Here is a 61,412-nt window from a genome sequence, read left to right as displayed (position 1 = left end):
TGACCCAGTTTGCTTATGGCTTTTCTGGCAGCTCCTTAAGAGCCAAGCACTGCAGCAGAAGGTTTGTATGTTTAGGGAAGGGGTGTCCCTGGAAGCGAGGTGCAGGAGTACAGCCCTGAGCACGAAGAGAGGAGGTGAGGTCAGTCGTGCATGGGAGGTGGTTTCGGTGGAGGGGGCAAAACATCCAAGGAGCCCCTGTGCAAAACAGTTCTGTGAAATGTTATCTTTGCTCAGAGTACAACTAACCCAGGCAAGCCCTGGGGAGGAGGGGGAGGAAGCTTTTGGACATAGCAGCAGCCTGGGAAAGGAAACAGGATTCTAGGCCAGGGAGTGAAAAAAAAGAAGTCAGATGACACCTGCAAAATGGAAGTGATTTGGGAGTAATCCTGCACACAACAGAAACTCGTCACTGCTCCTCTCTCTTGTTCCCAGTTGATTCCAGGCCCACAGCCTGCTTCCAGCCTTCCCCTTCTGCTTCTCCCAAGGAAGGAAAAGAAAGAACATAAGGTCTAGAAAGTCAAATGAACTTCCTCATTTCTGCTGTGAAGGGAAGATATGGGAGCCCCTTGCCAGGAGCAGGTCTGGAGGGCAGCTGCAATGGGGAGAGGAGGGGTGGAGAGCTGGGGTTGGTGGTGTCTCATCCCACTTCTCGTAAGAACCTGGTCAAGTCTCCTGCATTTTATAAATAGGTTGGTTTGGTTCCCACCACGTGTTCTCATATCTCCACCTTATGACTCTGCAAAACAGGAGCCTTAAGTACCAGAAATAACATCTTAGTCTAATTTTGTGTTTGTGCCTCGCACAGAAAATCAGAGGAGGGGGAAGAGCCTCCCCACCAAGCTCTGTGTTTGAAGGAGCCTTGCCAGAAGCCTTGTTCACCTGCTATAAATTTCGCTTTATGTTGTACGGCTGTGCTTGGCCTCAGTGTGCAGCTGTGGGGCCACACGGTGTTTTTGCCTTTTTCTGAGCAGGTCTGCAGAGCGAGCCCAGCCTTCCATGCTGCCTCCCCTCTGTGCTCGGAGGAGAAGAAAATGCAGATTAAAATAAAAGGATTTAAAACCCACCCAGGCATTAATGCTTGCGTGAAAAAAGATGCTTTTAATTCCTTCAGGAGATTACTTAATTCTCAGAAGAGATGCTAGGAAAAAATTGTTCCCTCTAGGAACATGCAAAAAGTACTCCAGGAAAAATAGAAAATGAGCAGGAAAAGATTGCTTCCTCCTCGCCTCCTCAGCAGGTGAGCAGGAGCTGGAGGTGTTTGTTATCTGCGCTGTGCTGTGGCTTCCTGCCTGGAGATGCCGTTTCTCACACCTGGCATCCCACAGCACGACTGTTACTTGGAACTGTTTAACCTTGCATGTGTTGGTTTAAAGTAATAGTAATTTGTTGCTAGTATTTTCCAGGGGACCCTTTTATTCACCAGACTATCATGCTCAGCAGGCTTAGCCGTGCATCCTGCGTGGCTGGAGCTCACCACTCTGCCCCTCAGGCTGCTCAGAGATGCTGGCCAGGTAAATGGGGAGGATTTAGCGTAGTCTAGGAGGCAGGACCCACAGCTTCTACGGCTACAAGGACAGATGTTTTATAGAGATATCTGTCAGCATGGAGAGCACGCCCTGCTCTTCATGTGGGTGCAACACTGTTAATTGCTGCAGCATGCCAGGACCTGGCTGCAGGCTTTGGTGGTTTCATTGCTGCTTTACTCATACTGTCAGGGTCATTTGTCTTCATCAGTTCTGTAGGAATTGCCTTTGCTGTTACAGGGCCAACCTCTCTGCTAACGGAGAGCAATGCCGCAGCGGTGGGGGTCAGGTGCTATGCAGCTGCCTCAGCCTGCGGAGGCTGTCAGCCCCCTGCCACCCCTGCTCTAAAACACAGGGCACAGCTGGAAATTGCCTGTGTTGGTCCTCACTTCACAAAAAGCCTCATGGTAAAAATGTTTCAGTAAGGATTTATTGTTGAACAAGAAAGAGATGTTACAGAGTAACTTTTTTTTAGCAGATTATTTGTCAAGTACAACAAAATGAAAAAATGTTGGCAATTACTATCTGTGTTACAGTTATAAAACAAGGACTGGTACTGCTCTTCCACAGTACGGAGCCACAGCCTGAACACTCCAGTCTATTAAAGTGCTGCTCATTCTTTTGTGGCTGGGAAGCATGGCCATCCGTCATAAAATTAGGAAAGCCAGAAGCCCCTCATTCATTTCAGTGCCGTGTTGCAAGCCTAAAGGTGCCCTGGCAGATACCACGCTGATCACCTTTCTCATGTGATACAGAGTGCAAGGTCTGCTTGTAAAAGAAATTATTTTGCAATTGCTTTAAAAGAAACAAACTGCCCAGCCCCTCACTGGAGCCATGTGGTCGTTACCACTGCCTAGGGGAGCTGCTGAGGGCTTGTTTTCAGCATCCCTGCCAAAGGATTTTTCCATTCGAGGATGGTGGCCAAGGCTTCCTTACCGAGGCACGGCACAGATCTTGTAGGGCTGCGGGGCTTTTGTGATGCCCAGCTTGAACTGGAGGCTGAGTGTGGTGTCTGGGGGTACCTGGAAGGTGAATTTCTGGAGCAGAGCCGTGAAGAAGAGGAAGAGCTCGGAGCGGGCCAGCACCTCGCCCAGGCAGGCACGCTTCCCTGCAGAGACAGCCACCCATGGCATCCTCAGCATCTAGTGGCTGCCCAGCTGCTTTTGCTGCCAAAAAAAGCCTCTGCCTTCCCTTAGGGCTATGGTCCAGCTGTGTTACCCCCTTCCCAGGATGAGTTTTGCAGCCCAAACTGAGCTCCCCAATAACAGCATTGGCGTTACATCATGGGCTGCCCCCCGAATTGCATGACTTTGTGAGGACACGTGCGTAACCATAGGCACTGGCATTTTATCCTTCCCTGCTTCGTTAAGCTGTGCTGCCACACATGGTCTGGATGTGCTCATGGCGGGAGAGGTTGTTGGTTTGAGCTACACCAAAGAGAGCTACCAGAGAAGGTGTGGGATGCCGGTACAGGAAACTGGGATTCTGAAAGCAATTTCCCCAAGGAACCTGTTGGCTGGGGTACCCTGTGGAGGCAACAGTGAAGGCCCTAGTGACCTCAGCCATGTGGGAGCAGGAGCATCGAGCAATGCTCTTGCCTTGGTGAAGGTGTTTCTAGGGTCTCTGGCATTGTAATGGTCTTTTATTTATCCTCATCTCTCTTCTGTGCATGTCAAAAGAGACAAGAAAGGGCTCAGAGTGTGTTTGTGGTGCTTTGGGGTGGCCAGGTGAGCACTGCTTGAGTGGCACCTCCCGAGGTGCAGCCAGTGTCTGCCATTTAGAGTTGGAAGCCCCATCCTACTGCCTCAACACAGCACGAAAATGCAGCAAATCTTACCTATAGAAAATGGCACAAAAGACTCCCGTTTCCAGAACTGACCATCCTTCAGGAAATGCCCAGGGTTAAAAGTGTCAGGGGTTTCAAACTCGTTCTTGTCAAACAACACAGAGGTTAAATTTGTGAGCAAAACAGTACCCTAAAAGGAGAAAAAATAAAATAAAATGCACATTCTCTGTCATTGACAGCAGGAGAGGCATTTTTATCTTTCAGTCTCCTTTCCATAAAGAATATCCATAGTCAAATTCTGCTGCAATTATTTGTCCAACACCTCCTGCACAGCTGATTTTTCCTACTTCTTGTCTGTTCAGAGGTGCAATGATTATATACCCATGTTTTTCCCTCATCAGCGTCATTTTTATCTGCCGTAATCTTGGGCCAAAGTTTCCGTGACAGCTGTGTGAGACGGATTTGTGCCTCGATGGTGTGATCAGGGGGTGTCTCAAACCATTCGATGTGCCAGACAGACATTGGACAACAAAAATACGTGTTCAATAGGAGTGAACTCTGGACAGGGCAGAGACAGTGTGGCTCTGCCCCTCCTGTCTGCACAGGAGGGACCTGGCCTTGTGAACCATGCCTGTGGAACTGGGAGTCTCTTGCTAAAGTCTCAGTGCTCAGGAATGGGGTTACCTTTGGTATGTGGAAGCCATCCAAGACCGTGTCCTTCACCGTCAGTCTTGGCACGTTGAAAGGGATGATGTTGGCTTTCCTCTGCACTTCATGGATGACAGCATTGGTATAGGGCATGTTGCCCCTGTCCTCTAAGGCTGGCTGCCGCGCCTGCCCAATGACTGTGTCAATCTCAGCTTGCACACGGGCTGGTGGGAAAAAGCAGGGATAAGCTAAGGTCCAAGCAAAAAAACCCTTCGAACAATGCAAGGTGGTTGCTGTGAGGGTCCCCCAAGGACCAACGTGGGACACCAGCCACTGTGTGACTGCAGGGGTTTCTCTTAGTCTCTCATGAAGCTGTGAGGGCTAAAACCAAGGAAACACCAACCTTTTGCTAATTGTACCTTGAATTTCCGGATATAGGGCCATATACAGCAGAGCCCAGCGGATCGTTGTGGAAGTGGTCTCGGTCCCGGCAAACAGCAGGTCGAGTGTGCACGCCACGAGGTTTTCCTCCTGGAAGATGCCGTCACCGTTGTCCTTCACAAAAAAAGATGCATTAGTGCTGGAACAGTGAGGGCTGCCCTGGCACCAGGCTTAGTCAAAGCCAACCCCAAGGGTTTTGCAGCAGCTGCTGGCCCCCTGCACCTCCATCCCACTGGCTCTGAACCTGATGTCCATCCTAAGCTCATAAATGGCCACACAAGCAGTTCAGATGGAGAATTTGGGGTCATTTCTTGTCCCTCCTGATTTCTAAGCCCTGCTGCAGAAGGGTTTGCTCTGGGCTGCTGACCTTGGCTATCTCCTGCAGGTAGCTGTCAATGAAGTCCCGGCTCTCTGAGGGGTTCCAGTCCTCCTTGTGTTTGCTGATCTTCTCTTTCACAAAACTTTTCAACAACCTCCAGTTTTTAAAAATGGTTTGGTGGGATCCGGGGAGGAACTTTATTATAGATGGGAAAGAATTGTACAGCTTTGGACACAAAAAGAGAAAGGCAAATTGAATGAAGGACTGAAAAAACCCTTCTGTTATCACAACTGGAGGAGCCTGCAATACCATGCCTACTAAACTGCTGGAGTTGGTGGAAATAGCTCAGCTCCAGATGAGCATTACAAGGGATTGGGATTCCTATCACGGAGTGACTTGTGCATTACCTGATGTTACAGCAGGCAGGTAGGCAGTCAATGGGCAGGAAAGGTGATGTTGGGTGAAAGAGAACAACATGAGCATTGCGCAGCGTGAAAATAAGGCAGAAAGAAATTACAGGCAAATCTACCCTATGCAAAGGAATAGGGAATGACAACGAAGTTTGGTGATGAAAATGCTGCAAGTTTCAAAGTTGACTTCACAGAAGAAACTATAGCCCTGCAAAGCTGCACACTGTCCATGTTGGTGTCATGAGGGCTGTACCTGGCTCATGATGGTCCCATGGAGGCTAACCGTCTCATCCATCAGCTGCAGCAGCCTTTGGAACTCCTCATCGTGGTAGTCAAACCGATTGCCAAAGGTGATGGAGCAGATGATGTTTGAAACAGCATTATTGATTTTAAAGTGAGGGTTGAAAGGTTTCCCTGGAGAAGGAAAAGGGAATGATCAAGTCTCTTCCAGTCTTCATGGACAAGGAGAAGTAAACAAAGTTGTCAGAGGTGAACTATTCATAAATATGAGTGAAATGAGTGGCCCCTGATGGGTACCCGCCTGTGTCACTGCTCTCCCAGGATGCCTTGCGGCCCTCACAAGCTGGCCAAGCTTGGCTGGGCAGCTCCAGCGGTCCCAGTTCAATCAGATTACAGAGATGTTTGTTGACTTTGGAAAGCAAGGTCTGCAGAAGAGCAGACGTCATTTGAATTAATTGGAAAACTCAGTGTTTACACACACACGGGATTTTCTAGAGATCTCCAAGAGAGCAGTAGGCTGAAGGTGGGCTATGAATAATGCTTTGGGTGTTACCTAGCTGCATGGACCGGCCAGTTTAAAGGCCAAACACCTGTAAAAGGGAGCTGGGATGCTGGCAGGGTACTAGCATCACTTGCAAGGCGAGGTATTTTTCAGCCTGCAGTGAATCATGAGTGAAATTATAATGGACCATGCTAGTTCCTGCCTTCAGCACAGCTTATGAGGGCCATGGCACTCACCCTGCTCATCCCCGAACACATCCACAAGGCATCGGCACTCCTCCTGGATGCGCTCCTCCAGGGTCCTCTTCCCCAAGCCAAAGTTTCGGAGGGTGGTCAAGGTGAACCTCCTCTGCTGCTTCCATAAATGCCCACTGGAGGAGATCAGACCTGTCAGAAACACCCCACCATGAGCCAAGGCAGGTCCCTCCACTGAGTGGAAAAAGCTCCAGGGCTCTGCCTTATCTCCAGCTGTCCTGGACCTCTGCAGGGTCAGTGCTTTGACCTTACAGCTGAGATACGTGTCCTGAGGGATAACTCACCCATCTTGCTGAAGACATCCCTGTCAAGAGGAATTTCAGGGCGATCTATGAAGTTTTCCCCTTGGTTTACAAGAACTTCCTTAACCATCCGCAGCCCATTTACGAACACAAATGATGTACTGCCCATCTGCATGCTGAAGATGTCCCCATATTTTTCAGTAAGCTGGGAGGCAGGGGAAATAAATAAAAGGGGTTTCATTTGCAATGAAAGTGTCTGTTGAGACAGGGACAGCCCTGGCAGGAGACACGGGTGAAAATAGGGGAAGCTGAGAGCAGGAGGGGAGACAGGGCGTTTGCAGAAGTGTCTGCTTGTCTGTGTACGGTCTTTTTTCTTTCCTCTTTTCCCTAATCACTGATCAGGAGTTGGTGTTAACTTCATCCATGTTGCTACCGCCCGAGGGCAAACCTCCTGCCTACCCCAGGGTGAGCTCCTCCAAGTCCTCATGGGCCATGGAGTTTGGGTTAACCCTCTCCCCATGCTGCAAAGGTTGCATAGCCACAATCCCCTCCGACCCCTTCCCCATCATGCCCACGACCCCCATACCTTCTGCACCGTAATTTGGGGATTGCTGAAGTTCAACAGGTGGATGTGCCCGACAAAGGGGAGGGAGAAGGGGCTGGGAGGGAAGTGTTTTGGCTTTCTGTGCTTCATGTGGTCGGCGACGAGCAGGAAGACAATGAGGAAGATAAGAAGCATCTGCAAGGAGATGCTCTCCCAGAGGAAGCGCAGCATGGGCGGATGGTGGGGGTCTGCACGGATGTGTCCTGCAGTAGGTCAGGGCAGGTCAAGCTCACAGGGCACCACCAAAGCCCCCAGGGACAGGGGAGATGGGCAACGTGCTGGTGCACCTGTGGGCACAAACACAAGACAGCATGGAGCAGCTTTTGCTGACCTGGCCTGGAGGCTGCACTGGGACTCCAGCTTTCCCAGGTTGCAACAAGGACTGTTTGATTAAACCCCTCAATTAAACTCATGCATTTATCTGACCTCATTAAAAAAACCACAAAGCCAAACACAAAATACAAACCAAAACACCCCCAGCTCCCCCTTTCACTTCCTGCCTCCCACCACTGTTTTACAAAACCCCAGTGATCCATGTCCTGGTCTAAAGGACAGAAATGAGCTTTGCAGAGCTGGGATTAAAACCTTCTGGCAGCCTCACCATGCCATTTCCACAAGCCCATGGCTCGGTGCAAGCCCCGCTCTCTCCTCCCTGTGGTGCCCTCACCGTGCCACGTCCCGGGGTCGGCTTCACGGTGCAGGGGAGGCTCCAGTCACTCTGAGTGCCTTGCACTTTCCTCACTTGCAGAAGCTTGTTCACTGGTATGAAGAGTCCAGACCAAGCCCCAGGTCAGTGGGGACATCTGAGATAAGGCTGCATAAATCTTTCACAAACCATCTGACTCATGGGTTGTGGTTTCGGTGTGTCAGGGTGATGTGGGCTGGAAGCACAGAGCCGTCCAGGATCTGCAGCAGTTTCTAAGCACAATAATTTTCTGATCTCCACCGGACAAGTGCAAGCAGAGCTACCTGCTCCAGCCATGAGGTTGGCCCTGCCCCAAGCCCTCCCTTCCGGCCTGCTTTGGCCTTTGAGTCCGTAGCCTGTGCTGAAGCCTTGCCCAGAGCCTGACAAAGCTAAGGCAGCTGCTGAAAAGCCAAAGCAGATGCCCAGCTCTGCAGGCTGTGGCCCTTCAGTGGCAGCTGGTAACAGGCTGTGTCAAATTTTCCTATCTAAGAGTGGCTCTGAGACAGGTAGTTGATCATGCACGTACACCACACTGAATTTTGATGTATGTGTTATGTTTTATTGTGAAAGAAGCAGGGGCATTTGCAGCAGCAGTTTGCAATTGCACCATGCAGCTCTGCTGTGGCTGTTTGCAGTCGTCATCTGCCACCTCATGCTCTGGGGGACGATTTGGGTTCGTCTTCTCACTTTTGGGGACATCAGTTGTGTCTGTTGGGGTTGTCCAGTGCCGAAGACAAGGCACAGAGATGCAACAGTGCCTCTGGAGCAATGCCATATGTGTGAGAGCAAAGCTGCTGCATAACCTTTACACTTGAGAGATTTGAAAAGTTAAATCACTGTTTTATTGTGGAACTTAAAGGGGAGGAAAAACTGTTTTCGAGGAGAGTCTTTTTACCTCTGGCTTTTAAGCACACTTAGGCATGAACCTGCGGAGGCACATGTGCTCCCCTTCATTGACATGAGATGTTCCACTCAAAAAACAAACAAATTTATGCCTCCTGCCTTTGTGGTATGGAATCATTACATTTAAAAACGGGTTGTGGGTTGTTTTTTTTTTTGTTTTTTCCCCAACTGATTTAAAAGAAAAAGAAGAAAAAGAAGACAACTTCAATCATTTGTTGTCTCTATGAGTAGGAAAGAAAACCCTAAAGTAACAGGGAAAGGCAAGTTTGAAATGGAAGAGGGAAGAGATCAACATTTGTTTGCTAAGCCTGTGCAAATAATACAAGCTGTAGCCACATACCAGAGGTCAGACCTAAACCAGAGTGAACAGAAAAATGGCAAGAAACTAGTGTCAAGTCCCAAATGGCTTTGAAAACTTCATACATGAAAATACGTTCACAGATCTTTTATGTTTTCTCTTTTAGAAATTAAAAAAAAAACAACAAACCAACCACAGGAGCCTGTAACCGCAAAACATTAATTAAAAATGCAATAGGATTAAAGTGATCAGTTCGAAGGACAACTCATCGACAAAATCCCTGTGTGCCTGGCATGGCAGGGATGTGACATGCAAAGGACTCTCCCATGTGGCATAAATCTGCCACTGCATGGTGATTGCTTTATAATGCAGCAAAGCAGTTATTGCTGGAGATGGAGGCTAAAGCCAGTGGAAATGAAACTTGATTTAATCCTTTTTTCCTGTTAACTCTTCAGTATCCTACATGGGTGCTCATATAAAAGCCATTTATGAAAGGTGAGAAGAAAAAAAACCCAGGAAAATAACCCCAGTCTTTGCTGTGGCTATATTCCAAAGAAAAGCACACAGGAGGCAGCATTTCTAAGCAGTAATAGTTGGTCCCATAAATGGAAAATTCTCTACAAGTTGCATACGTAATTAACTGTTTTCCAGAGTGACCCTAGTATGGGCAGAAGCAGTGTCTCCATCACAGGCAGCGCCATGCCCCTGACCCACCTCCTTGGCCCATACGCTATGGACATGCCCTTCATGCGTGGCCACAAATCTTTACCAGAAGTGGAAGGGAAGTCGGTGAGCTTGTGACTTCCCACCACAAAGCCTCCATGCCACCTTTTCCTTCCTGCCAGCCAGAGGCAGGCCACCACAGGCATGACCCTTCTGACACTCTCTGCTGTTTCTTACTCTGTTGGGCTTCAGCTAAACTACTCCTAAGCAATGCCATGCAATTATATTTTTGCAACTTTTCTTTCCCGTTGTGTATTTTATTACCACAAATCTTTGTTGATAAACTTTTCCTGCTCGTACAACTGCAGTACTGCACTTTTATAGCCATTTGCAGCCTGGAGGCATGGTTCCTCATGCCATCCCACTTGGATTGGCCTACAGTAGAAGCTGCTCCTAACACCCTGTAGCCTCCTAATTAAAACTTCCATACACGTATAAGATTGAAAAACTACATGCTCCTGCTGCAAGGATATTTCCCTTGCAATACAGCAACGTGGTGGTGTGAGGAATGCACACCAAACCGAGGCTGAGGCTACCTGAGCCTGAGGACCGTCCATGGCCACCTGGAAGTCCAAACTGGTGCTGAGGTGTGGACTCAGAACTTGTACATCCAAGGTCAGCTGCCCTCACTGACCAGGGAGACCTTGGAAAACATAGCCCATGGCCATTGAGGGTGCTACAATATTTGGATTTAGGGGTTGCTAAATGGTGTCTGGGTGGTGGACATACCCCCTTTGGAAGAGCCACCATGGACCCAACTGTGCCCATGGTTTTGCAGCTGGCAGACACCTTCCTGGGAGGTGCTAATGGCAGAAATTAAGTAATAATGCTTTTACATTCATGCATTTTGTGAAACTGATATAGAGGAGGAGGCAGGAGGTGAATGGAGAAGGCTCATGGGCTGTCCTTTTTGCAGTATACAGGATTTGGTCCTCCTGCTTTTCCCTCTGCCACCCATTGGTGGGTGCTAGACATCTGTGGCTCATCATTTTGGCCGAAAATCTATGGGTTGGATAGGAGAAGGGGCACTTTCCAGGCTTGTGGAGGGCTGAAGCCAGTGAGTGGAGGAGTGCAGGGCGGCCCCCACGCCGGCCTCAGTCACGAGGCAGCGCACAGATCTGGAAGGGCTTAGGACAGCGTGTGAGGCTCAGTGTGAAGGCGAAGGTCAGCGTGGCAGCTGCTGGCACCTGGAAGGTGAACTTCTGCAGAAGGGCTGTGAAGAAGATGAAGAGCTCCGTCCTGGCAAGCTGCTCCCCGGGACAAGCCCGCTTGCCTGGAAAAGGAGCAAAAATAATCCCACCAAGTCCCGAGCGAACTTCAACCACCTCTCAGGCTCCTCTCTCATGCACTGCCTTGTTCAGGCTGCGGGAGCTTTTCTTCCTTGAAAGGTTAGGTGGCAATGTTCACCCACACATTTTGCAGAAATCTTCCCCAGAAGTTTACTGCTGAGCAAACCATGCCGACTGTTTGGATAGACAAAGAGGGGAAACTTGCTGAAAAAAACCCATTTATGCAGCTTGCACAAGAGGAAAAAACCTTATTTTTTTATCCTGTGATAACAAATTGATTTCCCTCCTGCTCTGAGCAGTCAGTATTAACTGTGACAGGGATTTTCACTATGGGAAATGCTGGGCATGGGCTGAAAGCTGGACAAGGATCAGTACCCCCACTCTGGAGGGGGTGTCTTGGGGGAAAAAGAAAAGCATTGCAGAAAGGAAAACCATTTTCCCATCCATCATCCTACCTGCAGAGAAGGGCAGAAAAGCCTCCCGCCTCCTGTACTGGCCGTTTTCCAGGAAATGTTCAGGATTAAAGGTGTCTGGAGTCTCCCACACATTTTTGTCAAACATTATCGAAGTCAGGCTGGTCATCAGGGTGGTGTCCTGCAAGAGGTGGAGAAAACGGGTGATTACGCGACAGAGAAGAGACGATGTGTTGTCAGACTAGTTTATTATTAGCTCTGTTCCACACACAACATAAACTACATTTTTTTAGGGGCAAAATGTTTATTCCTAAGCTCTGTAATTAAATGAGGGTGAAAGTCTACAAGATTGTTCACTTCTGTGCTCCCCTATCTATCACCATAGTGTTGATCATACCTTGTACTGCTGCCACTGGTGATGTTAATATAAACCATCTTTGAATTTATAACATTGTGTACCCACAGGAATTTGAAGCAATCTAACCAAATAATTTTCAATCGATCCACTTTATTGTGCTTTTTTAAAAAAACCTGATCTGGATTATCTCCACATCCTCCATCGGAAAAAGAAAAAATATTTTAATCAGTGTGGAGCAGAATGCCCAGATTTTTTTTATTTTTAATTTTCCTTGATGCAACCAATCATACAGATGGAAGAGACTAGATATATCTAAATCTCATGTTTGCTTTCATAATGCCAGAGCAATGTGTATGCATCAATGCCTATTACCTGGCTTTTATCATGTGCTACTTTTAACAGATGATTTTTAATCCTCTGTGGAATTAACAAAACCAAACTGTTTGTTTTCCTGTGTTTCTTGGCCCTTTATTGCCATAATACCTGGAGGGTGTCTTGTGTAACATTTAAGGTATAAACCTTGTAAAACTGAAAATTATGACCAACACTGTAGGCTCTCACGATTCTCCTCCATAAGGAGGTGAGACCCATAAAAGCCCTACAGTGTCTGTCAGGAGGGCTTGTATTTTCAATATAACTGTGATATCTCCATAAGACCCTGCTGATTGATTCCCCTTCAGATGAGATTTGGGACTTGGGCCATGAAGACCTTGCTCTGGTGGGGCAATGGGAGGGCTGGTGGTATCCACATACTTTGGGCAGGTGGAAGCCGGCCAGTGTGGTGTCGCTGGTGGACATCCTGGGCACCCCCAGTGGCACGACGTTGCCCATCCGCAGGACCTCGCTCAGCACCGCGCTGGTATATGGCATGTTCTCCTTGTCAGCCATGGTGGGCTGGCGGGACTGACCCACCACTGTGTCGATTTCGAGCTGCACTTTCTCTATGGCAAGAGAGAAAAAAAAAAAAGACCTATGCTCAAAAGGTTCTCAGTAAGAAAACTGTGGGGTGGGCATGTCCAACATGTGGTAAAGCTGGAAATAACTCTGTTTTCTGAGTTTCACTTATCTGGTTTTGGGCTAAATGAAGGGCCCATCGGTGGCCCTACCCTGAATGTGGGGGTATGCAGCCATGTAGAGCAGAGCCCAGCGGATGGCAGTTGCCGTCGTCTCAGTCCCAGTTAAGAACAGGTCCAGGGTGGAGCACAGCAGGTTTTCCTCATGGAAATATGAGCTGGTGTCACCCTTAAACTTGGGGAAAAGCAAGGCAATGAAAACTCTTATTAAGGAGGATATGCTTTCAAGAACCCAATCCAAAACCATCCATCCATAAGTCAAGTCCTGCTGCCATTTTATTGTTCATCACTCCTGGACTTGGAAATTTCTACCCCTTACTTTCATTGAATTACAAGCCCTGCAGAATGCTTTGAAAGATACCCTGCTTGCTGTAGAGCAACTTTTGAAAGCAGGTAGTGTTTTTAAACATGAGGTTTCACAATAGAAAACACAGGCCTGTGAGCTCTCATAGGAACGTGAACACATTCCCTGAGGAACACATACGCCACATGACAGAATGAAAAATGGAAGAAGACAAAGGGTAAATACTTCCAAATGAAAAAAAGATTTGTGTGTTTTCAAAGTGATCAGGCTCTTGCTGTTGCTAAAATTTTGACGTGGAAGAGGTAGGGAGGAGAAGGCAATGCAGGAGGCATGGGCTCCTCTGACAGAACAGCCTTGAGCCTTATCTGCTCATTTCTTGGTTTAAGCTTTAGGTGACTTTAGGTATTTCCCTCTTACCTTTTCTATTTCCTTCAGGTAACAGTCAATATAATCTCCTGCCTCAGAGTGGTCCAAATCCTCCTTGTGCTTTGCGATCACGCCCTTCACAAAATATTGAAGTTTCTCCCAGTGCCTGAAGATTTTCCTAAAGGGTCCTGGCAGCCATCTCATGACCAAAGGAAAAGCATTATACAACTGGTGAGAAATCAAACAGCAAAAGAGCATTTCCTGAGTTAAAAAAAAAAGCAGGTATCACAGTTGAGATGATAGCATAATCTATTGGTTCTGCTTGCTACCAGGAAAATTATCAGTTTAGGTCATTTAGTTATGAAGATGTAAACAAGTACAAACAAGATAAGAATTGGCCGGATATTGTCCGCTGATAAAGTTCTCTAATGTTGTGTGACCAAAGCTATTACCTAATGTAAGGTGGCCACCGGAGTCACAAATCAGTGTGGATGCAGAGGAGCCCCTTAGTGCTGGGGTCCATGGAAGAGACAGAGATCCATCTGGCCCATGTTGTGGGGCCATGCAGAAGCTATGTGCAGTCTGTCCCCAAATCCACTTACTTTTGTTATAAACCTGGAATGTCAGACAGTTTTGTCATAAATAAAAGTTATTTGAGAAACTGGTTGGGAAAGGGGTGAGGGAAAAGAAGGGAATTTTCACTGAGAGTGCTAATAATTGACTCTTCTTTTTGTAGAAACATAGATATTTTTAAGATTTTTCCATTGCTTTTCAGTTATGTCAGGCATAAGATTGGTTTTACAATCCTGCAGTGTGCCTCAATAATTTTAACTTGCTTCCTTGCTTTCCTGATGGATTTTGTGTATAAACCCAGTCTAGTGTAAAACAATACTTGTGGCCATTTCCCTTATAACATGACTCTTTTTCTGCAGGGAAAAGCAGATTACATCAGTGCCTTAGAAACTCCAGTTTCTGAGCTCTTACATGCAGCTGAAGCTAGAAGAGCATCTGACTGGCTTTACCTGGCCCCAGAAACTTCCAATGAGCAGCAGCGTTTCAGCCAGCGAGTGCAGCAATTCCTGGAAATGGTTGTCATGGTAGTCAAAGCGGTTCCCAAAAGTTATGGAACAGATGATGTTTGAAACAGCACTATTAATTTTGTAATGAGGGTCAAATGGCTGTCCTAGAGAAAACGAAATGAAATACAACTCTTTTTTTCTTTAAAGTCTCAGTCAAAACCACATTCTCTGTGAGAGCAACAGTTGTGAGGTTGGGGTGATACCTCACCTACTTTTCACTCATGGTGATGCTAAGGCTGTCCTTGGGTCCCCAGCTCCCCCATCACCTCCAGCATCCTGCTGGAGGTTGGACATTATATGCCACGACATCCTTTCCCCAAGGACGTTCCCTCCCATCTCCAGCCCAGGGTACTGGCACACACTACCATTAGCACAGAGCTGCTGAAGCAGGGTTTGAACTGTTTTCAGGGAAAAACAACCACTAGGATGCCATGCTATGCCTGTTGGGTTTGCATGCTCCAACCTGGTTTTGTGCCAATTTTAAACGCCAAGAGAGGGTCCCTCAAAGCTGAGTCTGGGACAGGGAGTTCAAGACTAACCACACTTCAAAAAGGCCATTGCACTGTCCTTTAACTGTACACCACAAAGAAACAAAGTGGGATGGGAGAGAGGGGAGAGGATCAAGATTGCAAGTCTTCACAGCCACCTATAAAATCCAGCAACAGCTCAGCTCAAATGGTCCATAGACACATAGCTCCTAAAAAAGCGAAGTGTGGTGTGACTTTCATCACACCTGCATTCCTTGGGAGACCTATTGAGCAAAGACCACCACAGCCTAGGGCGCATTTAGGCAGCCTGGAGAGGTGCTATGATATGGGAGATATGAGTCACTATTATCAGTAACAAACCCAGTCCAGCCCTGAGCTGCTGTTGGTACGCTGGGGAGCATCGCTTTGAAATGCAAGGCACTCTGCACAGGACTGCTGATCTCTCCACTCTTCAAGAAAGTAATTAAACTGGGCTGGTGCTCAGATATTAGAGTGATGGACATGATCACCATTTGTCATTACTAATGGGAAGAAAGGCTGAAAACAGCAGCTTAATTAGTTTATTGATTAGGACTATAAAGGACTATAATCAATTGGCAACATGAAGTATTTGGCCTGTTCACTGCAACGGCAATTAGAATGGAGCAAGTTCAGTATATAATTTCACAATTCCTATTTAGATCTTTCTTATTTACTATATATAGCTCCATAGAATTAGCTAAACCCCATCTGCTTCTATTTAAAGCTGAAGTGCAACATCACCCATGTACCAACATACAAATTATTCTTACTAATATCCCTCTGGCAGTTCTTAAAAGCTGGACCATAAAAGAGCAAGGCACATGTTTCATCTGTGCATGATACAAAAGGAAAGCCTGACTAAACAAGTTTTAAAATACTTTGCAAAACCAAGGACAAGCAGAGGTTAACTAAGCCTCTGAGCATACGTGCCTGATAGCGGGAGAGCTGCATTTATTCCTTTGCAGAATAGAGGAGAGACTTTCTTAGCCATCTAAACATGCAAGTTTTAATAAACACCTAGTATATATTTGCTTAATATTAATAAGGAAGAACTAAAATCATAGGCCTGAGGTCTAAAATAAGTACTAAAAAGCGCAGCCTGGAAGTATAAGATAGAGACTTGAAGGAATGAAGAATGTTTTGTATGTTACGAGCTGCCTCTTGCTGTTCATTTAGCTGAAAGCTTTGGGCACAGTCCTATAGTTTAACTGCCCACCTTTCTCCTCCTCAATTGTCTCCACAAGGTACCGGCTCTCCTCTTGCACTTTTTCCTCAAAACTTACAGCGATGCTTTTCAGCGTTGCTGAAGCAAACTTTCTCTGTTGCCTCCATATATGCCCGTTTGATGATATGAGCCCTGTAGATGGAAAAAATAAGTGAACAAACCTCACTCTTTGTCACATATGAGTGATAGGAATGGCCATTCCTCTTGAGCAAAAACCCCATCCAAAGCAAACAGAACCCATAGACATTAAAAAACTATAGCTCTGGGAATTAAAATTCAAGAGTAATTGGCTTATGCTAAAGAGCTAGCTTTATGGATTTGCTTTAATCTGCTACTTTGTCACTTTGCGTGGGAAAAAAAGGTGTAAGCCAAAATACTATAAGTACTATCACGCTGTTGGCAGAGCTGCAGGCAGGAGCACCATACCCCGTCTCTGGAGCCATATGCAACTGGGGGAGAAAAAGTAAAGGAGAAATTAAAACCAAGGGGAAATGTCTTCAAGTGTATCAACCACCAGGCAGCTTGCATTTATTTCTCCTCTTTTGTCAAGACCTGACTTTGACCCTGTCATCATTCCTAAATCTCAGAGAGATTAAATTGTACATCTGTGAGATTATGAAACCAAATTCAGTTTTTGCCTTCCTCTGGGCAAGCTTTTATGGGTGCAACTATCAAGGGTTGAATTCAGCCTGTTTCTTTCACTCTAATGCTTATCATTTCAAAAAGATGAAAAAAAAAGTACCAAAATCCTGGTAGCTGTGCTTACCAAAGCCTCTAAATATTTCTTGAAGAAGTGGAATATTTGGCCGACCTGTAAATATTTCAGCCTGGTGGACAAGAGCTTCTCTCACCATTTGGTACCCATTGACTACCACAAAAGTCAGACTTCCAAACTGCACGCTGAAGATGTTCCCGTACCGACCAGTAAGCTGAAAGAGAGTTCATCATCCTCTGAGAGCAAGAAGGTGGAGATTTTCAAAACTCAGCTGGACAACACCTCAAGAAATGGCATATAACTTTGGATTTAGTCCTTCCTGGAGCAAAAGCACTTAAGAAAACCCCAAATCCAAGACTGTAGGTCCCATCCAGTCCAAATTACTCCACGAGGGCTGGAGATAACATAAAAATGCTGGAGACCTGTGGCGTCGGAGAGATGGCTTGCTTATATTTGTTAGCAGGTATGACCTGAGTTTCACGGTGGTTGCACCAATCTGACTTACAACAAGGGCATGACTTGCTTTGTAACCGATGGGGACCTGCTCTGTCCCTTTTTGTTACAGGAAGGGTACAAGAGGTGAAGGCACCACCTGGATCACAATGCCCAGGCTCTTGTTGCTGAGGGCAAAGCACAACAAAAAATCCCTTTCACCAACTTTGTGTCTAAAGTAATGTGGTTTCTTGCTCCAGTTATCCCATTTAGAAAGTGGCTCCAACTGCTGATGGCTAGAAACCTACTTCTAATTTTAAGCCTAAATGCATTTATGGCTAAATTATAGCCATTTTCCTTGCATGGACTTTGTTAGCATTAGTGTCTCCTCTGCAGCATTTAACTCCCTGATGTATAAGAGCAAAGGGTGATCATATTGCCTCTTGGGCCCTGCTCTGCCAAGGAGCTCAGGCCATCCTCTTCTTAGTATGAGTCCACATGAAAGGACACACATGGTCACCATGAACTGCTGTGGTGACTTATGAAACTAGTCTGGGGCCAAATGGGTGTCTCAGTCACTGTATCCATGTAAATTACTAATTTTATTAATAATAATTGTATGTATTGACAACATATCCTGAGTATGCTGCCTCAGCCTTCCCCAAGGGTTCCCCTAGGGGACACCAGTGCTATCAGCCTATGAAAACCCAGGGCAGGTAGGCTAGCATCAGCCTGGTAAGTAAAGAGAAAGGATATTTGCAGCCAGCAAGTCAGAATTTTTCCTTCCACTTTTTCAGAGAAGCACACTCAGGATGTATAAAATATCTCTCTTTTATTGGTTTTGGTGGGAGTCAAAACTCTGGAAGCCTTTCCAGAGCAATCACTGCCTCTTTCTGTGACACAAAAGAAGCCACAGGGATGGTTAACTCACGATCTTAAATGTTTCTTTCAGATGCAATGGGGCACATCACTGGCCTCTGAGCAAAGACAATGACAATACAATTTCCAGAGGTGATGTTCACAGTTCAAACAGTTAATTTCTCACACAACACTCACCATCCCTCTCCCAGCCTGGCCTATCCCCTCTGAACCCTTCCTGGGCTCCAGCAGAAAATGATCATGGTCAGATGGAAAAAAAGTGGAGGAACATTTAGGTCTTCCTCCGTTACAGGTCTCTTTCTCATTGGACCTTCCTACTCCCATGGAAGAGGAGGTGGTAGTAAGAGAGAAAACCAAGAAGGGTTGTCCCTCATACATGGTTATTATATAGCTAGTTCCTCAGAGGCTGCCCTTGCTTTGCAGGTTTGGTGACAAAAGTCACTGAAGAAGTAAAATATTGTTAGTAGGAGAAATGTCCATGGAGCTCTTACCTTCTGCATCTCAAGATGGAGAGGCTGCTTAAAGTCCACAAAGGTTCCCACGAGAGGAAAGAGCTGTGGCCCTGGAGGGAAATTCCTGGGTCGCCTCTTTTTCACAAGGTCAATAATCAAAAGAAACATGACCAGAACCACCAGGAGCATCCGACAGTTCAGCTTTTCCAAGAGAGAAATAAAATCAGGCCAAAACTGAAGCTCCATCTTGGCTGATAACTCACAGATTTTTATCCCAGGAAGGGACTTGATGATGGTGTTACATTTGCTAAAACAGGAGTAAGAAAGGACTGGAAAGGAAACAAAACACGCTAAGATGCTGTTAGCTTACTAGGGACAGGGCTTGCCATGGGTGAGCTGCTTTCTCATGTACAGCTACTGCCAGACCACATGCTGAATAACTAAGTTAAAACAGCGGGATCTCCAAAAACAACCCCAAATCTTCAAATGTTTGCCCAAACAAAAGCAATCTCAAAATCCTTTAGCTTTACATCTCTGTCAACTACCTAATTTTCTTATGGAAGAATATTCCTCTCTTCTGCCCTTAACAAGGAGCTCCTTTATACAGACACCTCGCTGGATTATAAGTATTACAAACATTTGAGGTTAGGAGAAAGCAGCTTACTTGGCTAATTACTTATGGTGGGCGTTGCATAATTTAAAAAAAGGTAAGGCAACTGAGGTGATGGACACCATATGAGTTGCTAAGGGGCTGATCCTGTTAAGTGCTAAGCGCCGTCTGCAAAGGGCTGGATACCTTCAGCGCCCACCAAAGCCTGCCCGGCTTTGCAGGAGTCATCAGGTGAAGTTCCGACAAGGGAAGCACTGCGAGAGCCCAGGGCTCTGTCCAGCCACTTAAACAAGAGTTAAAGGAGCTTAATTTCAAGAGTGAGAACATAGACTCATGCACTTTCCAGCTAAAGGAGATATTGGACCGTATGCATTTAAATCTCCTGGGTTTTTTGAAAATCTTCTTTCAATAAAGCTTCACGCTGTCCCGAGGGAAGGCTGCAGTGGACCGACAATGACCTCTGTGACCATGAATCAACCTCACATCGCCTGCCAGTATTTTAGCTAAACTTGTTTCCAGGTCTTTTTTTAAAAATTATTTTTAGATATTTATTTTGCAAACCATCTGAATTTATACAGAAACAAAACTATCAATAATGATTTTTTTTCAAATTATTTTCCTAGAAGCTATGGTGAGAAGTTCAGAAGAATGGTAAATTTTTATTCTCTTCAATATTTTTTAGAAAGCTTTAATTTTTCAGGCCAAAAGAAAATTTTTATAGGAAATAATAATTGGGAAAAAGTCTTGGTATTCTTTACTCTTTAAAAACTTTTAAAAGCTTTGCTGTCCATGTCTTTCATTACCTCGGTGACTGCAGTGCCAGCAGAAGCACGCACAGGCTGTATGACAGGCCTCCATCTTAGTTATTGCAGGAGTCCTTTTTAAGGGTAATACCTACCTGCAGCCCACCACTTCTTGGTTTGAAATGTTATTTACAGGTTTCTGGATGGTATTAGGCACCAAATGGGGAGCAGTAATGGGAGAAACACCTCACATCATTGGTCTATAAAGTATATTTTACATGTTTACCATAGTACAGCTGTGAGCAGCAGGGGTTGGACATGCTTTGCTTGTGGCCATTCCGGTGCACCCATGATGCTCCTGTACCCATTTGCATCAATACACCTATTCCACCCTTCCCCATGTGGCAAGCCAAGGCTTGCTTACCAGAGGCTAAATCAGGATAGTGGGCTCGTGCTCTTCATCCTGGCATCAGGGAGATGACTCGGTTGGTGGAGGTGTCAGCCTACAGCATGCTCAAAGGGACTGTGATGATAAGGCGTCAACTTCTGCTAGCCCAGTTTCACTCCTCTGTTCTTCGCTATGCCATATGATTTGTCAGCATGCACACAGAGTGCAGATCCCTCTACCACTTGTGGCTGCTGTGAATCGGGCTACGTGCAAAGCCAAGGTGTTAATGTGTTCTTCTGGGTGGTGTTGTGGGGGTGGATGCATCGTGGTTGACAGGAGAAATGTTATTTTTAGCAGGAGGAGCACATTTTGCATGTACTCACATGTGTCTTGTCAGTCAGAAACCTCAAGCCTCTTACTTTGGCTTGAAGCTTCACATGTCCAAATGCATCTCTTCACAAAGCCCTTAACACACCAGATCTACTAAAAATTAGGGAAGAACATTCCAATATTACCAGGGCTCTCCTAACCTCAGTAGACAATAACACCATCACGTTACCAAAATGCATTGTGATGATGCTATTTTGGGTCTCAGGCTTTAATCAAATCAGTTCCCAGCATGTGGTGTTGTGCAAAGCCCCAGAGTACTTAGGAAGTCATATTGCTGTGGCACATGGGCAGTACAAGAGTGTTGGACAACTCCTATTTTTTCAGTTTCAACAAGACCCTTAGCTGTAAGATCCTGATCACATGGAGGATGAACCTGTACCTCTGGCCAGTCCCAGCAACATAGAAGCATCAGTCTTCTGTGGTCCAAATAGCCAAAATGTGAATTAATATGAGATAATGATGTACACCTACATATCTAATAGGGAGCGGGATGTAAACTCACCTTCCCCAATTCCTCCTTGAATACCTCTTCTGACTGCTGTACACAACTTTTTGATCACCTCACCTGAGCTCATGGATACCGGGTAGATAAATTGTGCCATATTGCATGGACACACACACACACATCACTGCTTGAATATTAAGGCATCTTGAACAGCCAACAGACAGAAATTGGCCCATATGCTTTGTACCTTCTTCCCTGGCTAGATGTCTAACTGTGTGCAGAAGGTTTTGAAACACAAAGAGAAACATTCTGTTAAAAATGCAATTACCATTTGTTTTTCAAGATATAGTATCCCATTATTTTTTCCAGAGAAGTGAAATTCAATAAGGTTACAACAGAATGTAGTCCAACAGTTACCGTACTTTCAGAGCATTATTTAAGCTACAGAATTTCTTAATGATTAGAAACATATGTAGGAAAAATCACATGCAAAATGAGAATGACTGGAGACAATTCCCCCCCCAAACACTTTTTTCAGGCAAGTAACAGCTCATCCACCACTGTGGTTTCATCCACCACGTTGGAGGTGTGAGACCCACACCCACCCAGGGAGCCACGTGCTTAGGTCACGTCAACTGACAGGCTCCAACGAAGTCCAGGAGACCCATCCTGATTCACATAAAGGAATGTTTTGCTGCTTCTTTCCTCCTTATGTCAGACGCAAACGAATGATACCATTTTCACCATGGTCAAGCAGTGCCCACCCCAGTGTGCATGTTAAGGCCATGCCCCAGAGGGCTTCAAACAGTTAGAGCTGCCATTTCACAATCCAGCCCAGGTGAGTCCCAGTGGACCTAGTGGCAATGGCAGCTCTGGACACTTACTTCCTTTTAAGCTTTGCTTTACTGGATCAAATGAAATCTACAGGACATTTGTAATGGCAGAAGGCGAGGAACAGGGAGTGCTGGGGCACCCATACCTCCTGGAGCAAGCTTAGGAAAGCCATGCTTCGATCCAGTTCTTAAGCTTCAGTTCCCCACCTGGGGTGGCTTCACTGGCACATAAGTGCTCCCATGGAAGCTCAGGGCTCAAATATCTCTGGGAGTCTGACTCCAAGCCCCAAAATCAGGGAGCCAAGTCCATATTGATTGCTGTACATGCGTGGCAAATACTAAAGTATCTGCATCTCCTCTCTCTCCTACCTAAGACTAGATGCAAGTATTCTCCAGGTTTTCCTGGGACTCCAACAGATCTCTCTACTATAGCCTCCTGGCCACAATGTTTCCAGCACTAATTAAAGCTATAAGACAGGCAGCTCTCACCATTAATGGGTAAACTGAGGCATTACGAGCCTAAGTGAAGCAGTGTGAGTAGACCTACAAAATATACCACTGTGCAATCCAGAAAGGATCCCAGGAGACAGGACACTTGGTCTCCTTCTGTAACAGACCAAAATGCCCCTTTTCTGCTGTAGAAGACAGTTATATTGAAGGGCTTGCATTCAGATTTGACAGCCAGATAATTAAATGTAGGTAGCAGAAAGTGCCACAGAGAGCAGTCCCTGTGCCTCCAGACCCTGGATCACACCCTGACTTTTTGGTCTTTGGGCCAAGATTTTATTCCCTTCACAGCCAGGAGCTGCATTGCCTTTGCCAGCCCCGTGCCACCCCACATGGCAGACCCCATACGGACATACCGAATCAGATTTTGGGGGTGCCGGGTGCTTCCCCCTGAGGGGGCTGTGCTTGCGGCGCTGCCGGCAGCAGCCGCCCACGATCCCCCCGGCAAGACTCTGCCACCGTCTGCCACAACCTGGCAGAGCCGGGGCTGCAACCTCGGCTGTTCGCACAGGGTGGCTTCCCGCATCCGAGCTCTTCCTCCGACTCTCCATAAACCTCTAAAATACTCTCCTTTCTAAGATGCACCTTTTCAGTATTCACAGAGAAGAGTACAGTCACATATTCCTCTCAAAGCCACAAGGACTTGACTAGAGATAAAATGTCATTTATGTACATATCACAAGCGTTTTTCTAGGCACAGATGTCTTTCTGGTGCCAATATGCTGTTTATGTACTTATCTGTCACAAGCACATGTCTACATACATATGCCCTGCTGGCAGAGGCACAGAGCATTTTGAAACTCTTATTAGACTGCTAATGAATAATACGCATACAAAGGAGAAAACAGAAGGTGGATCTATCAGGAACAGCCTCTTTCTTAACTACCTTTTAATTGTAGGAGAGGAAGAAAAGAGATGAATTTTGATATGTTGGCATCTGTGAAGGCCTGCTTAGCAGCATCAAATGCTATCATTTTAAAAGTGGATTTTTCACAGGTTTGGGTATTTTGGGGGGGGATTTTTTTTTTCTTGGGAAAAAAAAAAAAACCACAAAATTTTGACACTGAGAGTATTGCAAATCCTGGTGCCAATGATGTACGATAGTGTGATTGTCACCACGGAATGCTGAAAAGCCCGAGCAGCTGTTTGGCATATTGACAGTGTGAATTCAGAGCGTTTTAAATGCAAATGACAGTATTCAATTGATCGCACGAAAACAATGGGTCATAGCCTTACCTTTCCTTGGCTACTCTCTGAATAATCAATCTGCAAATCCATGCACAATAGGGATATTGTACATGTTCTGGGGATTTTGTTCCCCATGTACACGGAGGTCAATACAATGCTTCTTTTGGGCAGAGCTGAAAAAGAGGCGCTGCTGCACTGTCCTGGGCACCAAGCTGGGGTGAGGTGGAGAAAGGGGCATAATTTGCTCCAAATCCACCACGTCCTAAGTGTCAGCCTGTTTTTCTTCCATCCTTTTCTGTGTGCTCTTTAATCATTCCCAAGGGTGGCTGGCTTTCTGCCTGACTTGTCTCCATTATACCCTGCTGCAATCAATATGGCAAGCAGAAATCAGCAGGAGAAGGCATGTTCTGCTCTCAGTGAGAGCCGGTGGGAGGGAAGGAGATCAGGCCAGCCAGCTGCAACCCCAGCCCGGCAGGCAAAATGAAATCCTGCCGAAAAAGCTGCCGCCAGATGCCTGGGTCCTGTTCCTTCGTGGTGCCCCCTGCCCTGCAGCAAGCAGCAGGTAAAAGTCTGCTCCCTTTCCCAGCCCAGGGAAGGCAGGCAGCAAAATCTGGCTGTGGTAAAATTTCCACTGAAAGCAGCTTTTTTTCAGTGGTGGAAAGAAAAAGGAGACAGGTCATTCCAAAGCAGCAAACTCCAGGAATGGAGGACCCAGACTTTCACCCTGTGTGGGACTGTTAAGTATGGACACTGCTGAGTGCTTGATGGTACTCATACTAGATCAGATCTCCAAGGCTGGCCATGCTAAATTAAAGGCAGCCACTGCCACTCCTGAATATCTCTAGACATAGCTTTTTGTTTTCAAGATGCAGATTTCTTTAAAAACAAGTTCAAAAACATGCAGGAGTACTGTGGGTGAGGGCATTACCCAGACAGTGCTATCTGCCCATGGCTTTACCTTACAGCATATACACATGACATCTCCCTCCAAGAATTTTATCTTGGTGAACTTCTTCCTTTTCCTTATTTTGTAAGCCTGAAAGAGCTTTTCAGGGTTCCCATTCCTGCATTCCCATTCCCATACCTTCCTCGATTGCAGCTAAATTGTACCAGTGAGCAGTGCTTTTCTCTCTCCTGTGCTTTTATCCACCCTTCTGGTATGTCAGTCATAAGCATTTTGGGTCAAGCACTGTTTATTTGCATCTCCTTGATCCATGGGTTGTGTTTTCTGAGACAGCTCTGAGTGCCTCTACAATATAACCAATGTACAACCAGCATCACAGTTGCCAGAGTAGATGCTAAGATGTCTGTGAGGTGCCCGTGCTCAGATTCATACCTAGGGTCATAAGGTTGAGCTGAACGTCACAAATGGCTGATGTTCTTGAGCTGTCTGAATGTGGGGTCTATGTGGTGGGCTCCTTGCACCAGAAATCAGCTTCTCCAGGGAGTTTGCCAATTAGAAAATGTTCCATATTAAATGGGGAGGTTCATGAAGAGTTAGAGGCTGGAGATCACATGGCTAATATCATCCATTTATGGAGTCCTTGTAGGAGGCTCCACAATTTTTCAGGCTTTCCCAATCTTTTCCAGCAATCCTGCCTGGGTAGGAATGTCAAGTGACTTCTCTGTACAGTTAAATTACACCTATTTGAGCATTCATCTTGTAAGTCTCTGAAGGAAGGCAATGAATAAAACCCAGCATCATTATTACCTTTGCCTTCCTAAGATAAATCTGTTTACCTGTAAAACGGACGCATTAAAAAACAATCAGCCAATAGAAATAATTAGTTACAACATCGGCATGTGATTTGCTCAGCCTCTGGAACAGGGTAGTGTCTTGCTTAGCTTGAACTCATTGCTGATGGATGCTTGGTGAAAGGTCTTGGAGACTATGTACTCAGCTAAATGCGGGGGAGATGGAAAATGATTCCTTCAGAGAGACATTGCTCAAGTCAGCTCTGCAAGAAATTCATCACCAACAGCATTGGCACCACACATGAGCAGCGGCGTATGGAAACTGAACTGTAAAAAGTAACAAAATAAGTGAACTAAGGGAATATCGCTTACCATGAGCACAGGGGAATGCATCATTACCCAAAGGGAGAAATGTTCTTATTAGTAGGCTTTTGTTAAGTCAAAAGAAACTCTTGTTTGAGGGGATTTAGCTGTGAACACAGAGCGTTTGTTTTCTGGGAACAAAAGGAACCAAAACAACACAGGTTGGTAATGGATAAACTTTCTATCAAACTATACTGAGCTGGAAGGTAAAGCCTTGAGCTTGCTATCAAACACACAGGATTGGCCTCTTGTGCCCAAAACGCCATGGCTCAAACAGTTGCCCTTGGAAGTAAATTTATGCTCACTTCTGTTTAGCTCCAAGTGGCCAGAGGGCCATCCTGAAATAAAGCCACTGCCAAGACCATGAGGACAGGCTGCTGCAAAAGGCTGCTTCACCCACATCATGCGTGTGTCTTATCAAGATGCTCCTAATAAGTATAAACCTTTAAAAGAAGTAGAAGGTGCATTTAGACTGGAAGGTCAGTGCTTGGTCTGAGTCCTTCTGGGGAAGTCCTCTTGCATGGAAACTAGTAACTGGGGTCTTCTTTTCCCCGAAGACCTTCTGTGATCCCTTTTACCTGAAAGGTGGAGCACAGCAGGTCATCAAAGGCTCATGAACATGCAATGAAGTGTTCAACTTCATGTTGAATTTGAAAAAATCTTACATTGTTTACAAATAGCTTAGCACATCTGGAATGAAAAAGAAGATGCCTTGTCTTTAGCTAAATGGAGGGTCTGATCTCACACTACCAGAAGGAGAAGGATAACAATAAAACCACTCCACAATTGTCCCTCATGATAGCAGGGCCAGTAGAATTTTTCCAGCCTTCCTCCTGCTGGTAAATGGTAGAAGGCAAAAGCCTTGGGAGACAGAAGGAATAAAACCAAAATGTCTTGCAGAAGGCTAGCAAACTTTCCCAAAGCATTTGTCTTTAAACTTAACCACATGATCTACAAGCTTATTATTAGTTTCCCCCCTCCTTACATAAAAAAGAGAAATTTAAAAAGTGTAGATTAACATATTTTTGGATATCTTCCAAGCTCTCGATTCCTCTGCATAAAGGATTATTTTGACAAATCAAAGATCGCTTTTTGGGTGGCCCAGCGAGATGCAAATTTGTGTTCTCTTTGTAGCAGAAATGATAGCTTCTCGAGGGGTGCTTACTTGTGTCTCTCAGACAATTACAGAGACAAACCCAGTCCAGCTTTTGGATTCTGGATCTAACTGTAATAAAATACTAGCTGGTGATTCTTGAGAAGTTTTTCCACATTGGTCAAACATGGGCTGAGAACTGCCTTGGGTATCTTAATCTCTCTCGTGTAAGTACACAGAAGATACTAGAGGTTCTTCAGTGAAGGGAACCCTTGGGAGGTGCTGTGAGACCATCTTCAGTAGAGGCCTCTACTGACAACAGGCAGTTTATTTGGTGATAATTTATTCTTAATTTTTAATTTATCTGTTTCTTATCACATGCTGATTGTGTTCCTGGATTGCCTGATTACTCTTTTTTAAAAGATGTCTGGCCATTGAACAACACCTGGGCCATACTAGCTGAGTGCAGAAAATGCCCCTGAGCAGGTGACTGAACAGCGTTGTGGTAGAAAGCACATATCATGGCAGGGAGCAATAGCTGGGCTATCTATTAACCTTGCTGCTTCTTCTGGTAGCAGCAAGTCCTATTTTGGGGTAACGAAAAAGCAACATGCCTAAACGGACTCAGCCTGTTGACCAAGAGCAGCACTACTTGAAATGCCCTGGTGTCGCTCACCTTTGTGGAACCCAGGTGGACACCATAATGCCATCTATGGGGCATGACGGGTTTCTCACCGGGATCTAGCCGCAGGTCATGAGCTAGCCCTGCCACAGGTGATCCCTATGCATTGGACAAGAACACCTTGTGGCCTTAAAGTATATGGTCACATAGATGGATTAAAGCATGTATTGGAAAGGTAAATGGGTCAGCAGAAAAAGTGCCCAGAGTAGTTCAGAGAGGCAGTTTAAGAACAAATCAAACCACTGTGAAAGAAACAATTGTCCTGGAATGGAAAAAAAAATAATATATATTCACTTAAAGGCAATATTCGTAAACAGGTTGAACAAGACTATGAGGCTGGAGGAACAGATGGGAAAATGGAACAAACAGATGGAAAAACTCTATTTCTGAAAAAAAAAATCTATTTGTAAAGCTATAGCTACTTTGAATGAATACTTCAATGTTGGGGAGCTGAGGCATCAGAAAATTCATAACAAGGCCATAAATTCATACATCTGAGATCAATAGGATACCAGGTCTTTTAGGCAGGTGAATAAGGTGCTTCTCAAACAGCCATGTACATTATTTATCCATGTTTAATGCCTCCATCCACATGGATACTTTGCTGCCCATATAGGCTATATCTTACTCACTTCACAGTTAAAAAACACCTTTCAGCTTTTCATTAGCCATCATTGGCTAATATATTAAAGAAAAGGAGCACGCTCACCTTGCTTTCTGTCATCTAATCACAGGAAAGAAATGAGCTTGATCTCACAAACACCGGTAGAAAATCCTTCAGGCAAGAAGGGGAGAAGGAGTGAGCACCGTGTTTCAGTCCACCGACTTGATGGGGAAGTAAAGGCATCACCATTAAACACCCCCTATCCATCCAGCTGTTCTTGGTCAGCTCTATGTAGTTAGGGTAGGGAAGATCAAGATAAAAAGAGGGAGGAAAGGTCTGGTGCTACACTGACTTCAGGAGGAAACTTCACTTGCAGCAACCAAGTTGCAGTGCATGAAATGAGACACAACCCTGCAGAAAAATGGGGGTCTTGCGTTTTAGTCAAAGAACCACCACTCTGCAGAAAAAAATCCAGCCCATGCTTCACACAGTGTTCCTTGGTGAAGATGGGTGAGATACTTGCAGCAAAAACTTCCAGCCATGGACCAGGTATCCAGAAACTCTCCCTGGAGTAAATGAGTTCAGTGACCTCCAAGGAGTGACTTGCATTAGCAACAACAAAAATGCATTACACAAAATGCTAACTTACTCCAAGGACTCGGGAGATGGGTGGTTTGAGCTGGGCAGGCACTGTTAATAGGTAGTGGCTTATGATCTTGGCTTTAATCCCTCTGAATCTCAGCTTTGCGGCTGTGAGAAGGGACAGTAGAAGTGCTCCAGCTCACTGGGGAGATGCAAAGATTGAATTTTTAACTGAGTGTACTCAGTAGCATGGGGGTAAAAAAGAATGTTTGCTTTCAGCACAGGGACCAGGATGGGGGTATGACAGCGGGGAGCCACCTGCCAAGTGTGTTTTGCTCTCTTCCTTATTTCAGGGCATTTCTTTTAAGTCGTGCAGGGCTTTTAAGGACTGTGTCCCATATCTGGGTCTTAGCAGATTTGCCCACATGTTTTTCTGTGCGTGTTTCTGGGATTCATAAAAGCGTCTTTAGTGCTCAAGTTGCCCTTTAAGGAGGGACTGTCAAAGATGGGTGTTAATGTCATTAGGAGGTTACAAGGGGGAAACAAGAGAGAATTTGCTACAGATCCTCATTTCCATAATCTTGCCTTGACATCCTCGTTTGTCAGTTCTTAACCTCAATTCCTTAACCTCCAAATCTGTGGAGTCGTTGACCTTGGGGATTTGTCTTCAAACTGATTTCAAGTTTTAGGCAATCTAAATTAGGCTCCCTGTGACAGAAGACAAAACTTGGTCTTTGCACCCAAATGTGAAAGACAGGCCCAGAGTGCAAGTGAAATCTTGCAATCATTTTTTCAAACCATCTGCCCATCTGCAGTCCCAGAACAATATCAGTTCAGTGCTGCCTTCCCTCTCTCTCTCACAGGAATAAAGAAATTACCATAAACAAAACAGATCAAGGGTCTATTTAAGCCAAATGCAGCCAAGACACATTGCTTCAGAAGGGAGCAGGAGAAAAAAGAGCTACAGGGGAAGTTTCTTCCTACCTCCCGTTAACTCCAGTTTGGCCAGTGAACCTGGACACAACAGTGTAATTTGGAGTGGATGGTGCTGTGTCCCTCTCCATGGGCACTCCATTTCCAGGGTATTTCTGTGGCAAACAAAAGTGATCACCACAAAGTGTTCTGGCAAAAAAGAAAAACAAAACAAACAAAAAAAAACCACCACAAAAAACCTGCAGAACTGCTCACTAACTATGCAGAGGAGGGAGAATACAAGAAAATTAGGCTGGACACAAAGAGCCTTTTGGTCTCTCACACCATTTCTGCATTGCACATGGCAGTCAAACCAATGCCTGAATAATGCTATCATTTCAGGGTGTAAAGCCATTGTGAAAAGATGCATTATTTCCAAGAGTGTGCTCTGAGTTAAGAGAGTCTGCAGCAAACTGGCAGGGCAGCTTGGCACAAGGATTTTCTGGAGCAGCAGGTAGAGATGAACAATGGGAGCTGGACCAGTCCCCGCATGACAGGGAAACAGGGGAGGCAGAGAGTTTAAATAATTCAGTGTCTAGGTTGATGTGATGCACGGAAAAATACCGCCAGAAGTCGTGAAGCTAAATGCTCGGGTACCTCTTCAATGGGTCTGACAGCAGGTTTGGAGGATAAAGAGGAGGAAACAGGTACATTCAGGGAGCAGCTTGTGCAGCCGCTGTGCGAGTGGCAGCATGCGGGGCTGCACATGCTGCAGAGAGGCTGCCCCTGAGGTGCCGAGAGGGGGAAGGAGATCCGCGGGAGCCTCAGCCTCATTATTTTTATGTTCAGCTGCCTAATTACTACATGTCAGCTGTCTGTTGGAAGGAACGATGTACTGCAGCCTCTCGTTTGGGAATTTATAGTGATTAATGGGCCTGGAGGGAATGACTAACGAGGAAATGTTAGAATTAGTAAATATGCATCACCATGCAATGAGTAAACCAGGGGACGTGACAAATGAGCCCAAGTATGTGAAAGATGTAAATGTCACAGAGGGACAGCCTTTGGGAGGCCTTGGGGACCCACAGAGACCGTGAGGAACAGGAAGATGGGAGAAACAGAGGTGTGATCCCATTAACTGACAACAAACTAAGTAAGAAAGATCTTCCAAAGCCTTCTGGACAGTCCAAGGCAGACCTGGAGGAACAAACTCACCCTGAAACAGCACTGCAATAGGACTGCTACCCTGTTTCCCATTCACGCTGTTGTCTCCTATAGAGCACAGCAACGAGCACCAGTGTAGTGGCCCTGTGTTGGGCGGTGACGGCAATCTGTCCTACATGAGGACCTGGGTCTTTGAAGGCACTTAGGCACTGCAAGACCTAAACCACTTAGCTTATCCATTTCATGTGCAGAAACTTGTTTCAGTTTGACTGTTTCAGAAGTATTTGCCTACCAAATAATGGCTTTACTGCATGCCCAAGACCTGTAGCTGGTCCAACACCCATGCTGAGTAACACCTGCAGGTTCAGTCTTATCGGCAAGAACAACAGGACACAGCATCATGGAGGGTCCTGGATTTTGGGGCTACTTTCCTGTATATGCCTGTATAGGAAAGATGTATAATCCCTCAGAATAACAGCCTGTGGGTGTTCTTGAATTGCTGGCACTTTAAAACTTCAACTCTTGGAAAAATTCTATCGATTGCAGTAAATTCTATTAGAACCTGTAAAATCATTCAAATGAACAGAGTTAAGGAAGAAAAGCAGATCTCTTACTTTCCTGGTTTAAAATTTCACTGAGATAATTTGACAATCACTGGTCTGCTACATCTGTCCATTACCAACACCTTCTGGTGAGACCATCCCTGAGCATTCTACTGTAGACCTTTGTGTCAATGTTGCCATCTTTATAAGAAGAAACTAGAACCACAGGTTCAAATTTTCTTGAGTTTTGGGTCATGGAAAATCTAGAATTATATCTGGCACAGAATTCTGAAATTTGGTCTCATTTGCACCTACCAGATCAAACCCCTCACTCCACACATCTCTTTTTTTAATTTTATTTCAAGCACAACAATGTTATTCGAATTTCACCCAACTGAAGATGCAGCTGTTTCTATTTTTGGTGCATCCCTGTCAGAGAATAGGAAACAAGCAACAATTCTGCACTGTGTTTGGTGATCAGCAATATTCTGTCTGTAAAATATTTTTCACTCATAGGAAACAGAAGTCAGGGGAGCAATAGCTTAGGTGCTTCTGCCCTTTGAATACTGCAGAGCAGCTGTAATGGTATGTTTCCTCTACAATAGACATTTCTGAAGGCTGAGGCAATTTTCAGAGGACAAACTAGATCCTAGCTAAGGCTACAGTTATGGAATAGATAATTTTCCTTTTCCAGCATGCCTAGATGCAAAAAGAAAATTATTTATAGGAAAAACCCAACAAAACAAACACCTTCCTCCCCCAGACCAATCAACTAATTTCCTTTGTGAAAATTAAATAACCTAAATAACTCTTGCTTTTGTTAGTGTACAGAGTCTAAATCCCATAAAATGGAGGGTGAGAAAGGAGTGAAATAATCTCTGATAGTATATTGCCATTCAGTCTGTGTATTAGCACATACTTATCATGCACTCTGGTTTGCCAAAAAACCAAGATGTAGCAAACAAGGAGAGTCACACAATCCCAGAGGAGAGCTCAGAACCCATGGTTTTAGGCTCTATGTGTACACCCAGCTACACAAAACTGGTCTAACCAGATCCAATCAAATCCATTATGCAGGGCATGAGCTTCAACCTCCACACCTTGGCTGGCACAGGTTAGCTGGTCTGGAAGACTATGAAGTCAGATAAAAGACTAATATGGGTGATTTTCTAAAAAGGACAAATACGTGCCTCTCTTGTTTGTAGAGATATAAATTGACACCAGCCACATACCAACAAACTTCTTCATCGGCTGCTTGACTTCATCCCTTCCACCGACACTGCCTGATCATCGCCAAAGTCACTGCAGAGTCCTTCTTTTGTCTTTCTTAAAGCAGAAACAGCAATAGGAAAGCCCTTGCAACCACTCCCCTCCATAAAAACACTCATAAAAGCAAGTTTGGTAAACTGAATAGCTTCTCCAGTGCTCCCTGCAGATGATGGGAAGCACCTTGTGGACCCAAACATACCTTCAGGAGTAGCCCAGTACTGCCCCTTTCTCTGGGAGCAATGATGTAAAACATTAAATCCCAGTCTCAAAATCTGGACTTTCCCCTTTTCTGTATGCCCATGGCCTCAGCCAAATACCACCTCTTGTCACTCATAACGGTGTGAAAACCACCACGCATCATGTGAAGGGAGAAGGTACCTTCTCCTGTACCTTCTCCCATAGGAAGGTACAGGACTGAACCATGGATCTCATGTTTCCTGTCTTAACCAATTGGCAAAAGCCTTTCAACACTTGGTTGAAACAATGAAAAAAACACAATTATTTGAAATATTATATACACTGTAATTACAATCAGTCCATCCCCAAATAAAATGCTTAATTTCAATTTTCCCAGTGGGGACTGTACATAAAGGGGGAAAGGACTTCGATTTTTCAAAAGCAAAATTTGATGTTTTTGAATCTACTTTTTCTGTTGGAAAATGACAGGATGGAAAATCCACAGCTATCTCTACTTATAACACATCATGGTTAGGTGTGTGTGCATAGCACTTAACACAGCATAAAACATAACATAGCACATAACACATCCAGGTGGGTGTGCATATGGCATGGGCACAAAAAGTAAGTTTTAGAGACAAAGTTTGAGGACACAGAAACTATTGGAAAAGGAGGGTTAAATAGCATTCAGATGAGATGGTAAAAAACAAGCTGTATTTACTTGATCTCAGAGAAGGTTAAAGTAAAAAAAACAGTTTGCAGGTGACACTGAAAACACTTGGAGGTCCCTTCATTCGTTATTTGGTATAGGGAGGTCTAGTTAAAAAAAAAACAAACCAAAACAAAAACCCAACCCAAAGTAATTTGTGCTAGGGAAACAATATCCAGCCCTCAGCAGAGATAAAGTCAAAACCCAGCTGATGTTTCTGAGTTGGAAGCAAGTGCAGCTGGTCAAACATGCCACACACTTTCACCCCCTCCATCTAAAAATAACACTTCTTTAAAATTTTCTGGGAGCATGAGGATTTCAACAACAACAGCAGCACTAACAGAGTTCCCCATATGCTGCGTTGTTTACTTTTTGAGCAACATTGACTGATTTTCATTTTGTCACATGTGAGATAAAACACTCTACTACCCTTTTATTCAATAAAATCTTTTAATATTCCAAGTTTCTCATATGATTCAGAAGGAAACCATTCCTGCTGGGGGGTGGAAAAATGCCTGTTCCTGGCTTGGTTTAGCGGCAGGCTAGCGGCTGATTGGCCTTTCCAAAGCAAAGTGCCTTGGGCAGCGACAGAAAGAGGTGCCCAACCCTCAGCCAAAAAAGACCTAAATATCATCCAAACCGAGGGGAAGAAATTTTTTAATAGATCACCTAAAAAGGCAAAATTATTTGCCAGGCATTCCAGCAATATCACAGTTAATGCAGAAGTTTCTTGTGGCAAACAGAGGGAATTGCCTGAAGTGGGTCAGTTATTGTCCTGGGAGCTGCTGGCCAGGTCTGACCTCTCCACCTAACACCTGTGTGTAATTTCCAGCAGCCCAGCCGCTGTTTCCAGTGAAATCAAAGCAGATACAGCCGTTGACTTCTAAGATCTCTGATAGGGAGATCTCAGCTGTGGTTACCAGCTGGGTTCTGCAAGTGTCATTTTCCAAAAAACCCATCTGCCACATTGAGGCTCCAGTAGCCAAGAATCTGCTACTTACTACCACAAAACTGCTCCAGATTTTCACAGGGGTAACTACTAGCATTTACATTTCAGGAGGGACAGAGAAGGTGGATTTTAGAAACTGTTACTTTCAGTGTTGAAAGGAAATTTTCATCTTCCTGCACTGGTCCAACCTTGCATTTTTCTCTGTTGCTCTCTTGTTTTGCTACTTCATTTTTAGATAGGTGCCCTTAGCTTCCCAGGACTATGGCATCGTTTTATGACTCTAACTACTGCCTTTGCCTTCAGCCTGGCTTCCCTTTACTCATATTCAAGCTTAGAGGCAGAGACAACCCAGCCGAGATTCACATCTCCATGGATGTTAGATGACTCCAGGGTTGATATCTACATTGGAGCTAGTGCTCTAGATTCCCTTTAGCATCAATGGAGAGAAATGAATGACTAAATCATGATTTATCTGACCTACTTGAGGCAGCTGAACTTGGTGGTAAGTAATTCCTCTATAGCAAGCATCTCTTGCACTCAATTAGCAACCAACAGAGAAGTCATGCCAGGAAAGATGACTCCTATCCTGTATCACTGTAATGAGTTTTAAAAATGTTCTGCATGTGCCTTTCCTTTGGGAGGATCCTGCCCCCTTTGCAGGTATCTTTCTATACCCCTTAGCTCAAATGATGTATGGGCACCTGCCTTCCCAAGTGATGCCACCAAGGTGCATGTACCTAGTGGTGGATTTCTGCAAGGTCTGGCAAATCTACACACCGTTATTGCCAGGGTGTCTGGTGTGAGTTTTCTCCAAGAGGCCACATGAAACCTAAACAACCATCAAAGACCCTATTTGAAGAGTATGGTCATTTACACATAGGGAGGTAAGCTGCAGAATGAAGGTTTGTTAGTAGGAAGGGGGATTTATCATGATGGATGAAGGGCTTTTTTAGCTCAGGAGGCAGCTGGTTTCCCTGCAGCCAGATGGCCACGGGGTCCAGGCCAAACTTCACATCTTGACCATGCTCCAGTGTGATGATTACGACTGACTGAACTCGGAGTTTGGCCACCGTATGAATATTAAACACCCCAGAACAATTTCTAAAGGTTATTAGATTAGTGTAGCACTCAGCTTAACATCTTACCACTGAGCTTGGAAAAATGGGAAGAAGAAATCAATAGCTTTAAAACAGAGGTGGTGGTAAGAAGCACTCTCTAAGAACAAAACACTAAGCCGTTCAAACTGGACCAGGATGGAGATGATGGAGCCCACTAAACATACAAGGAACTTTTAAAAAGTACCAAATCTGAGCTCAGATCTGGATCCTGATTTTAAAAACGTGCATTTTATCAATGAAAGTATTTTATCAAAAACATCTCAAGACCTTCTTGTTCTCCAAATTTGGCTTGGAACTGAAATTCTGAAGTTTGAGCCACCTCTATTAATTACTCATAGAGATGGCATATGATTATCCAGAATTACATCCAAAACCACTGCCAAAAACTTCAGCTTGAGTTCCTCTTATGCTAAACATCTCCAAAACAGATGCATGAAAACCTGTTTGCAATAGTAGTCTTTAAGTTACTTTAGTAAGACAGCTGAGCATGGTGGCATCTTGGGAACTTCCTGTCAAGTAAATTCCTGCTTTGGGGAGGGGCAGATGGAAGTGGGGAGCTAGGTCTATCTGGAGGGGGGCAGGATGAAGGTCTGGTACCTATCTGCTCTGGTTGTCTGGTATTAATCTGCATCCAGGTGTCTGTCAAAGCTCCCAAAATCTTTGAGTATCCTAAAGACAGCTGAGAGAGATCGTGCATGAAAAGAGTGTCAGCTCTGAAAATTGATCAGGTGCACAATACACCCTGAGCACCCAAAAACCACGGCAACTGATACCACTCACTTTCCTGCAAAAAGGCAGACCTTATGCCCATGTATAATATGTATTTTAAGGGCTAGACACAGGGACCTGATGAACCATGCTAGCACAGAAAAGGAGAAAATAGGAAGATAAATGGAAGTAAAACCCAGCTGAATTAATTTTACTGACATGGTAAGCTACAAGGGTGACTGAGGTGTATAACACCTCTTAGTCCCACTAACAGCCAGTGCAACTACTCTGGCCCGTGACGCCTGCCACTAGCTCCCACAAATTGCATGACACAGCTTCTCAATGCATCCCTGTCCAGGGTTCATGCATTGAAGGAGGATCTTCCCGAATGCATCTGCACTTCGTTAGTAGTTTGTAGACTGCTAAATGAGCAACAGACCCCAGCATGAATACGCATTGTCTGAGCTCGGCTGATCACACTGTGTGATAAAAGGGAGTGTTAAAAAAAACTGCTGTTCTTCAGTAAACATTGGAAAAGAAGACTGAAGATTAATTCAAACAGTTTGGATAACTGAAACAAGAGAAATGAGCTGAATATTTCCAAATATGGGCTACCTTACTCCAGTATCAAGCCAGGAGAACCTTGGGCCATGTGAACCAACTGAGCTGCAACTCCCTGGATAACAAAGCTTTAATTAAAAGCTAAATCGCACATACATTAAAAAACCCGCAGGGCTCACTTCAGCCACAGAGGTCATGAAAGCACAGGCAATCATATGACAAACATTAATCCAAAAGGGTCCAGAGAAAAACTGCTCTGCACACACTCACTCAACACAAGCCACAAAAACACTTTGCAAAAATGCCATAACGAGCTTAAGGCTTTTAGTACAAATAAATAAAGCCACAAATAGAAACAGCAAAGGAAGAGAGAAAAGGAACCACCAAGGGCTCTGGTCTTCTATAGCAGGGATTTGTTCAGTGAAAATACCAAATTAATTCTAAGAGAGAGATTATATTCATTGCCCCCCTCCCCCTCGCCCCCCAGTGCCTCACTTCCCCGCTTTCCTCCCCCAACAGCTCCTGCTAATCTGATCTGGAGGAAAAAGCCTTCCTCAGTCCAAATCTGGCACTCATTTTACCCTCACATATAATCAAAACACGCCAAGCAGCACTTGAGATGTTTTTCTTTAATACCATTAGGAGCAATAACACACCATGTTCAACATCCCATCTCCAGCTGCTTTGGAGAAAAGCAGAAAACCCCAACTCAGACACCAAACTATGCACAGGGGGTGCACGGAGAGGAATAATTAGCTGATTTATGTAATTGCCACATTCAGCTCTGAGTTTTATTTCCAGAGGTGCAAAGCACCGAACAGCACCCTGAGTTGGATAGTCCTGACTCTGACCACCTCAAGCATCAGATCTCCCCACATGTGCTGTGGCACTGAGGATGAGCACAGATGGTCCCGTGTTGCCGTTGGATCCAGGAGGTCAGTGCAGGGTGATTTATCTCTTGGAGCACAGCAACCCCGAGGCTCAGCTGGTGTAATTTGGGGGCATCCCAGCTACTGCCATGGACATCTGCTGAGGATCTTCTCCTCTGTTTCTGCACTATTTTTGCCATTAAAGACCAGCAGCTTACAAGAACAGCAGTAAGAAAACCTATTAAGAGAGAATATTTATATAGGGTGCACCAGGTGTGTTGTCCTCATTGGTGTGTACTGCCTTTTGATGAGAAGTAACATTCCCATGTTGGTAGCGCTGACCCACCAATGGCATGCTATGATGCACAACCTGCCCTTGCTGACTCTGGACTGCCAATTCTGACTCAAGAACACTATTTAATAAACTTTTTTTTGCCTTTTCATTTCAGCTGGAGGCTTGCAAGACATTTTCAATTGGATAAAACACCAACCCAAAGCTCAGCATGGTGCTTGGAGATGGTGGGGTTGCCTATAGTGGGACTCCCCTTAACAGAAGGCTCCCTGTGCCTCTGGGTCCTTTGTTCTAGTGACTCATTGCGTCTCCCAGGTGTGACATGGAGTGACAAGCTCTTATCCCAGAGGACCGGCAAATGAGACATCTCATGGGAATAAGTCGTCCCAAACAACTCCACATACAACTTCTGTCTGCAGGAGGGAACATGTCAGAATTATATACACAAGGAAAAAAAAAATCAGATTTTGCAAAAAATTCCTGAGCTTCACTGGGTAGAAGGCCAGAGCCTTGCCAAGAGCAGGAAATGAGCATGCGGATGTACTCTTGAAATAAACAATGTCCTCTTGAATAGGCCACAGAACAATACAATTCAACACAGTCTGCCAGTAGAAATACACTTGGAACAATGCTGCCCAAATCTCCCTTCTTCACCCACCACCATGTGCACATTGTGGATGTGGCGGTTTTTTTTCTGGTTACTGAGAGAGGAAGAAAGCAGGCCCAGCAGCATCACTGTTAGGGCCGGATCCGGAGGCAGCACCAAGCAATACAGCTGGATTTTCCTCCAAGTGTCCAACCGGCAGGGATGTGGTCACACAGCTGTAAGTGAAGAAGCTGTAGCTATAAATGAGTGTTGTTATTCCATTGCCTGACGTCAAGGGAAGCTTTGCCTGTGAGCCCTGCCAAGCACTGAGCTCTGGAGAAGCTCTCCCACCCCACGCAGCCCCCACACACCCAACGTGAGATTGCAGCCATCTCCCTCCCCTGTGCCAGCATGCACCCAGCCGGGTACTGGCACACCTCCACCCCCCCAGTCCCAAGCTGCAGCAGGGGGAGGGGGGTGATGTTACCAAGAGATGCTTGCCCAAGAAGCAACTTTCCATCAGCATCACCTTGTACTGGACCCAGATAGAGGGAGGGGGTGGTGGTCTGTGTCCAGGGGACCCCAGGGCAGGAGTGTTGTGAGTGGCCCTGAGGCACAGCAGCACGATGGAGAGAAACTGTCTCACCACCAGCTTTATCTTCTAATGCTTTTCAGTCAACACTTGGTTTTGAGTTGCTGCTGCTCTTTATTTCTATTACTGATAGGGGATGTGACACTGCATCTCTCCCTTTAACAGGGAGGGAGATCTTCGTGCTTTTCCAGGAAAAAAAAAAAACAAACCAAAAAAAAGTCTTACAGGTCTGTGCCATTCCTGCTGCAAATAGTCAGGACTGAGCTGGAGAAAAGATGACACCAGGAGAAGCAGGTAACCCTCCTGCAGCTGAGACACAGGATTAAAAAATGCCATTCCCAGCATATCCTTAAACAAACCCATGAAAGAAGCCAAAGCCGCCCCAAACTTTCCCCTTCAGCCTGTAATTTTCAGACAACAAACCAATCCTTTCACTTTTCCAAAGGAGCAAAGATAAAGACAGAGAACTGGAAAAACCCTTGAAATATCAGATGTTCCTCCTCATTCCCACCCCCAGTTCTGTTTTTTGACAAGTTAAAGTGAGGCCATAACTTATTCTGCTTTGTTCGACAGGGCTAATCACACGTGACTCTAATCACTCATGATGTTTTATTGATTTTAAGCACATTTAATCAGAAATTGGCTCTGAGTTAGATTCCTGCTAATTACTGAGAAGCAGCATTTTGAATGACTTCACAATTGGACTGCAGATTAGAATGGACAATATGTACTAAAATAATGATTCATGCATTCAGCTCCCTGGATTTATTTTGTTTATATTGGATTTTTTAATCTTTAAAGACATAATTCTGCATATGGGCAATCAGCATTTAAAACCCTTAACAAAATGGGTTTAATTTAACAGGCTAGGCTTTAGCCAGAGATGGGCTATGTGGGGAACAGTTTATCCCCTGCATATGTAATTCTCTGAAGGTCACTGGAGGTGCCTTGCCCATGGTGACACCATGCATGGGTGGTTGTGGCACCACCGGGAGGTGGGAGGCCACCTCATGGGACCCCTTCAACGTTCCCACTCTCCACATAGCTAATGTTTTTCAGTAGCCATGGGCATCCAATCTCCACCAGTGCCTAGGCTGGAGATCTGTGGCAAAGTGACTTCAAATACTCCAGCGAATTTGTGCTTAGAAGCAGCCGTGGCCAAGCATGGACAATTTCTGAGCTCTGCAAAGCTCATACTGCCTCTCAGCAAACACTGATCCACGAGCTACAGGGAAGCCGGAGGCCAGCACACAGGCCACACTAGAGACTACCAGCTATCTGAGCTGGTGGGATACTTTCCTTCTAAATCAAAACAGAAATCTTCCATTTCCATCTATGCTATTTTATTTTCGCTAGAAGACAAGAAGCTGTATCAGGGAAGGCTCCCACAGTTTTCAGTTAACATTTTCAAATTTTGGGTTATAAAGTCAAAATTTTCCAAGAAAAAAAGGAATTTTTTTTTTCCCAACACAGCTTTACTAGGAATACTTACTGTAATCTTTCCAGCTGATTGCTTTCATACAAAAATAAGCCCAAATTCAGAATGGCGCACAGAATACTCTGCAATAACTGGAGTCTAAAAAACAATAGCTCTGAAATCTCCCATTCTGCTCCCACTCCTTTCCGCAGGTCCATGACACTACAATTCAGTAGGTGGAACTTGCTCACAATGTGAAACTTCAGTTTCACAGTAAGGTGAGAAATCCACCCCAGAACTACCACTGGCCTGCAACTCTGTGCTAATTCATCTATCATTGAGAAGTGGTGGAGGTTTTTAGTCTTTAGGTACTGTTGCACTCCTTGGATATAATATAGCAAGACCCTACCTTTCACGTAGGACTCAAATAATAGTAAATCCAACATGTAATTCTGACTCCTCCATGCTTCTCCACATCTCCACAACCCTCCCCATTCCCCAATGTGCCATTTTATCACCACTGAAGAACTGGATTTAGAGGCAAAGGACACTTTCACCTTGGTATAACTTCACAGGTTATAAAAAGGAACCATCTCTCTGAGTTGGGCCTCTTAATCTTTTTTTCTTTCCTTCTTTTTTTCATTTGTTAATTCATTCTTTCATTCCTTTTGTTCTTTCAGTTGTCTTTCATATAAAAATACAGATTTCATATATGTTCTGCAAAAGCAAAAACAAGGGTGTCTGTCTTATCCACTTTACTTGACATATTGTCTGCAGTGGCACTGAGGGTTGCAAAGGTGGTATGTGTGGTGATATAGTCAGCCCATGCCCTGGATGTGTGACTTCGTACCTCTCAAAACTGAGCAATACTTGACTTCTTTCTGAGAAGCCAAGGTCAGCCCTTCTGTTTTCAGTTCCTCCCTATAGCCCTTCAAATTGGCTTCAAGGCCTTTACCCGGACTTCAGAAGACAAAGGCCTAGAAAGATGCAGTGTAGGTAACAAAAGTTCACCTTACATTGAGTAGAGCTGCAGAGAGGAAGCCACTGAGTCCCAGGATGCACAATCTCAACGTTTCAGAGGCTCTGTGGAGGTCACTAGCCTGGGCCCTGGCTTGCCTGTACTGGTATTGCTCCCTGGGCAGCAGGACATGGATAACAGGAGAAAAGACCCCCCTAGTCTGATGTTCAGTGGGTCTTCAGTCACCTACAAAGACGATGGTGTTGCGGTGCACTGCAATGGCAAAACTTCCATCAGGACAGCGAAGGTGGAAGTCCAAGCACACACTGAGGGCACCCACCTCCCTCCACCACCTATAGAAACAGCGCTTGGAAAACAGCCTCTCTGAGCTGCAGTCAGTCATCAGGACTATTCCTAGGAGAATTCCAACAGAGACATGACATCTCTGCACCTCCCTGGTGTATTGTCCATATACTCCTGGGGAAGGCATAGCGGAAAGCCCTGGTGTAGAAGCCAGCTCTGGTGTTACTGCATGGAAATACATGTCTGTCCTCAACATGCCAGGACGAACCTTCTTCCAATGTGAGCTGAGGCTTGCAGAGGAAGGTCACCTACCAATAAAGCTAGAAGATAAATGAGGAACAGAGGACTGATCCTCTGAAGCATTTTCCTTATGACAGCTATGCAAAGGGGATTCTGCATCAAATATAAAATTCTCTGCCTCAACTGTAAAAGTCACTGCATCCAGCATTACCGGGTGTAGGTGTTCACAGCCCTGAGACGTGTTGCTTTAGTAGTTTTCTGAATGGACATGAGTGACACAAAAGCAAATCTGCATTCTTCCACTCTCTGGTTGACTCCAGCTTCAGAGTCTTCAGTGAAAAGTACAGGCTTGAAATAATTCTGAAGTTACAGCACCTACAAGACTTTTACCAGATGGAAACCTGAAAAAAGATTACTTCTCAGATGCATTGCTCACTTGTTCAGAGTAATTAGTATATGTAAAACCAAAAATAGACCTTTTTTCTTTGATCCTCTCCAGTTGGATTCTGTGCATGACGACCCAGAGCACATGTCTCGATATTCTGCACTGAAACTGAAACTGCTGCAGTTTTCATTCAAAACCCAACCAGTGTTTCACATCTCACCTACAAAAATGCAAATGAAGATAAGCTCCGTCAAAGGACACTGGTTAGCATCAACCTGTCCCAACCCCTCACATGTTGCATCCTCCTAGGGGAAAGAAATCACATGCAGGCTCACTCACAAAATTTGAAGTGTCCCAGTGATAAGCCTGTGCTGTTCTACTCTGGTTATGCAATCGTCTATTAAAAATCTATCCTGAGGTGACCAGTCTCCTGAAGTTAATGGCAGCCCTTGTTTAGATACCACTAGCTTTGGGATTAGCCCTTTATATAAAGCCTAGGGCAAAGGGTGAGGAAGAAGAGTGGTTTCCAGGACATGCGGATGAAGGGTGGAGCAGATGGGGCCAGGGCAGAGCTTGGCAAGCAGGTGCATGTGTGTGTGTGAGAGCCGAGGGGAGAGCTGGCAGCAAGAGCTCTGGGGGTGCTGGGGATGGGCTGTGTCAGGAATACTCAATGCTACCAAAATGAGCCCATAGACACAGGCTGCTGCACCACAGCTGATTGCTCTAAAAAAAGAGACGATCCTCTTACAGTGCAAAGTTGGCTAAGCACACACGTGCTGGTCATCCTGCTCAAATACTCCTGAACAAGAGCTGCCTCATTCCCCTCCACACAACTTTGTCAGCTTGACATGGGCACCTGCCTCTCAGGGATGTGCTGGGAGGTGGGAGCCAAGATCTGAAGTATTTTCTGCAGGTTTTCTGTCAAGACTAAATTAAGGGAACAGCACATGAACCCATTTCGAACCAATGCCTGGGAAGACTTGTCCTCCTTGGATGGCTTTGCTCCCCTTCAATGGGTAATGTGGTACTAAGAGTTGGGCTGGCTACACAGCCAGGACCAAAATGGAGAACAGGAAAGCTGGGACTCACACTGCTGTACAACTCTCTTGGCTTGTAGCAGAGCTCCAGCACAAAATAAACCCCAAAACAGTCCCAAATACAACCAGCAGCAAATATTTCATCTACCCAAGCAGTGAGCATGCTGAAACTGGTCAGCAGACGGCAGAGCTGCTCGCACCAGACTCACGCGGGCATGGTCATGTTTCCAGCTGTATGTTTAACAAGCCTCATTCTTTATGCTAAGTATTAGCAATGATATCCTGCATTAGAGATTAGGGTAATACTGTACATTATTTCCAGCAAGGGATTAATTAAATCTCAACATTTCTAAGAGGCAACCAGGAAGCCGTTCATTTCAGCGAGATCCAAAATAACAAGTTTCTATTTGCTTCTAAACTTGCTCCATGGTGGAGTGAAACATAAGCTGGGAAGTGCCTCTTGCAAATGATTTAACATGCCTAATAATAATATAGATTAGCTACCTCCAAAGGTGCAATGTGTCAAACTACTTCCTCCTCTCCAGATCCTGCTGTAGGTTGTCCTTCCTGCACCCACAGATCCCTGCCATTACCGAAACAGCCTTTGCTCTGCCCTAAGAGTAGGTCCCAAATGCGACAGCAGTGTCCCACTCAGCAGCCTTGCCAAATGATCTCTGCAGTGCTTTGTCCCTGATGTTCCTTGAGCTGGGGGAAAGTAGTGTGAAGCCCATGGCACCATGCTGGGAGCAAAGGAAAGCCCTGTTTGAGGCTTAGCAGGGTGAGGGGAGACAAGGGGGGACAGGACCTTGTGTTTTGCTCCATCTGGCTGTAAACAGGGGGTGTGGAGGAGACCCAGGAGGGATGGGGATGGGGCAGCAGAGCCTATGTGCCCTGGAGATGTGAAGTGGGAGGCCACCAGCCAATGTCTTCAGGGGGATTTTTCCCAGGAAAATGGGCGGCTGTCATCAGAAAGCCCCAAAGCTGAGGAAAACACTGGCTTCACTAAGACTTTTCATCAGCAAAATTGCTCACTGATTTACGTGTTGCCCTGCCTTGTCTGAGTGTTCTTGGTCGTATGCATGTGGCTACAGAGAGACCTGGGGACCTCCATGCCATTTACCACAACACGGCATTTTCCGTGGTTTCTTGGCTTTTTCCAGGGCAGCTCAAACAGCTGGGGCTGACTATAGCTGCTCACTTCATTTTCACAAAATCTGCTGTTTCTTGTTTGGGCTTGTTTAAACTCACTTTCTTCCTGTTAGCCTTTATTCTGCTTTTCGTCATCAAAGTCCTGATTGGGCCGATGAGGGCTTTTGAGACCTGGAGGGTTTCCATGGGTCTGGCTTGTATTAGAGGGGGGCAATTTCCCAACCGCCGGCTGAGTTTCAACATTCCCACTCTCCCTGCCTTGCTGAGGGAAACCAGGGGCATACATGCAGCCTCCTGCAAAGACTTACTCTGTTTCCAGCAGGATGAACCCATGGTGGGGAAATTTTGACCAGAGCAACAGAGTGGGCTGGACTGGAAAGCTATTGCTCGTGCAATTGGAGTTGAGATATTCAGCCCGATGATAATTTCTGCAGCTCGTCCTCCATAGCGGGATGGAGTGCTTCACGCTGCACACACCACATCCCCAGCCAGAAAAGGCACTGTGACTGCGAGAGTGAGGCTGTTGTGGGTCCCTTTGGTCTCGGGCAGCTCACACAGCCCCCCAGGGAACCTGGCCTCGAGGCAGAAGGGCCAGTTGCTGGGATACAGATAGCACCTAGTGCAGATGGGGAGCTCTGGGCTCGCAGCCTTGCAACCATCCCTCCTTGCAATCACAGCCTCCTGCTTGCCTCCTTGCACAGTGGGGCTCTTGCACAGCCCTGCCTCACCAAGATGATTTAAGGCCTGGAGGTTTTTTCACTTTGGGATGAATACTGCTGGGACACATTAAAATTAAATAGCACAGGTTTTGACAGACTTTTGTAAGTTGTAGGTGCGAGGCACATCCATAGAACTAAACATCATTGTAGTCTTCACAAAACTGCACCTCTGGATAAAAAGAAACAGCACTGTAGGTCAAAGTAAGTGACCAGTCCCAGACCAGTACCGGCACGATGATAACAATGTAATAAGCATCATAAATCTGGTTTTAGCCCTTCACAGTTTCAGTGCAGCTCAAACTAATCAAAGAAGTAAAATTATGTGAAAACCGATCAAATTTACAAAAAACCAAGAACTGCATAGACATAAGCATGCCATAGATGCTACTCTAAATAACATCCCTGGTGTCTTTCATCATTTGGGGAGTTTGCTCCTGGTCCTTCAGGATCCAGCCCACCCTCTCCTTTGCATTTGCAAAAGCAAAACCCATTCAGGCAACGACCTCCAGCGCTCCCAAGTCCGTGTAACGCAGGAGAGTGAGCAACGTGGTGGCAGTGGACGAGGGCCCACAGGTAGACAGCAATGTGAAAAGCAGTCCTGAGACCCACGAGTGCACAAATTGCAGCTGAACTCTCCCCATCGCCCCCTCCCCAACTTCACTGTTATGGGCCTGGCTAAGCAATATTAATTGCAATTGCCCGTGTATCTTATATCCGGTGGATATTACCTTTTAATAGGTGCCATCGTGCAATTAAGCACCGGTAGTATGAGGCAGGCATTCTGCAGAGCCAGCAGTTTTTGCAGAAAACCACAAGATGGCGATGCAATAGAAATTTCCATCGAGCAAAAAAGCACTTTGGGGTTACAGAGGAAGGCCCAAACCTCCCTCCCCCATTCCCCCCCTTCCCCCCCCTCCCCGGCTGCTGAACCCACTACCAGAAAGCACAAAGCATGTACAGAGGAGTGGAAATTTTATATTATTTTCCTTCTTTTGAGGGGATGTCCATATGCTTGTTCTGCATTTATCATGTATTTTTAAAGATCTGAAGCATTGCACAGCTTGCATTTCTTTTTTAATATTAGTAGCTGCCTTGAAATCTCCTGTCTGAACAGCAGCTTGATCCTGCCGTGACCATGCAAGTCTGCACAAAGGGGCAGTAAACTGCAGCCCTTTCAAGTTTGCTGCGTAACAGTAGTTTAAAAAAAACCCAACATATCTTTCCTTTCTTTAGCAAACTGCCCCATTTCCCAGGAGATATGTCCATCATTGATAGTTGTGCTGAAAGAAATTCTGACACAAAGTGAAAAAATAATTCAGATTTTTAATTAAAATACACGGAGGCATGGGGAATGGAGAGCTGGCTGATGCTGCACATGTAGTTGCAAACCCTTTACCCTCTGAGCCCACCCCTTCCCCCAGGATGGTGTGACTAGGATGGGTAAGGTGGGATGAATAAGTGTGACTTGAATGTACAAGTTGGATGTCAAGACAGATCTGAATATTGCTACTTTAAAAAGCCCTACTTTATCACCTTGTTCTTGCTTATAGTCTTTCTCCCTTACTGGAAACATGCATCCATAGGCAGAGGTGTAGCGCTCTTTCATTTAATAAATGAATATTTAATGTTGCTTCGGGGTTTTACATGGTATTATCCTGCCCCAAGAGACTCTATAGGGTTGTACCTGCTCCCCTGCAACCCCAAATTGAGCAGCTTATGGTCTTCCTAGCTCTTCTGTCAGGGAGTCTCAAATAGCACCACAGGGGCTTGGAAACCTCCTTCCCACCTGTCCCACGGTGCAATGAGCTCCCATGGTCATTCCTGTGATTATTCTCAGCACTGAGGAGTAACATCAACAGTTTTATACAAGGGGAATTAAAACAACAAATATTGAGCTGTTTTCAAATGTTTACGAGATGGAAGACACACCTTCAACATCTCCATCCTGCCTCTAAAAGCCCTCAGCAAACAAATACACAAACCCTAAAGCAATTAACCAACAGTGGGGTTTTCTTCTGTGACTTTTTATCACAATCCCATTAAAAAATTGCCTGACTCTTGTCTGGCTCTCTGCTCCCTCCAGCTCCCACAGTGCAGGGCATGGCTCTGACCAATGCTACTATGAAGGTGGTGCGCGCACACTACCAGCCAGCCCTTCCAATTCACCCTGTTTGGCCTCAGAAACAACCTTTACCTGCTCATGGAGCAACTGCTGCTTCCCACCAAGCCTTTTGGCACTACATGGGGACAGGGTGGCAGCTTTCACCTTCCCTTTCCAGGGGAGCAATATTTATACTGTCAAACCCAAATCTGGGGACTGGTGGCTATCCAGGGCTGTTTCTCTCTGTTCTCACCCATCGAGTTGAATAAGAATAAAGCCCCAGATTTTGAGTCCACAGGTCAATTAGGATTTGCACAAATTCAGCTCCAAAGTGCCCTCATGAAAATTTGCCCTGCAAATTAAGACTCCCCTTTGCAAATCTGCCCTTTAGGTTCCTGCTTGAAAAGGGGATGGGAGACAGTTTGCAGGGATTCATTTTTCCTCTAGTTTATATATAACTTGCTAAGCTTTTTATTTTTTTAAATGAGCTTACTATGTCCAATTTAAGTCAAAATTTAATGATCCCTGCAGTAATTCATTTAAGGATACAGCTTCAATAAACGCCATGGCATAAGTCAGGGAATAACTGTCCTTGTCTGCAGCACAATGATTAATCAACTTTATTAAAATTAGGATTGGCTGAGGAGATTTGCATAACATAAGAAGACTCAAAGCCTTCTCCAGGCCTAAAACGGATCTGAGCCCAAACTTTGGGACTTTCCTCCCCACTTTCCCAGGCCCCCTAGCTCCACGTAGCTTGGAAGCATCCAAGTCCAGAGTGGCTGGTTCAGCTCACGTGTGGAAATGGATGGTATGATAGTAGTCCTAAAAAGGGTTTAAAAGACCAAGAGTCAGCAGGTTGCAATATACTTTGGGCAGGAAGGAGACGTGGGAAATATCCTATATTTCTGGCAATTCAAGGGGTGTTTCTCAATGCTTTGGTGTAGGGATGCTTTCTGGATGAGGCATTAATAGGAGCAAGCACCTGGAGTTATTTTATATTATTTTATGTTATTTTATGTCCTTATCTCCCCCTCAAGTTAAGCCAGGCCCTGGATGCCTCCTCTGCTTAGGGAGCGACCTATGCCATGCCACAGCCGATGCTCAGAGCAGCTTAGCCCCCTTGACAGGTCAGGGAAAACACAAGCAGCCCAAGCTGCTCAGGGCAGCTCTGCACTCCTGGCTCCACAGAGCAGCACCCCAGCACGGCCCGGGCCATGGTGCCAGCATGGCCCCCTGCCACTGGGCTGCCAAGTCGAGTGGACCAAGCCCCTGCGGACCCCACATTACTGCTGCAATGACCCTATATGTAACACCGGCCAACCATGAGGGACCAATTATATTTCTGGATCCAATTAGCAGCAGCTGTGATTTGTGTGCATCCCTCTGTACATATGGCTATGCTGAACTTTCCCTCAGTTTCAAATGTCCCCATATAGAACAGGCAAAATGAAAGGAAGGACCATTTGTCTCAGTTTTTTTGAGAGCCTTTATTATGATGGACGAGGAACCTTTTACATCATTCACTAACTTGCAAACAAATTAGCTACCTTCATCACCTTCCCCTGATAGCAGAGCTGGCAAGCAATGGCCCGATGAGCTGTTGGGGAGCGGGTAATGGGTGCGGGGGGGTGTCCAAGGGTTTCATTGGACATGATCAACTAAGTTTGCTGGAAATAAAATATAAGTGAAGTCAGATGCTGAGGGCTTAAGTGTCCATGCATTAACCAAGATGGTTTCCATCTCATGGAGCAATTTGGGCTCCGGCCATTTAGGGCGGGACAGGAATTGTTACTCATTTTAATGGATGCTGGGCATCCAAATCCCTTTGGTAGGATTGAAAAATCTCATCCCTAATTTCTATGTGCCTCAGTCTCTCACATGCAGCCAACTCTTGCACGGTGCTCCGGGAAGCCTGATAAAAGCATTACTGGTATTACCCGTAACGATCTTCAATTTCCTTAAAGAGATCAGAGTAGGAAGAAAAGAAAGAAAGGTCCAAGGCCTGTTGACAAAATGACAGGCAGATGAATAGAGCTGGCTCCTTCTTTCCCATCAGTGGTTTCAGCCAGAAATAGAACATCCCATCAACTGCAGCCCACCAGAAGCCCGGTGTTCAGGACTGTGCATGCAATGAGACCACACCAGTGATGGCTGCAGAAGGGGATGATGCAAATTAGTGCAGGTCCTGCTGCTAACAATCCCGGTAAGGGCAGTGATGCTGTGAGGACTGGGGAGCAAGGCTGTGATAAATGCCTGGGAGTTAATGGCAAGGCGTTCTGCAGCATTGCCCAAGGGGTCAGCCCCTTTCTCCTCCATCCACAGGGCTTTTAATGGCAGGCCGCTGTTCTCGGCAGGAGGTGTCGATAATGGAGTGGATCACCAGCTTCAGCACAAAGGGAGAAGATAAAACCATTTTACAGGGTGCTTTAAAAAAAAGTTATCTTCGCTGGAAAGTATCTGTTAAAAAATAAGGCAGTGTTGAAGGAGAGACCCCTGTACACATGCATAGCCTTAAAAAACTGCACTAGAAACAAGGCACTGGATCATTTTATTGCACAGTAAACAATTCGGTATCTCTGTCGCCTGCAACGTTTGGAAATGAGCCCTTTTACACAGCAGCCTTTCAGCAGCCAGCCAGCTCCTGCTCCCGGGGACGAGCATGGGGTGGGGTTGTGAGTAAATTGGGAGAGGAGGAAAGGGGATGAAGGTTGCATGGCATCACTCCAGATTGTGTCTCTGAAAAAACCCAAGAGTTTCCCCCTATTTGGCTGAAAAGCAAAGGGGACAGACCCAGTGGTGATAGTTCCCCATCCCTCCTCTTGCAGCTGGCTGAACCTGTGTTTCCTCGGTGGGGAGCAGGTAAAGTTGGGCAATGTTATCTGTAGAGGGGAAGGATAAACTGGATGATGTTTTCCACGGAAGTGGAAAATTCAGTGTAATTAAACTTGATCCTTGGAAGAAGATAAACATGTTTGAAAACCCAGCCCAAGCACTGAAGTTACAGTAGCTGATCCACAGAGAGAAAGAATGGTTTTGTGGTTAAGGCGCTTCACTGTGATCTGAAAAATCTGGGTTTAATTCCACCAGCGACAACCTCCCTGTGTGCTTTTGGACAAATCACTTCATATCTTTCTGCCTGGCTCACTATGTAAAATGAGGACGACAGCTCTTCCTTTTCAAACAGATAGTCCTTACCATGAAGAATTTGCAGTCACGGCTAAGTCTACACATTGTGGATTGAAGCAACAAGTTTCAGGAGCACATCACCTTGATAATGATGGCAACGTTTTATTCTCCTTTGTGGAAGGAGCTGAATTCCCTGCTTGAAAGCAGAATATTATAGCCAGAATCCACGCCTCTTCATAGGTCAGGATTTGAAACCAATTTCTGTATTAAAAAAATGAATCGCAGCACAAAAACAGCTTAATTAGCTTTGTAGACAGCCAGTGTGAGTACAGAATACCCTAAGTGAGGGTCCTCTCCAGCCAAATACCGTCCTTTAGGGAACTTGGCATTCCTTCCAGGCTGTGTGTCAAGGAGACTGAGCAACTTTACATCAACACAACATGGATTTTCCTTCTACCAAACTACTCTGCAATCTGTAATTTTTAACCTCACAAGTTTGAGATTGTACCTTAACATTTGCAGGAAGCAGATGGCTTCTGCATACTGCCAACCTGTTGTTACAAAAGCATCTTCCAAGAATTGTTTTCTACCCACAGTCGCTAACCATAATTAACCTTTCATATGATTTAATAAACAGGAAAAAATATTTGCCATCTCATATTAATAAAGAGAGCTCTTCAGGACATTTTTTTCCCTTCTAGAACACAGAAGCTGCAGTAATTTTTTTGTGCACTTATTTTATTGCCTTTCAAACTATTTAGGGATGCAGCTTACCTATGTGGATTAAAGCTGTGAAAGACAGCATAATAGTGGGTGTGCAGAGCACCTTCTGGCATGGCACAAAATGACCTCTTATTTGAGGGAAAAAAGCAAGACTGAGTGAGAAGAGCAACTGCTAAACCCAGGGCAGAGATGGAGAGCAGAGCTCACTGACAGCCCCAGAACACGAAGGGAGCCAGCTACGTTTTATGCCTTTCCCACACTTGTAATTTTAACACCTCACAGAGTTTTAAGTGATAATAATAGAGTTCTGTAATGCTTCGACCTTTTTAATATTCGGAAACTTTATTGACTGGTCATTTTTGGATGGAGGGCTCTCTATATATACACACCCCACAGCGACAGACACCTCCAAAGTGCCTAGGAAAGAGCTAAGTGTAAAGTGTTGTTATTACCATGATTTCACTAAGAACTAAAATGAAGATGTTGGCTAAGACTTTCCCCCATATTAGGGGGAAAATTAAATGACAGACATAAGTAAAAAGCTGGCATGGGGGACCAAAGTATGTCTCTGAGTTCCTGATGGGTAGTTGCTTTGGCTTAGGACATCAAAGGCTTCCTAAAGAGCTGAAACTATAAAGGAAATATTCTCTTGGCTCAACCAATTTCCATAATGGGGATTAGGGAACACTCTCCCTGCTAGGACAGGAGAACTTTTTAAATTAATGTTTCTTGTAACTGTTGAGTGGTCATCATTCATTAGTATGATAATGCACCCTTGAAATCACAAATACAATTATGATGATAACTGCTTGGCTATAAAAAATAAAATAAAATCATATACATACGAAGACTGAGCTGCAGCCCAGGAACCGATTCCAGATGACCCCAGGTTTTCTATTTTGTCCCTGGTTTTGCTGGTACAGTGGAGTTCGCCGAATGACATTTCACTCCTGTTTGCTATCGATATGCTGCCAATTTTGAAATGGATCAACTTGAATTAAGATGGATGCACATCAAATTAATGCAAGCTTAAGGTGACTGACTTTGTAGCTGAAAACCAAAAACGGACAAATCATTTAAAAAGAAAAAACAGTTTTGTTTTCTGAGGCTAGGAATTAAACAAGCAAAACAAAAGATCTCAGAGAGGCAAGTCTTGCTTTTTACTAAAGATAAAAGCTGTCTTTATGTATATAATATGCACCTGGAACCCACCAAGCAGTTGCAGTGCTTTCTCTGCATCCTATTACTGTCTCAGACATTGACTGATATATTTGTTTGCCTGAAATACAGCAGAAAACCACCATTCTGTTAAAGCTGCCATTTCTTTCATTATTTTCAGTAATTAATTCTTCAGTTATATCAGACTGTGGGTATACTCCTTACACTGCTTCCTTTGTGATAATTTTGTCCTAGTCTTGGTTTAGAGAAATTTTTGGTTTAGTGTTCCCAGATTTTCTCTAGATTAGAACAGCTCTTTAAAAAATTATTCCCATTAAAAAAATCATTATTTCCCTCCAGATGCTGTGATCACAAAATGTGCATTGTGATATCAATAAAAGTTTAAAATATGCAAATATGGCTTTTCCTTTTGTAGATCTTGCTGAGATACAGGGTAGAAGAAATATGGAAGCAGGAATCTTTTATATGACATCTTATCTTTTTGCATGATACCGTAAGGTGCCCTCACCAACTCTGAAGATTCAGAAGTTTGGTGCTGCTGTTGTCCTTGGAGGGCACTTTCCATTTTTAAGCCCCAAGCCCAGTTTACAAGGTCTGACCAATTGAATTTAATTTTATTTCCTTTTCTGTCCAATTCAGTTTAAGATTCAGGGTGCAGTTTAGCCTTTGACCTTCTGAATTTCCTTTTTCCTGGCCAGTGTCTCAATATTATTATTATTTTAACACAAAAGGTTTTTCTTGCTGTTGTTTCTTGTTTGCTTTTTTGGTTTGTTTAGCTCTTTTTATTTTTTTCCCTACAGGACGAGTTAAACAGTGGCTCTGAGCACTTTTTGGATTCATTGGATCCAGCCCAAATCCACGGGACAAACATTTTGCTGCCCCAAGAGCCCTGAGGATCTGTAATCTGTGGCTCCTTTCACTACCCTGGCAGCTGTTTCAAGTCAGGACATGTTTGATGGTGCTTTTTTTTTTTCTGGGGGGGGGGAGTGGGGGTGGGGGAACACGTTTTCATTCAAGAGATGTTACAGCAAAATTTGAGCAAGGTCTGCATGGTCTGTGTCTGAAGGCAACAAAGCCAGCTTTCTCCTCCGGTTTGGGTTTCTTTTCAACACTTACCAACTTTGTCTCACAACACCCTTGAGGAGGCAAATGCGCTTTTTGTTCCTTTATTAACAGGCAAGGGAACTGGGACATTAAAATCCCAGTTTTGCAGTGGGTGGCAGCCCTGGGGGGATGCCCCATGGGATGAAGAGGGGTTTGGGTGGGATGCCCCAGGTACCCCTTAGCCCCTGCTCACCTTACCCACCCTATCCTCCTCTCACAAATTTATTTCCCCCAAAATTGAGAGTTATTAAGCTCTGGGAGTGCTGCTTCAGCAGGAACGCAGAGGATTTATCTGCCTTTAACGTCTTTGGAGAATTATTTTTTGTTCCTCTCCAGCCTGTGCGTGGCCCTTCCATTGCTGCCACCCCTCACCAGTTTTAAGGCATTTATTTATACACATGTCCATGGAGGAAATTGACTTTTTTTAATCCCATATTGCAGATGGCATCTATGAGAGAGAAAGATATCTATCACTTGCCCTGGAAGTCTTTGGCAGAGATTTGCACCCCAGTCTCCAACCTCATGCTACAGCTAGTGACCATTGCTCCTGTCCTCCCTGGCTCCACTTCAGCATCTCTCCTCTCAAAGCAGGGATAAGGACCATTGCCATCTTTCACTATTTTATCATGAATCTCATGATATATTTTTTTTAATTCCCTCTCTTTGAAGTGGGAAACTCCACTTTTAATGAAAGGAAAATTAAGTTATGGACAAAGTCTGAAGCAGAAAAACTAGAAACAGCAATGCTAACAGAAACAATTCAACATTTTTAAAAAACCCTGCTGCTCCGAGGGTCATCCCATGATTTACATGGAGTGACTCATGGCTTTCCAGCACAGTTGCCGGGCAGACCTTAAAGATCGCTGCCTATGTGGGAATACTAATTTTAAAAAGCATGCGGCTCCTCATCAGATGTTGAGGAACACGATGCGTTTCCATTTTTCCTGCACATTAGCCAAATTAAATCAAAATAAATATCAATGAAAATATTGCACAGGACATAAAACCCCATCCATTTGCGGTCTATCCATATGCTGCTTTACGAGACACTGGGTTTCACTCCTGCTCCGGCTCTCTGCTGCCAGCGTCGAGAGCGCAGCAAGGCGCGGAGTCCCCGATGTGCTTTAGGCATTCATCCCTCAAATACTGCACCCCGGGGCATGCCTGCATTTTTGTTCTCACCACACATCCTTGCCAGGATTATTTCTGCCTGCAGGCAGCAGCCGTGGCCAGGCTAACGTGTGCCAGCCTGTCTCTAGCCCCTGCCACCGGCTCGGGCTGCACCGCCGCTGCGGGATCAGCCGTAAGGTGCATTTCTGCCAGCAAAAAGTACAGTTGCTAAAAGGTGCTTCATTCATTAATTATCTTAAGGTGGTTTGGATAAAGCAAACGTTTACACGCCCAGGAATTTGTTTCTTAGGGATGCCAGCATGTTCGCATCAGGGTCCCTCACTGTACATTTGCATCGGAGATGCTGCTGCTCCCAGTGTGCGTGCAACCTGCCTTGCAAAGCAAAGCACGAAACACCCACTAAAGAAATCATAAAACAGAACTCAGGATTTAAAAACGCAACTAATTTGTGTCATCTCAGGAGCAAGAATAGCGATTTCTGCTTTTACAACGGGCGCAGTTTAGGGCAATGTGATTAGACATTCAACATTTTCCCCTCTCATTATTATTTAGCTCCCTCATTTGAATGCTCAGGTTTGAGGGAAGGGGGATTGCTTGGAAATTACACACGCAGCCAAATTTCTTCCTTCCCCTTTGACAGGGCAGCACTGATGGTTATTGTTCTTTTCTAGCTGCATTACGCTGTCCTTGATTTTTGTTTCAAGCAGTCTAATGGCATGATGTCAAATCCTGCTAATTGGTTTAGGATTAAAATGCAGGGCCACATCACTCTCTTGATTAACCAGCAGCAAAACTGCTTTTGTCTAACGATCGTTTCAGAGGAGAATGAAAATAAAGCATATAAAGGAAGCTTCAGGTTTTGTCAGTAAAAATACATAGGAAACTGCTTTTCTTTTTTTAAGGGAAAAAGAATTTGCCACTGCTAGGCCCACTAAGTTTTGACCTGTAGCAGTTTAAAAGCAGCCCTGCAGGGAAAGATCGCTTCCTAAGGAGCAGAAACTGTGCTTTTATCCAGCATCCAGCCACTCACTGCACTGCAACAGAGCATCCATGGCTGGACCTTCTCAAATTCAATAAACCACCAGCAAAAAATCAGCGGGAATGTCTCAGCCGTGTCTCTGGCTTTCCTGACACACAAGTGGCTTTAGCCCCAGCCGAGTTTGCAGCAGGGTAAATAACCTGGGATGGAGCAAAGGCTGCGGCAGCTGGTGCAGTGCCTGGAAGATGCTGCGAGCTGTGGGCACTAGCCAGGACCTGAGTGGGATGCCTGGGGCTGTGGGGATGGGGTTTGCACCCCTGGCATTCCCCTTCACTTGCCCCACAGCCACAGAAATTAATTCGGCATCCCAAGATGAGGCTGTGCTTGCCAGGACCAAGCTCACCTGCTGGGTGATTAGCACAGAGCTGGGACAAGTAGTTTTTCCCCCATGGCAGTGAGGATCTGGGAATACTGAGAGGGGAAGAGGGGATGCATGGTTCAAATTAAAATGGGGACAAAAGCAATACTAAACAGGTACTTTGCTACCCCTCTGCTACAAAAAAAAACCCCAACAAATCCAAACCCACAAGAACCAGCCCCCCATCAGCCCCCAAAGATTCTCGCTGCTGCACTATTTAATCTCTTTGGCTCCTGTTTTCCCTGACCAGCTGAGGGGTTTAATTTCCAGGGAATTAGATGTCCGATTCAGGGTATTGTTTTGGGAGCCCTGCACATGATTTGCCACACACAGTCCTGAAAGTCACCAGCAGACCCAGCGCTCCCAGCACACTCCTGGCCCGGCCCTGCTCTGCTGGGAGGTGAAAGGGACTTTATTGGGAAGGTTTTGATGCATTTGGCGTGTCTTTGAACCTGGCTCCCCCAAAGGGAGAGAATGAACTCAGGCGGAGAAAGAAAAAGGAAATAAAAGGGCCCTTCCCATCTGCCCAGTTGCATTCAATGGGGAGCTTTTTAAAATGTATAATAGAGGTTTGTGTGTTCCTGCTGAGATTTGTTCTGGTCAACTTCTCCAGGGCACTCAGACGGGGCAGCGTGGTGTGCCCACCCTCCCCCAACGCCCTTGGAAAGAAATTATGGTGGGGTTTTTTTTAAATTATTTTTTTCTGCTGCAAAAAGTGCACTCCATGCACACATGTTGCTCTCACACAAAAGCGACTCGAACCAGCCCTGCTGAAAACAAAAGTGGGTTTTTCTCTGTGTTTCCACCAGCAGTGCAGTTAAGCGCAGTGTTCCCAAGCATGACGTTGAGGCAGCCGAACCCCAAACATCCCTGCAGGATCCAGCCCAGGTTTTTCTAGAGAGCGTCTCCAAGACTGTGGGGATGGGGAGCATCTTAGGGCTCAGCCCAGTTTTACAGCATCTCGTTGTGGAGGTAAATCACCAGCAACAGTGGCTGTACACCAGAAGTTGTCCTGCTCCTTACCATGCTCTGCAACTTGTTGGTGCAATTATTAAAAACCAGGCCAGACGCTAAACTTTTTTTTTTTTAATGTGATCCTGGCCCCAGTGCAGCTGAGATGACATTTAACAACACCAAATGCTCAAGAAGGGGCCCCGTGTCAGCACCCAACAGGTACAAAAAAGCCTGAGAAGTTCTTGGCTGTTGTGAAAGGCTTTCTGCTTTGCAAACTATGATAGAAAGAGTGGAAATATGTTTTGTCTGCTTTTCCCTGACTCCCGGACTCCAAAGCAGGAAGATGAGAACATCCTGCACACATGTTAATTAGTCATTCCTGAAAACCAAATGTCACAGCGCTCATATTTAATTCCAAGAACAGACTGATGAATATGTACGTATAGTTATATTTCATTTACATACTCTGGGATTTGTTAAGAGACGCCTAATAAAACCATCTAAAATGAATTAGGTCTTCTCCTACCAACATTATTTTTAATACACATATATCAGGGGAACATGCCCAATACTGTAATAGGAGATTTTTGCAGAAAAAAGAAAATTACATTTCATAAATGCAGATAGTGAGTTAAAGCAGCCACCTTCTAAATGGGATTTGGTTCCTGATGTAACAAACGCACTAAAAAGGGGCTTCAGAGGCAAGGGGGAAGCAGTGATTTGGTTTATAGGAGTCCAAGGAGGCTGAAGCTTGGCACCCAGAAGGCTGTATGAAAGTGTCCATGTAAGGGAGGTGTTAAAGGAACTGAATTATCTCCTCAAACTCAGCAGGACAAGAAACCCCCTTTGAGACTTTTGCATCCTCTTATTTTCAATTTCCCAGTTCTGCATCTAATGCCATTTTTAAAAAAAATATTATTTTCCTTTGCTTGGAGCCCTCGTTACTGGAGTGGGGTGGCACCCAGGTAGCCACACTCAAAAAGACCCCTGCAGCCTGAGAGGCCTTTCAGGGACTTTTTTTTGTTCTTTTCAAAACAATCCAGTTTATAGAAAAAACGCTGTGGTTTTGGTTTTCTATTCCCCCCACCTCGCCCCCAACTGTCCTGCAACCCATGAGCTCTCAGGGGGTATGAAAGCGTGGCTGCTCGTCCTGGCGGGCACATCATCCGTTCGACAGGTCCTGCCGCGGGAATTCAGCTCACACTCCTGCTGATGTGTGAGTCTGGAACAAATCTGGCTCACTCGCCCTGCGTTGGCTGGCCTCTGCAGGGCTAAGAGGAGTGGAAAGCAGTAAAATCTCCTTTCAGTCTATAAAAATCTGCAGAGATATTTGGAATGTGCAGAGGGAGCAGATCTCCCGAGTAAACCAGAGCAATGATTAAAATAGTCACTTTTCTGACCGTAACCGCAATTTAAATACTGCGGCTTTTGTTTGCAGAATAGCTATGGTTTATATTCTAGTGACAGTCACACAACTCCAGGGGTTGTTTCCAGAGTTAGTGGCAAAAACATGTGGTTTGAATTTAAAGTCTTAAAGTTAGAGGATCAATGTTACTCCAGCAAAGATATTGTCAGTGTCTCTGCGAGTCGTGATTTTAAATCATCAGGAACCTGAATGCTCCTCATTAAATGATTAAAGGGAACAGTAATGAAAAAGCTAAAAGAAAGGATAAATATACAGCCATATAAGCAGGAACACCTATTTTCACAGCAGAAAAAAAATTTCCATCCTGACAAAGGGCGATAAACATATCAAACTAACTAACTTTTTTTTTCTTTGGCCGAGAATGTAATCTTAATAAAGCAACAAATTTTAGATGGCGGGGTAAGATTACAGCTCCTCTAGACTAGGACTAGAGTTTTCCCATAAACAGGTTATTGCTATGGGTTCTGGTCACAGTTAACTCTGTATTTATGTCCCACTTTCTGAGAATAAAGTGATCCCTGAGACAAGGTGCTTTGATGATGAAGTTTTCCATTGGGGTATCAACCTCATTTCCTTACTGTGAGCTCTGTGTTTGCCTTTTCCTCAGTAACAATGGCCTCAACTCAGTCCCCCCAGACCTGAGCCCATTCCCTTGTCCCCTCCTGAAATAGAGAGCAGGACACGCACTTTGGAGCTGCGCTGGGCTTTGCAGAACACCATCAGTATACAAGGGAGAGGAGCAAAGATATTTTCCTTCCCAACGCTGTTTGCATTGCTTTTGCCACCTGTTTGCCCTCTCCCTGTGTAAGGACATACCTCAGCTGAGCTGCTCTTCCTTCCTCAAAGTCAGACAAGTCATGGGCTGCCCAGTACTCCAGGGCCATTCTGACCAGTTTCATTAAGTCCTGAAATGGGAAGGATCATGGTTACCAAAGATGTCGCTAGTTGAACCCCTGGTACAGTGTGTTTACAGGGATTGCATCGGATTGGTTGCAGTTTTGGTCTTTCAGTGCCTGTTTGGGATAAAAAATGTGAAAGAAATAAAATATTTTAAAAAAAGGTAAACATATTGACTGAAGCATTATGTAGTATATATAAATATAAATACAGAGGCTTCCTGCAGGAGGGAGAGCCTGACTGTATCGATATATTGGCAAGAATGCAAGGGTTATATTTGAAGCGTAGAAAATAATCCAGTGAGTCATTTCCACACACTTTGGATTGCGATCCTCTCCCATTTTCACTTTGACCCAGGAGGGCACAGCACACAGCCTGAAAAAAGGCAGAAAGATGATGTGGCGTGTCTGCACTGCTCTGTTCCTTGCAGGGAAGTGCACCAATCGCTTCCCTAGGTGTTCATAAGGGACGCTCAGAAAAAGACTGAAAAATGCCGCTATCATAACCATTGTCATGCTTTTCTTTAAACCAAGTTCTACCACCTAACAGAAATAAGCAGATTAGAAGAATACCCCCCAAAAAAGTGACGATAATAATAATAATAAAAGAAAAAAGACTAAAGGCAAAACCCAAGACTAAAAACGCAACACCCAAAGTCACTGTGTTTCTAGTCCATGAGTAAAGCAGCCCTGTGTTACCTTGGATTACAAACCAAATCAAGAACAAAATCAGAACAAGAAGCTGGAGACACACACATTAAATATGAAAATGAAATTTCGGACTGTAACATTTGCAAATGTAAAATAGGATGGTCAGTCTTAGGCTTGGTTACAGCCGATGCATCACGGCATCTTGTGCAAACTGATCAGTTACTTACCTCCCCAAAAAGGCTCTTTTTTAGTAGGCTTCCAGGGCCTACTGAAACAGTAGGCCTTTCCATTTCTTCTGAAACAAGGTTGCTGTGGTCTGCCCTGCAGATGTCTTAATGAAAACAGCCAAGGTGGGGACCCAAAGGCAGAGAGGCGGACCCAACAGCTGGGTCACCAACCTCTCTTCCAGGTAACTTTCCAGGGCATTAACAAGCTGCTTTTAAAGGGGGCCAGGACTGCCCACAGCATCCTAAGGTCACTGCAGGGTGTGGCAGGTGATGCACTGCTCCCCAAATCAGGTCCTGGGCACTCTGCAGTGACCCTGTGCAACTCAGCTGGAGACATCCTCCACTCTTTGGTTCCCTAAATGGGAAATGCAATCCCAGGGGAGAGCCTGTGCTTATGTTTTTCTATTAATCTGCGGCCTGTCTGACAGTCCTGATTCACCCTGTTCTGCTCCTCCATGACTAAGCACCGAATCCCTGACTCTCACCAGCATGGGCAGCTGTTGGTCAGGTTAAAGGAAATTTGAACTATGGTATATATCTACACACATATGCATACACACACACATACATATACATATAAGTACATGTAGATACACAGGACTGTAAGCAAAAGTTACCTAAACCTCTATGATACTAAAAAGCAACTTCTTATCTGTATTTCATATCTAAGCACTCAAGGCATGACCTAGATAGAGGATTTTAATGAGCACAACACCTGGGCTATATAAGGGTAATTTTCTCTTCATTCCACCAGTCTCTTGTCCTTACCCAAGCCTGACTACCTCATATAAGCCATAGGGCCCTCTACCAACATACTATGTTCCTACTTAGGATATCAATTACACTCATTTTTTATGCAGCTTATGATCCCCTGTGTGTCACCAGTCCTAAAGCACCCATACGTGGGGCCTTAATAACACAGGTGGCTGGCCAGTGTATGATTGCAAGAGCAAGCTTTCTCCCCCAGCCTGCCATCTCTCATCTTGCCAGCTTTCATTTTCATGGGTTCTTCCATCAAAAGGAACATGCATTTTTTTAAAGAA

At 45.1% G+C, this 61,412-nt stretch overlaps 2 protein-coding genes across 5 annotated transcripts; both read right to left on the bottom strand.

Moving 5' to 3' along the window:
- Positions 1 to 1,935: 1,935 nt before the first annotated feature.
- Positions 1,936 to 7,935, bottom strand: LOC142059098 (cytochrome P450 2J2-like). 4 transcript variants are annotated; one of them, XM_075097446.1, is made up of 10 exons: positions 7,571 to 7,935; positions 6,952 to 7,256; positions 6,408 to 6,570; positions 6,106 to 6,255; positions 5,381 to 5,541; positions 4,766 to 4,942; positions 4,377 to 4,512; positions 3,994 to 4,181; positions 3,361 to 3,499; positions 1,936 to 2,689 (listed from the first exon to the last, which is right to left on the bottom strand). In XM_075097446.1, the coding sequence occupies exons 2-10, from the start codon at positions 7,138 to 7,140 to the stop codon at positions 2,403 to 2,405; spliced, it is 1,590 nt and encodes a 529-aa protein (XP_074953547.1). In that variant the 5' UTR covers positions 7,141 to 7,256; positions 7,571 to 7,935; the 3' UTR covers positions 1,936 to 2,402. The 4 variants fall into 4 exon arrangements, with proteins under 4 accessions (XP_074953547.1, XP_074953546.1, XP_074953549.1 ...); XM_075097445.1 differs by having other exon boundaries at positions 7,637 to 7,935; XM_075097448.1 differs by having other exon boundaries at positions 1,936 to 2,631; positions 7,571 to 7,933.
- Positions 7,936 to 8,948: 1,013 nt separating this feature from the next.
- On the bottom strand, positions 8,949 to 18,918 carry LOC142059100 (cytochrome P450 2J2-like). Its single transcript, XM_075097449.1, has 9 exons — positions 18,712 to 18,918; positions 16,961 to 17,123; positions 16,186 to 16,326; positions 14,404 to 14,564; positions 13,433 to 13,609; positions 12,745 to 12,886; positions 12,392 to 12,579; positions 11,323 to 11,461; positions 8,949 to 10,851 (listed from the first exon to the last, which is right to left on the bottom strand). The coding sequence occupies exons 1-9, from the start codon at positions 18,916 to 18,918 to the stop codon at positions 10,673 to 10,675; spliced, it is 1,497 nt and encodes a 498-aa protein (XP_074953550.1). The 3' UTR covers positions 8,949 to 10,672.
- Between the last annotated feature and the right edge of the window lie 42,494 nt (positions 18,919 to 61,412).

This window comes from Phalacrocorax aristotelis, chromosome 6, assembly GCF_949628215.1.
Source record: "Phalacrocorax aristotelis chromosome 6, bGulAri2.1, whole genome shotgun sequence".
Lineage (NCBI taxonomy): Eukaryota > Metazoa > Chordata > Aves > Suliformes > Phalacrocoracidae > Phalacrocorax > Phalacrocorax aristotelis.
The sequence above is the reverse complement of the archived record's forward strand: the minus strand, read 5'-3'. Positions and strand labels throughout refer to the sequence as shown.

Excerpts from the sequence above, each read along its gene's own strand:
- LOC142059098 (XM_075097446.1), bottom strand. The coding sequence starts at position 7,140 with ATGCTGCGCTTCCTCTGGGAGAGCATCTCCTTGCAGATGCTTCTTATC. Across the intron at positions 4,513-4,765 it reads ACCTGCAGGAGATAGCCAAG|GACAACGGTGACGGCATCTT; the intron begins GTCAGCAGCCCA and ends TTTTTTGTGAAG. Across the intron at positions 4,182-4,376 it reads CCTATATCCGGAAATTCAAG|CCCGTGTGCAAGCTGAGATT; the intron begins GTACAATTAGCA and ends TTTTCCCACCAG.
- LOC142059100 (XM_075097449.1), bottom strand. The coding sequence starts at position 18,918 with ATGGAGCTTCAGTTTTGGCCTGATTTTATTTCTCTCTTGGAAAAGCTG. Across the intron at positions 16,327-16,960 it reads AGAAATATTTAGAGGCTTTG|GGCTCATATCATCAAACGGG; the intron begins GTAAGCACAGCT and ends TTCCATCTACAG. Across the intron at positions 12,580-12,744 it reads TGCATACCCCCACATTCAGG|AGAAAGTGCAGCTCGAAATC; the intron begins GTAGGGCCACCG and ends CTCTTGCCATAG.